The sequence below is a fragment of the Hyla sarda genome, chromosome 6 (assembly GCF_029499605.1).
Source record: "Hyla sarda isolate aHylSar1 chromosome 6, aHylSar1.hap1, whole genome shotgun sequence".
Classification (NCBI taxonomy): domain Eukaryota; kingdom Metazoa; phylum Chordata; class Amphibia; order Anura; family Hylidae; genus Hyla; species Hyla sarda.
Window position 1 is genome coordinate 130,743,446 of NC_079194.1, and position 72,089 is coordinate 130,815,534.

At 43.5% G+C, this 72,089-nt stretch overlaps 2 protein-coding genes and 1 long non-coding RNA gene across 4 annotated transcripts in view; 1 reads left to right on the forward strand and 2 right to left on the reverse strand.

Moving 5' to 3' along the window:
* Positions 1-385: 385 nt before the first annotated feature.
* On the reverse strand, positions 386-28,190 carry EDEM1 (ER degradation enhancing alpha-mannosidase like protein 1). Its single transcript, XM_056525015.1, has 12 exons — positions 27,787-28,190; positions 18,621-18,693; positions 17,188-17,291; positions 16,064-16,235; positions 13,155-13,338; positions 12,893-13,067; positions 12,441-12,561; positions 12,192-12,362; positions 10,906-10,979; positions 9,764-9,860; positions 7,740-7,934; positions 386-3,019 (listed from the first exon to the last, which is right to left on the reverse strand). Exons 1-12 carry the CDS (start codon positions 28,107-28,109, stop codon positions 2,930-2,932), a joined length of 1,779 nt encoding a protein of 592 aa, XP_056380990.1. The 5' UTR covers positions 28,110-28,190; the 3' UTR covers positions 386-2,929.
* A 7,691-nt stretch (positions 28,191-35,881) lies between these two features.
* Positions 35,882-59,633, reverse strand: ARL8B (ADP ribosylation factor like GTPase 8B). Its single transcript, XM_056525017.1, has 7 exons — positions 59,378-59,633; positions 57,439-57,519; positions 54,012-54,085; positions 41,716-41,809; positions 40,811-40,878; positions 39,802-39,872; positions 35,882-39,715 (listed from the first exon to the last, which is right to left on the reverse strand). The coding sequence occupies exons 1-7, from the start codon at positions 59,498-59,500 to the stop codon at positions 39,666-39,668; spliced, it is 561 nt and encodes a 186-aa protein (XP_056380992.1). The 5' UTR covers positions 59,501-59,633; the 3' UTR covers positions 35,882-39,665.
* Positions 59,634-59,664: 31 nt separating this feature from the next.
* Positions 59,665-72,089, forward strand: part of LOC130276112 (uncharacterized) — a 39,184-nt gene continuing 26,759 nt past the window's right edge. For both annotated transcript variants that reach the window (XR_008845026.1, XR_008845027.1), the window contains exon 1: positions 59,665-59,802. This is a non-coding gene — a long non-coding RNA (uncharacterized LOC130276112). The remainder of the gene's footprint in view (positions 59,803-72,089) is intronic.

Genomic DNA, 72,089 nt, shown 5'->3' on the forward strand with positions numbered 1-72,089 from the left:
AAAAGCAAACATTTAAAAAAATAGACTGGATTATCCCTGTATACTCTTGAATTGAAGATCTTTTTAGAGCTAGATTCAAAATTCTGTTCTGATTTTCTATTATAACTTTATAGCAGTGGGAAGTCTGATTTTAAGACAAAGATTCAAATCACCTGCATAGAGATTAAAGGGGTTGCCAGGACTTTTATATTGATGTTCTACTTTAAAACTAACAGCAGAGACAGACACTCATCAATGGTTGAAGAAGTAGAAGGTTTATTTACATCACAAGGTAATGAACAGGACGCCATAAAAAAAAAAAAAAATATATATATATATATATATATATATATATATATATATATATATATATAAAAAATAAAATAAAATAAAAAGGCTTTTGCTGAAACACATCCTGTTCATTATTTTGTGATGTAAATAAACCTACTTCATGCATTATTGGTAAGTGGCGGTCTCAACTTTACTGTTATTCTGGACTTATGCGCCACGTGCAGGAGGCTGTTTTACATAAAAAGAGAACAGGCTCAGCTTTGTATACATAGTAAGGGCTGTATACGGGACTGCATCTGGTAGGGGTCGAAGATGCCATTGAGATGTATTGAGGGGGCGTGTCGGCTGCCGCTTTGTGCGGGGGTCGACACCCGCTATCTGGGCCAAGAGCCGGGGCCCCGTACAGAGAGATCGCAGGGGGCCCCAGCGGTCGGACCCCCCGCGATCTCAAACTTATCCCCTATCCTTAGGATAGGGGATAAGTTTTTCACCACTGGACTACCCCTTTAATATAAAAGTCCAAGAAATCCCCTTTCAAACATAATGTGCTGGCACCCTGCAGCTTTCAAATGGGGGGGGGCCATTAAGAGCCTAACTGCACCTAACTACAGTCTTATTGCTAAGACCAATACAGTAACCCCCCGACATGCGATGGCCGACATATGATAAAATCGACATACGATGGCCTCTCAGAGGCCATCGCATGTCTATGTCAGCATCAACATGCAATGCTTTTATATGTCGGGGCCATTGCATTAACTGCTATCCAACAGCGCAAAATGCTTAAGCTTCTGTCGGATAGCAGTTTAAGCATCCCGGACAGGTTTGCTTACCTATCCCCGCGATCCTCCGGCGTCTTCCGCATCTTCTCCATGGTCCGGGCCTCGCTTTCCGGCGTCGTTATTACGTCACTACGCACGCCGCGCCGGCACCGCAACGTAATAATGTCACCAGAAAGCGAGGCCCGGACCCTGCAGAAGATGCGGAAGAAGCCAGCGGATCCCGAAGACGACGTCGGAGCAGCGGGACAGTATCGGGAGCGGTGAGGACGCGGTCCGGAGCGGTGAGGACAACTTCCTATACTTTACATTGCACGGATCCCTCAACATACGATGGATTCAACAAACGATGGGTCGTTTGGAACGAATTACCATCGTATGTTGAGGGACCACTGTATATAACCAGTCTGCAGTGATCTCCCCCTAGTGGTGACTGTAGGCAGCCATCATATTATCCTGTAATTATTTCTATAACGATTTGGAGTTTAGTATCAGAAAACCACTATAAAGTAATACAAAAATAATCAGTACAAGAATTTGGTCCTAAATAAGACATGATAAAAGGTGAACACTGGCATTAACAACTGAAATAAGGCAGTGAGCAAAGGACACTGCTCAGGCACTCAAGTGACTGTATACATTTATCCAAACCAAAGGCTAGGGTCTCTGACCAGCAGATAACTACACATTCAAGGCTTCCTTTAAATAAAAAAAATGAAATTTCAGATTTTCTTTAGATTAAAATCTTTCGTAATTTGACATAAATAAATAAAGAAAAACGGAGGTAAACTGGAAATCCTTGTGTGTTTTGCAAAGACAGCTGAAGAGCCCAAAGGCCAAGTGACAGGAAGATCTCTAATGATGGAAGGAGGCTGAAATATCCCACAATACACAGATCGACTGCGGAGTCATTTTGGCACCTAGTGTAAAAATAAAAAACCTTAAAAAGAGAAATGTCAGCGACAGAACAAAGCTCAATGTCCAATCTTCTGTACAGAAATATAAGGACTGTATAATGAAGGTTTGTAACTTTCTAATAGACATTAAGTTTCAGTCCTCGCTCTGAACAAAATCTTGTGTCAGTGGATAGGAACAGTTTTGTGCACGTTCACAAGCTAAAAAGGGCCTTCTGGCATAACACTTCACAGCTGATTGCTTGTTACAATTGCATCCAGTCTATACATCCCTGTGTAATCTAAACAGCCGGACTGATAACATTTTACCTCTGCTATCACACTAAAGCAAATCTGAAACTGTAACAAAGACTTGGCTGTGAGAAATATTCGGCTTCTACAGGCCTTCATTGCTTATGTGTAGTCAGCAATGTTCATATTCCTGACAACAAACAGATCTAATAAATATTGAGAAATTCACACATGAAGTATATGAGAAAGGGACAGAACTACTCCTACAATGATCAAGCTAAATAAAGCCAGAGTTTAAGAGTGGTGTTAAAAGTTGAAGGGGAATTCCACCTAAAATGTGTCTTCTGATTTCTCAGATCTGGATGCTTCTCCTAAACCCCTTTGGTGCTGCACAGAAATTTGACAACTGAACTGTCAGGCAAGATTGAGAGTCCACGGGAGACACATGGGTGCAGTTTGTCTTTGAAATGGCATAAGATTGGCATTAATACATGAAAATTTTTGTGAACATGGAAAACATTTCAGAGATTTAAGCAGCTTTGGAAGACACATTGTTAAATTCTCACAATCCCTGAGGTTTACGTAGTCCCAAACACGTTGCAGTGCTGGCACAGATGAGCTCCCGGCTGATGGGATTTGTTGCATGCCCAGTTACTGTAGGAGGTCACCCCCTATAGTTGTTGGAAGCCCGAAACGAGTCTCAAGTAAGAGGATTCTCAGGTGGATGAGTTCACACTAAAGGAGCCCAACCATCTGATCTATCTGGCGCATGTAGACGCTCTTCAGTGGTAAGGAGTATCTGCGCTCTTCAGGAACTCTGTAGCACTGGATACCAGGGAGAAAATGTGAAAACAAAAAGACAATGCCGTTAGTGCTGAGACTTTACAGTAGGATTACAATTATGGTCCTAAGAAAATATTTAAGTCCCCCTCCCCCATGGATGATGCTCCAGCTTAGTGGCACAGTCTACTGGAGTATGAGGTGGCCTGAAACCTGCCTCCTTTCTCCCACAGGCTCGATTGTAGCCGTGTCCCTCCTCTCTGCTCCATTAGGACATATCTACTCCCGATTATCTGCAGCGTAAATGGGAGTCTGAGGTTGTGGAAACTCAGTATCCTGTCTGATCACAGGCTAGAGGAGCCGCCATAAGTTTCCATACACGTACATTAAAAGTTTTTCCAAAAAGGACATATAATCTTAGTACACATTTCCTCTGGAAGGTCAGTTAGGATCACGACCATATTACAAAAATGTGAAATGTCAGAATGGTAGAGATGAATTATTTAAAGTTTAATTTTTCTATCACATTTCTAGTGGCTCAGATGTTTACATACATGTGGTTAGACAATTTAAAAAGGAAAACTACTAAAGATACTACTTTTTCCACAACTAAGGCTATGTTCACACGGTGGAATGTCAGCATGAAAAATCCCTGTGCGGACATTCCGCTAGCTGCAGATCGCCAGCAGAACATGCCGGTGCTAGGACCAGTTGGAAACGTGCCGTCTCAGATGACAATGCATTTCCATGCAGAGTCCGCAGAAAGAATAGACATGTCTATTTCTGCAGAGACCGGAATTTGAATTCCCGCGCCAGATGTTTCCAGCACAGAAATTCTGCTATGTGAACAGTGCAGCAGAATGCCTTTGAAATCAATGAGACTCTGCTGTAGAAGCTCCGTGTGGATTTCCATCCTGTGAACATAGCCTTAGAAAATACTGCTGTCATTATCCATATGGACGATCCATTTTGCTTCAAAACTTTAAAGAGGTAATCTGGCAAGCGGCTTTTTTATTTATTTATTAATATATATTTTTTTTTTTTATATATTTGTGCTCAGGCAGGCAGAAAATAAAATTTAAAAACACAAAACAAACAAGACACTCTTACTTTTCCCACTCCCTCTCCTCCAACCTATGTGTATGGAAACTTAAAAGTACTATGTTGCTTCAGAGGATCAGGGTATTTATTCTGCCCCATTAGTGCTTTACATTGCAGGGCTGCACCATTAGGGTACAACAATTACCAGGAAATCCCCTTTGGCTGTATGGTCTCATTTCTTATTTAAGGCTCTCACTCCTGCACTGTCCCTCACCCATACTTTTCAATGCAACTTTGCTTGTTCATATTGGCTGCTGTGTTTAAAGGGGTACAGATGTCTGATCATTGGGGGTCCAATCCAATCAGGTCGGCCGTGGTCATAATGTCACACCATGCCCCCTCTTCATGTTTATGGGAGGGGCGTGACGGAGGGGGAGTCGCGTCACTACAACCAAGACAGAGCATCCTGAACATAAATGTTCATAAAGCCGGGTGCTGCATGGAGATCGCAGGAGGCCCAGAGGCCTTTGGATAGGGGATAAGATGTCTGGGGGGGGTGTACCCCTTTAAATACAACCTTTACGTGATGAAGGAATGATTTCTAATATAGTGTGTAGTAACTAAATCACCAGTATGAAAAGATTATCAGGGAACTGCTCTATATAGATTGAAGGAGGAACCTGGAAAAAGTAAAACATAAATTTCTATTAACCCCTTCCCGCTATTGGACGTATGCATACGTCCAGGCGAACTACACGTTCGTGCAAATGGACGTATGCATACGTCCAAGCGATCTCCTGCTCTGCCGCGGGCAGCGCAGGAGATCGTGGGTGGGACTCAGCTGTCAATCACAGCCGGAGTCCCACCGCAGCTGCCGGGGCCGCGATCGCGCCGGTCCCGGCAGCATTAACCCCATAGATGCCGTGATCAGTTCTGAGTTCACATATGAGGTATCGCCGTACTCGGGAGAAATTGCCTAACAAATTTTGGGGGGCTTTTTCTCCTTTTACCCCTTATGAAAAGGTGAAGTTGGGGTCTACACCAGCATGTTAGTGTAAAAAAAAAAAACATTTTTGTACACTAACATACTGGTGTTGCCCCATACTTTAAAATTTCACAAGCGGTAAAAGAAAAAAAGCCTCCAAAATTTGTAACGCAATTTCTCCTGAGTACGGAGATACCCCATATGTGGGCACAAAGTGCTCTGGGGGCGCACAACAAGGCTCAGAAGGGAGAGTGCACCATGTAAATTTGAGGTCTAAATTGGTGATTTGCACAGGGGTGGCTGATTTTACAGCGGTTCTGACATAAGTGCAAAACAATAAATACCCACATGTGACCCCATTTTGGAAACTACACCCCTCACGGAATGTAATAAGGGGTACAGTGAGCATTTACGCCCCACAGGTGTTTGACAGATTTTTGAAACAGGGGTCTGTGAAAATGAAAAATAAAATTTTTAATTTGCACAGCCCACTGTTCCAAAGATCCGTCAAATGCCAGTGGGGTGTAAATTCTCCCTGCACCTCTTATTACCTTCCGTGAGGGGTGTAGTTTAAAAAAATGGGGTCACATGTGGGGGGGTCCACTGTTCTGGCACCACGGGGGGCTTTGGAAATGCACATGGCCAAATTCTCTCTCCAAAAGCTCAATGATGCTCCTTCTCTTCTGAGCATTGTAGTTCGCCCCCAGTTCACTTCACGTCCACTTATTGGGTATTTCCATACTCAGAAGAGATGGGGTTACAAATTTTGGGGGGTATTTTCTGCTATTATCCCTTGTAAAAATGTAAAATTTGGGGGAAAACAAGCATTTTAGTGTAAAAAAAATTTTTTTTTTTTTTACATATGCAAAAGTCATGAAACACCTGTGGGGTATTAAGGTTCACTTTACCCCTTGTTACGTTCCCCAAGGGGTCTAGTTTCCAAAATGGTATGCCATGTGGTTTTTTTTTTCTGTCCTGGCACCATAGGGGCTTCCTAAATGCGGCATGCCCCCAGAGCAAAATTTGCTTCCAAAAAGCCAAATGTGACTCCTTCTCTTCTGAGACCTGTAGTGCGCCAGCAGAGCACTTTCATCCCCATATTGGGTGTTTTCTGAATCGGGAGAAATTGGGCTTCAAATTTTGGGGGGTATTTTCTGCTATTACCTTTTTTAAAAATGTAAAATTTTTGCTAAACCAAGCATTTTTGGTAAAAAAAAAATAATTTTTTTTTACATATGAAAAAGTCGTGAAACACCTGTGGGGTATTACGGTTCACTTTTTCCCTTGTTACGTTTCTTAAGGGGTCTAGTTTCCAAAATGGTATGCCATGTGTTTTTTTTTTGCTGTCCTGGCACCATAAGGGGCTTCCTAAATGCAACATGCCCCCCGAGCAAAATTTGCTCTCAAAAAGCCAAATATGACTCCTTCTCTTCTGAACATTGTAGTTCGCCCATAGTGCACTTCAGGTAAACTTATGGGGTACCTCCATACTCAGAAGAGATGGGGTTACAAGTTTTGGGGGTATTTTCTGCTACTAACCCTTGCAAAAAATGTGAAATTAGGGGGGAAACACACATTTTAGTGAAAATTTTTTTTTTTTACATATGCAAAAGTCATGAAACACCTGTGGGGTATTAAGGCTCACTTTATTCCTTGCTACGTTCCTCAAGGGGTCTAGTTTCCAAAATGGTATGCCATGTGTTTTTTTTTTTTTGCTGTTTTGGCACCATAAGGGCTTCCTAAATGCAACATGCCCCCCAAAAACCATTTCAGAAAAATGTACTCTCCAAAATCCCCTTGTCGCTCCTTCGCTTCTGAGCCCTCTACTGCGCCCGCCGAACAATTTACATAGACATATGAGGTATGTGCTTACTCGAGAGAAATTGGGCTACAAATTTAAGTATAAATTTTATCCTTTTACCCCTTGTAAAAATTCAAAAATTGGGTCTACAAGAACATGCGAGTGTAAAAAATAAAGATCTTGAATTTTCTCCTTCACTTTGCTGCTTTTCCTGTGAAACACCTAAAGGGTTAAAACACTTACTGAATGTCATTTTGAATACTTTGGGGGGTGTAGTTTTTATAATGGGGTCATTTATGGGGTATTTCTAATATGGAGACCCTTCAAATCCACTTCAAACCTGAACTGGCCCATGAAAAATAGCGAGTTTGAAAATTTTGTGAAAAATTTTAAAATTGCTGCTGAACTTTGAAGCCCTCTGGTGTCTTCCAAAAGTAAAAACACGTCAATTTTATGATGCAAACATAAAGTAGAAATATTGTATATGTGAATTTAAAAAAAATGTATTTTGAATATCCATTTTCCTTACAAGCAGAGAGCTTCAAAGTTAGAAAAATGCAAAATTTTCTATTTTTTCATCAAATTTGGGGATTTTTCACCAAGAAAGGATGCAAGTTACCACAAAAATTGACCACTATGTTAAAGTAGAATATGTCACAGAAAAATAATCTCGGAATCAGATTGATAAGTAAAAGCATTCCAGAGTTATTAATGTTTAAAGTGACAGTGGTCAGATGTGCAAAAAAGGGCTGCGTCCTAGAGGTGAAAATGGGCTGTGTCCTTAAGGGGTTAAACCTACTTTGGGAAATATCTGGAAGTATCTACATATATACCAGGCCACTAAACACTTAGCATCCCCCCTTGTAGTGACGAGAGGGTGGAGGAGGCTGAGGCAATACTATGCTTCTATATCTCTAATCCCGCCCTGTAAAACTTACATTGGTGCTTGAATTGGCTGCTCGCAGCTTTGTCTGGGATAGTTTCACAGGGCTGGCTTGTGCTTTTCGCTCAGGGTGAAAGATATCTTTCCAGGCTTTGTTCCTAAAACGAGGGTCAAGTGGAATCAAATGACCCTCTGTTGTAAAGATATATTTGTTGCCCGTCGTATGCACTGGGTTTTCTTCATCAAACAGCTGTGAAGAGAGTAAATACATTTGATTTGGAGTATGATTTAGAAAAATGCTATTTAACTCCTCAAGGACAAAGACATTTTTCATTTTCGTGTTTTTGGTTTTTCCTCGTCGCCTTTTATGAGCCATGATATTTTTTTTATCCACAGACCCATATGAGGGTTTGTTTTTGCGCAACCAATTTTACTTTGTAAGGACACCTTTCATTTAACCATAAAATGTATTTGTAGCGGGAAATTGAAAAGAAAACCATGATTTTGCAACTTTGGAGGGCAGTTTGCTTTTCTGACACAATTCTCTTTATTCTGTGGGTCAATACAATTAAATACCTATATTAACACACTTAATTTTTGCTTTTAAATAAAGTCAAACTTTACAAACTTTGAATTTCTTTTTTGTGTTGTCCACAGTGCTCTCTGCTGACACCTCTGTCCGTGTCAGGAACTGTCCAGAGCAGCATAGGTTTGCTATAAGGATTTTCTCCTGCTCTGGACAGTTCATGATATGTGCATCAGGTGTCAGCAGAGAGCACTGTGGACAAGACAAAAAAGAAATTCAAAAAGCGAAGAATTTCCTCTGTAGCATACAGCTGCTATAAAGTACTGGAAGGATAAAGATTTTTTAATAGAAGTAATTTACAAATCTGTTTAACTTTCTGGCACCAGTGGATTTAAAATAAATAAATAAATAAATAAATAAAAATAAAAAATAGATAAAAGTTTTCCACCGGAGTACCCCTTTAAAACAGATTTGTAAATTACTTTGATAAAAAAAAAATATTTACCCTTCCATTACTTATTAGCAGCTGTATGCTACAGAGAAAATTCTTTGCTTTTTGAATTTCTTTTTTTTTTTGTCTTGTCCATAGTGCTCTCTGCTGACACCTGATGCCCATATCAGGAACTGATACAGAGCAGGAGAAAACCCCCATAGCAAACCTATGCTGCTCTGGACAGTTCCTGACAGGGACAGAGGTGCCAGCAGAGAGCACTGTGGACAAGACAAAAAAGAAATTCAAGAAGGACCGAATTTCCTCTGTAGCATACAGCTGCTAATAAGTACTGAAAGGATTAAAATTTTTAAATAGAAGTAATTTACAAATCTGTTTAACTTTGTGTCACCAGTTCATAAAAAAAAAAAAAAAAAAAAAAAAAAAGAAGTTTTCCCACCCAAGTACCCCCCTTAAAATTTCCCTATTCCAATCCCCTAGAACTTTTTTTTCCCATGATATACACAGCAGTACAAGGCTCAGTTTTTATTGGTACAGGATCAATAACATTATATTAATGCACTTGGCAATACCAAATATGTTTATTTACTTTTTATTGGGGGAGGGGCTTATTGACATTTATAAAAAAAAAAAAATACATTTTTTAAGTTCCCACAGGGGACTATTTATAGCAATCTATTGATTGCTATTACTGTTCAGTGCTATGCACTGACCTAGCACTGATCAGGGATATTGGTGATCTACTTGTATAGTCTGCCAGAAAGCAGCCCGAGGACTGCCAGAGCTGCCCTGGAGCAGGTGGGCAGAGCACCAGCCACCATCTTGACCTATGGGATCACCTGTGCTTCGTGTGATCCAATAAGTCTCACACTGACCCGCTAATGGTTCAGATGCTGTGATCAGTAGTTATGGCATCTGAAGGGTTAATGGCAGGCATCAGCATGATTGCTGATGTCCGCCATTAGGGGCAGTCCCTGGCTGCTGATATCAGCTAGGACCTGTGGTCTATGAAACAAGTGCATGTACATTTACATCCTTTGTCCTCCAGGTGTTAAGCAATTGAAATTGAAAGACAACCTAGGTGACCATGCCCAGTGCTTACCAAGAATAAATATTTGCATGTTTCACTCAAGAAGAAACTTTCCATGCGATCCTCCTGAGACTTGTCCACCACATGATGCAGCGTTGCATAACCGCACCTGCAAAAAGTCAACATCAGATCACTATCACAATTCTGGGGAAAAGGACACTGGCTTAAAGGACAACTGTAGTGGAACACTTTTATATATGCCCGGGCCTCAAAAACAAAATAAACTCATACATACCTTCCTACGAGCCCCCGTTGGTCCGGCACAGGCCTCACGGTCTGGCAGTGCTGACCTCATTCCACTTCCTGGGGACGGGGATGCCATAGAGACGTCGGCATATCACCGGCCGCGGCAACGTACTGCCCCGGCCTGTGATAGGCTGAACCCACTGTCATGTATGGAGCTCTGGCCAGCTTCTTATATGACAGTGGGCTCAGCCTAACACCAGCTTGGGCGGGACATCGCCACGGCCGGTGATATGCCGACGGCTCTGCGGCGTCCCCGTCCCCAGGAAGTGGAATGAGGTCAGCACTGCCAGACCGTGAGGCCTGTGCCGGACCAACGGGGGCTCGTAGGAAGGTATGTATGAGTTTATTTTGTTTTTGAGGCCCGGGCATATATAAAAGTGTTCCACTACAGTTGTCCTTTAAAGGGAATGTACCATTAACAAAGGACCTATTGTTTTAACCAAGTTTCTATGTTAAATACTTTTTGAAGAATTTTTGGTGATGATTTTTCATTTTACTATCTATAGAATAAAATAATCCCGATATCTTACAGTTTCCATTCTGGTCACTAAGTGTAATAATAAGCTGATTCGGCTGGTTTTGTAGAGAAACTGTTTCAGCATTTTGTTCCCCTTCATCACAGTGACAGATGACACCAGTATACAAGTAAGATGGAATAGGCAATTGTCTCTGTACAGAGCACAAATCATCCCTGGATAACTTTTCCATACAAGTCAGTTCTAAAGTGATTTTTTCTATGGTTCCCAGAGTTGTTGTAAAGTATCTCTCCAAATGCTGTTAGCGAGCAGAGCAGAAGCTTAGGCAATATTGCCACCCCCACAATAAGGTACAAAAAAATCTAGGTGACACATTCCCTTTAAGAGAGGTAGAAAGATGGGGAGGTGGGTTGTCATCATGTGAACACTTACTCAGCCTTGGCATGCTTCTCGAGACTCAGAAGTATATCCATTCCTACATGCAGGTAAAAAGGATTTTTGGTGGCCTATTAAAACAGTAAGTTATTACAGGTCAGGAACAATATCTAGTGCAAAGTCAGACTAAGTATCTCAACAAGGAAATAACAAGTGGAAGAGACAAACGGCCAAATTAGTGTAGGAAGTCCAAAAGGACATCAGTAGAAATCTGTAGACAATGAGCTCCCTCTAGTGCTGGCTTGCAGGCAGCCACAATAAGATCATTTAATTGTGTTATCCAAAGATTACAACTTACCATCGGTGTACAGGACAGGAGAAAGTTTAATTTATTAAGTGAGGAGCTGACCACTGGGACCCAATCATAAAGCACACATGCTTCTGCTCTATATGGTCTTTATGGAACTGATAGAGATACTTATATATTCACAGGAAACAGCAGCACACAAAAAATTGGTGAAAAAATAGTAAAAATTAATTCCATCAATCCAGTGCTAGAAAAGGAACAAAGTTTCTGCGACCTCCCGCCGCAAATGGCGGCAGGAGGTCGCAGAAACTTTGTTCCTTTTCTAGCACTGGATTGATGGAATGAATTTTTACTATCTTTTTACCAATTTTTTTGTGTGCTGCTGTTTCCTGTGAATATATCTAAGAGTGGAGCCTCTAACCAAGGCTCCCATACAGCGGGCACCACCTAATCGGCTTTCTTTTTGTGGATGTTCTGCTCTCCTGGGATATTTTTTTTTTATATATTTTTTTTCAGATACTTATCAGCTATCTGAAAAAGGGAAAGGGGAAGATTTGAAACTCCAACACTATTTTACTTTCTGAAAGTAATGAACACCATTTTCTGTTTGCAGTGACAATAATAAAATATATATTTTTTTTAAATTGCACTTTGGGAGAAAAGAGACAGGCCTATGTAAGGCTGGGTTCCCACTAAGTTCTCCCCCGTATGCCTCCCTATGCGCTCCCGTATGTAATTCATTTCAATGAGCCGACCGCAGTGAAACGTTCGGTCAGCTAATTTTTGCCCCGTATGCGCTTTTTCCCCGCACCTAAAACCGTGGTCGACCACGGTTTTAGGTTCAAATATAAAAGCGCATACAGGGCAAAAATGAGCCCTGAAATTGAAATGAATTACATACGGGAACGCCAGTTTTCAGCTCTCCCCTGTCGTATGCGCTCCCATATGGGAGAAAACGTAGTGGGAACCCAGCCTTAGTATGTAGGAGGTTGCAGGAAAATGTCATGTTGGCATTACCACCAGTCAAAAGTTTTACCTGGTACAAAATGTAAGTGGACTCCACCAGTTCTGGTCTGAGCGGGTAGAAGGAAACATCAGGTGCCTGCAGCTGCCAGTTGTATCTTTCAGGTAGAGCTCCATATCGCTTCCAGATTGCATAGTAAAACGCGTGAAGGCAAATTGCATCCTCTATGTCCCCTTTTAGGACCTGCATGAAAAGCAAAGCACAACTGCAGAGCTGTTCTGAGGAGTTTGCACACACACAAACCATGAAACGTAACGCTACCTGCAGGCCTGGGAAGAAAGCCTGGAGAGAGTCTATCCAGGTGTTCATTATCTGTCCATTAAACATGTTCACATTTACATACAGAGGAGGGTCCCCCTCACCTTCATTGCATGATTCTCGTCTGTGGAGAACAAACAATGCATGTCATCTACCAAATAACCTGAAGTGGCATCTAAATATATAATTTATTAGATAGATAGATAGATATCTATCTATCTCAAGCGTTGCAGAGAATCTGAGGCTAAAACACCTCACAGTTCTCTTCTGTCCCCTACTGGATAAGTGTATTGTAAACAGAAAGTAGGACCATGAGATAGATATAGAGATAGATATATATATATATCACAGTATAATAGTCTGACACTATTGTGTTGACTCGCTTTGATGGACAAACAGGAAACAACAGATTACTTATTCCAGTTGCCCCATTTTTAACATCCCGTTACACACACCCTCGCCGTAGATGGTTCTGGATGCTTTTATAAGCTTCATTAAACATGTGCAGGTCTTCCTCCTCCCCAAAGAGGATATAGGACTTCAGCAGATATTCAAAGAAAGAATCCAGTCCCGCTCCCAGTCCACTCTGCTTTCCAAGCCACTGTCCAGTCTGTATATCAACCACATTGCCTGCAAGCAAAGAACACAGTGAGGACGAGGTGAAAAATAAGTGGAGCAAAACAAAAAAAAGGGGTGCACCCCAAAAATCACACTTACCCAAAAGACCAGTGTTATTATTCCGGAGGCTCCACAGAGCTTGTACAGCACGACGGGCCACCCACTCGAAGGTGGAATCTCCAAGGAGTCGGCTGAGGATCCCAAACTCAACCAGAAGAGATCCAGCCCCTGCAGTACAGGTCTCATTCAGGCTATCAGGAGGGACCCCCTTCTGCAGGTTTACCTGATTACAGAAAAAAAAGCACACAACAGTCTACACCATGGATGATAGCTACAGGCTATGAAACTGCAGAATACCTTAAAACAAGAAACATCCACACAGTGAGACCCCGACCTACGATGGCCCCGACATACGATCATTTCAACATACGATGGCCTCTCAGAGGCCATCACATGTAGAAGGCAGCATCAACGTACGATGCTTTTGTATGTCGGGGCCATCGCAAAAACGGCTATTCGGCAGCGCAGACTGCTTCAGCTGCCACCGGATAGCCATTTACGCTGCCCCGTGTGCTCCGCTGACGATCACTTACCTGTCCTCGGGGCTCTGGCGCGTCCTCTTCGGGATCCCCTCCATCGTAATCATCCCGTCGCTGCGCACACCGTACCAGCATCCAATGGGAGCGGCGTACATAGCGACGTGATGGCGGCGACGGAGAGCGAGGATGCCAGGGAAGCAGAGGGCTTGCCGGAGCGTCGTGGACACCACAGGGACGCGGCGACAGCGATGGAAGGTGACATCCAGGGCAGCGGTGATGGTCCGGAGCGGCGGGGACAAGAGAGTATAACCTCCAATACGAGGGGTCTTCAACCTGCGGACCTCCAGATGCTGTAAAACTACAACTCCCAGCATGCCCGGACAGCCAACGGCTGTCCGGGCATGCTGGGTGTTGTAGTTTTGCAACATCTGGAGGTCCGCAGGTTGAAGACCACTGTCCTATACTTTACATTGCACGGATCCCTCAACATACGATGGTTTCAACAAACAATGGTCCATATGGAACGGATTACCATCGTATGTTGAGGGACCACTGTAGTATAATTAAATCAACTATCTTCAAAACTCTTGCTCAGTTATCATATCCCATTTTTGTGGCTAAATTGCTGTCTGCATAGGGCACAGTCAGAGAGCTGTTCCACAAGTTAAGTGTAAGGCCTTGTGCACACAGGAATCCGACAGGGAAACTTTCCTCGCTGAATTCTGCTTTGAAATCCTCTTTCTACTCCATTCTGAAATGAAGCTGAACAGGTATTTAACTGGTGCAGAGTTTGGGGCAAAACGTGGCCAATTTGGGGCAGGAATACAAAGTCCCATTGATATCAATAGGATTTTACTTACAGATTCTACTTTAAGAATTGACATGTCAATTACTATGGGACAACATGGTTGTGGAAATCCTACAGAAATCAATCGCAGTCTGATACCAGACAGAACCATGTTGAGTCTGGAGCAGAATACACTTCAAATTCGGCATAGATTCTGCCTGAACTCACTCTGTGTGCACATACCCTTAAGCAAGTGGCCCCATCTCTAGCCATGCACCTCTCCCTGTTCACAGAAGGTTTTATAAATTGATACAATGGATACTGCCTGACACCCAGTCAGAGGCTATATACCCAGCAGAGGTGAAAGGAATGAGCGTGTTAGGGTCCCATCCGAAGTGAGGCCACCTACGCGTGGTGGATGGGGGACATGTTTTGATCAAAAAGTGCGCCAAGAGGCCTTCTTTTTTGTATACTTTGTATTTGCAACAGCAGCATGCACCCGTGTATTAGGTAGTTGTGCTTGCTATTTTTCTTTTTTTTTTACCCTTAAAGGGGTACTCCGTTCCCTTGCTTTCGGAGCTCCGCTCCGCAGCGTCCGGAAGTTATTGTTCCGAACGATGTGTGTGCGGGCTTCCGTGTTCAGATAGTGCTGGGCGGTATACAGATATGAACCGGATAAGTTTTTTTTTCTCCCACGGTATGGATTTTTGCCCATACCGCTATACCGGTCGGGCCCCTCCCCCGGATGAATTGTAGAGCCCAGCACGGCGCCCTCACTTGTCCCGGTGTGCTTCTCTGGCCCGATTCCGAGAGCGGAAATCGGGCCACAGAAGCTAATCCATTTACTGTGTCCCCCCCGCTGCGCCTGTCAGCCAGTGTCCCCACCGCTAGCGGGATCCATGTGCCCACTAGCGGTGTCACAAGAATGCCTCCCGCGAGCGCTACCACCACCGCTAGCGGGGTCCCTGTGCCCACTAGCGGTGTCACAAGAATGCCGAGCGCGGCTCTGTTTCCCGTCCCTGTCAGCTCTCAGGGTACGGGAACAGATTTAAAAGCCTCGCGCGCAGCTAATGTAGTACTGCGCATATAGCGTAGGGCTAACGCTAGGCTCCTAGCGCTGCCTACGTTAGCCCTACGCTATTTGCGTAGTGCTGCGCCTGCGCAGTACTAAGTTAGCCGCGCGCGAGGCTTTTAAATTCGTTCCCGTACCCTGAGAGCTGACAGGGACGGGGAACAGAGCCGCGCTCGGCATTCTTGTGACTCCGCTAGTGGGCACAGGGACCCCGCTAGCGGGGTGGGGGGGTGGCGGGGACTCAAGCGGTAATACTGTGATACTGCGATAATAAAAAAAAAATACTCTGATATTCATTTTAGGCCATACCGCCCAGCACTATGTTCAGGGCCGCCGCTCGTGACGTAGCGCCCGCCCCCTCGTGACGTCACGCCCGCCCCCTCAACGAAAATCTATGGGAAGGGGGCGTGACTCCCTCTTCCCATAGCCTTTCGTTGAGGGGGCGGGCGTGACGTCACGAGGGGGCGGCCCTGAACGGAAGACCGCACACACATCATTCGGAACAATAACTTCTGGACGCTGGGAAGCGGAGCTCCGAAAACAAGGGAATGGAGTACCCCTTTAAGGACTCATCTCCCCTTTCATATAAGTGTCAGCTCTATACACATACTCTTGGATAAGGCATTCCTGTCCTAGTGTTTTCAAATGCTGGAAGGAGTCGGACGGCAAGATCATGCGCCATGTGCAAAAGTTCATTTTCATAGCCAGTTATCGTCATATTGCCGAAGGGCTGCTTATTGTCGGTAAGGATGATATGTGCGGACAGAAGGCTCCCTAGTATCCTGCAGAGATGATAGGAGACAGTTTGCATTAGAAATAAAGATACAAAAGAAAAGCACAGCTCTCCTGTGCAACACTGACTTACATTTATTTATTTTAAAGGTTACTGATATCTGAAACCCAGTCATATCAGGAGATGCATTTAGATGTCTACTGGTTGCTTGTGTTATCTCCAGGGTTAAAAAAAATGCCCCACTGATGGGTCAATTGATGTAAATGCTGTGCTTGTATTTGTCTGTTTACAGCAGACAAATAGTTACTTAGCTTAAAAAAAAAAAAAAAAGACCTAAGTAGAGGGTAAAGAATAATGACCACTAAACAGAAAAATTATTTTAGCTTTAGAGTTGTGAATGTGCCTCAAGGCCAGTACAAGATAATAAAGCAAAGAATTTGCAGCTAACAATTCTAACTGCAGCTCCGGCAGTGACTAGAGGGGATGACAAGATGCAACTTAAAAGAAATACAAGACTAAGGGTGGGTTCACACTACGTTTTCCCCCATACGGGAGCGCATACGGCAGGGGGGAGCTAAAACCTTGCGCTCCCGTATGTCATTCATTTCAATGAGCCGGCCGGAGTGAAACGTTCGGTCCGGTCGGCTCATTTTTGCGCCGTATGCGCTTTTACGACCGGACCTCAAACCGTGGTTGACCACAGTTTTAGGTCCGGTTGTAAAAGCGCATACGGCGCAAAAATGAGCCGACCGAACGTTTCACTCCGGCCGGCTCATTGAAATGAATGACATACGGGAGCGCATACGAAGGCATACGGGAGCGCGAGGTTTTAGCTCCCCCCTGCCGTATGCGCTCCCGTATGGGAGAAAACGTAGTGTGAACCCAGCCTAATACAGCAAGTATATTTACATGGTATAACTTTCATCTATAACAGTACAGCATATCTTCCCCTCGAAAGAAAAGAGGGCGTATACATCAGACAACCCTTTTAGGTCACTTACCTTATGTTTGCCTCAAACACCTGCACAGTGGAATCCTTGTCAAAAGTCACAGTGTCAATCACCAGGCGTACGGCTCTCTGAAACTCTGAGACATTGCCCATGACCTGAAGAAAGAAAAGTCTTCATATATGAGGGGGTCACACAGGTTACAATGGACTGGAGGCTCCAAGTAAGCAATTCTGGCCAAATCCCAGGCAAAGATGGCTACTAGCTCATGTGTCGTCTAGGCTATCAGCAGAGGGGCAGGCATGAATTATGTAATGGTGGTCTCCAGATAGAAGAAGCATTACAGCTGATTCTGCTGCCCCGGGTGACATCCATATTCATGAACACCCACCATGCCTGCCACCCCAGTTATGGCTTGTCTACAGTTTCCAACATATGAATCCATAAAAGACCCCTCACCGAGAATTACCTTCAGCTCCATCACACATGGCTTATAATGCAGCTCCACTTCTCAGCATCCCTATTGTATCTCATTTTGAGAATCTAAATACTTTGTCTTATGTCTCCAGACATATGAGATTAATTCCTGCTAACAATATGGTTGCAGTATCTTATCTATCGATGTAGTCCCTGCTTGTTCATGGTCTTAGCCTTGCCATACAACTGAGACTCTGATTGGCACAACATGGCCATTCCAAAAAGTGTTGTGTGTGACAAAAACACACAAAAAACCTAATAGTGAGCTTGCGCACAATTTAGAATGACAGGTTAAGTACGGTTGGGATTGTAGTATTTCCATCGTTTGATTGTTACATATTCTAATCTACAGAAATAAGCTGTTTAGCCCAGAGGATTCCTAGTGGCAATTTTGGATGTGACTGGAGTAGAAGTAAAGATCAGTAAATATACATCAAAGGAGAACTGTAGTGAAAACGTTCTCACTGTGCCCGGGCTGCAAAAGAAAAGACAAACGTTAACTCGCCTTCCGACGTTCCCCCGGTATCGGCATCCCAGTCCTCCGGTGCTGGTCTTCTTCCTGTTTCCTGGGGACGGTGACTCATACTGCACTCAGCGTATTGCCGGCCACAGCGATGTCCCACCTCGGCCGGTGATAGGCTGAGCACACTCATGTAATGAGCCCGGGCCCAGGCCCCTTACATGACAGTGCAATCAGCCTATCACTTATCACAGTGACCAGGAAGAGGACCAGCACCAGAGGATCAGGACTCCCAATACCGACATAAGGGGGGAACGTCGGAAGCAGAGTTTAAGTTTTTTTTTTTAGTTTTTGCAGCCCGAGCACAGAGGTAGTGAAAACATTTCTCTAAAGTTCTTTTTTAAGCTATAAATTGCTCATTACATGTGGCAGCTTACAGCAGCTCTGGATGTGACACAGGATTAGTAGAGCAGTGTTATATGTAGATTGTAATAAGGAGCTGGAGAGACCTGGATTTATGGGAAGGGAGACAGATCAGTCAGTAACTCACCACAAGGGTGTCCAGGGCATCAACCAGGGTAAGAGAATAGTTCCCAAGGACATCATTGATGTTAAGATTTGAACTGAAACAACATAGTCAAAGGGATTACTGGTGCCCAGAGAGACCCCACCAAGGACAGGGACACAATCACAAAAAGGATGAATACAGTTTGTTACCATTACTTTAAAGGTGTTCTATAATACAACAATTTAAAACCATTATAAAGGCATCTTAATGACTTGTAGTGTAATCAAATAGGAGCCATTAAAACTGCTGACAGCAATATACAGAGGTTGTGGAGGGGAGGGGAGCAATGCCTTCTGTTTTAAAACTTGCAGGACAGAAACAATGTTTAATCTCCTAGCAGTAGTTTACTTTACAGTACGTTCTCTTTATGCTGTGAGTCAATACAATTAAAATGATCCCTGTGCCCTTATCTCCCTCGTGTGACAGTTATAACCGTCCCCTCATCTCCCCCCTGTGTGTCGCTGATTAGCCCGTTCTGCCTCTGGTGTACAGCAGCGGATGTCTTTGGTTGGTCACGTGACTGCTGCAGCCAATAAGCTGCCTCGCTGGACATTCCATAATCCTGAATAAGGAAAGTCACCACAGAGGCCCCTAATTGGCTGCAGCAGTCACCTGACATCTACTGCTCGTGTAACACTATAGCGATGACACTATAGCGATGACCGCAGATGGGGGATCAGCGTAGGAACAGAGGCAGAGGTAAGTAACAGGTTTTGTTTTTAAAACGATGGTTGAATAACCTGGGCGCCACCGAAAAAATTCTTGGTGCTGCAGCAACCTGGTACCCGGTATTTGTCAAGCCCTGCTTTAGAGGATGAGGACAGTATGAGGATTTATTCAGGGGGTATATAAAGCAGTATGGGTCTCTATACAGGTAATGTATACATGAGGTAATATATAAAACATGAGGTATATATGGGGGTGTATACAGGCGATATATAAGGGGGTGTATACAGATAATATACATTGGAGGTATACAAAGCCAATATGGGGTGTATATAGGCAATGTATACATAAGGTATATGAGGACAGTATAGGTGTATACAGGTGATGTATAGAAGGAAAGTATGGGGTATACATGGGTAATGTAGGCATAAAGTATGTATCGTCGGTACTGGGTGTATATAAGAGATGTTTCAAAGAGGCATGTAAAGACATTATGGGGTGTGCATAGGTAATGTACACAGGTAATGTATGCATAAGGTATATAAGCACAGTATAGGTGTATACAGGTGATGTATAGAAGGAAAGTATGGGGTATACATGGGTAATGTAGGCATAAAGTATGTATCGTCGGTACTGGGTGTATATAAGAGATGTTTCAAAGAGGCATGTAAAGACATTATGGGGTGTGCATAGGTAATGTACACAGGTAATGTATGCATAAGGTATATAAGCACAGTATAGGTGTATACAGGTGATGTATATAAGGAAAGTATGGGGTATACATGGGTAATGTAGGCATAAAGTATATATCGTCAGTACTGGGTGTATATAGGAGATTTTTCAAAGAGGCATGTAAAGACATTATGGGGTGTGCATAGGTAATGTATGCATAAGGTATATAAGGACAAAGCAGGGTGTATATAGATTGTATACAGGTGAAGTTATAAAAGGACAGTACTGGGTGTATATAGGTGAAGATATATAAGGAAAGTATAGACTGCATACAAGTGATGTATACAAGAACAGTACTGGGTGTATACAAGCGAAGATATATAAAGACAGTGTAGACTGTATATATAGGAGGTATATAAGGACAGTATAGACTGTATATAAGTGATGTATATAGAAGGTATATAAGGACAGTATAGACTATATATAAGTGATGTATAAAGGAGGTATATAAGGCAGTATAGACTGTATATAAGTGATGTACATATAAAAGGTATATAAGGACAGTATAGACTATATATATATATATATAAGTGATGTATATATAGGAGGTATATAAGGACAGTATAGACTGTATATAAGTGATGTATATATAGGAGGTATATAAGGACAGTATAGACTGTATATAAGTGATGTATATAGGAGGTATATAAGGACAGTAGACTATATATAAGTGATGTATACAGGTGAAGATATATAAGGACAGTATAGACTATATACAAGTGATGTACATATAAAAGGTATATAAGGACAGTATAGACTATATATAAATGATGTATATAGGAGATATATAAGGACGGTATAGTGTATATAAGTGATGTATATATAGGAGGTATATAAGGACAGTATAGACTGTATATAAGTTATGTATATATAGGAGGTATATACGGACAATATAGACTGTATATAAGTGATGTATACAGGTGAAGGTATATAAGGACAGTATAGACTGTATATAAGTGATTTATATATAGGAGGTATATAAGGACAGTATAGACTGTCTATAAGTGATGTATATATAGGAGGTATATAAGGACAATATAGACTGTATATAAGTGATGTATACAGGTGAAGATAGATAAGGACAGTATAGACTGTATATAAGTGATGTATATATAGGAGGTATATAAGGACAGTATAGACTGTATATAAGTGATGTATACAGGTGAAGATATATAAGGACAGTATAGACTATATATAAGTGATGTATATATAAGAGGTATATAAGGACAGTATAGACTGTATATAAGTGATGTATATATAGGAGGTATATAAGGACAGTATAGACTATATAAGTGATGTATATATAGGAGGTATATAAGGACAGTATAGACTGTATAAAAGTGATGTATATATAGGAGGTATATAAGGACAGTATAGACTGTATATAAGTGATGTATACAGGTGAAGTTATATAAGGACAGTATAGACTGTATATAAGTGATGTATATAGGAGGTATAAGGACAGTATAGACTGTATATAAGTGATGTATACAGGTGAAGATATATAAGGACAGTATAGACTATATATAAGTGATGTATATATAAGAGGTATATAAGGACAGTATAGACTGAATATAAGTGATGTATATATAGGAGGTATATAAGGACAGTATAGACTGTATATAAGTGATGTATATATAGGAGGTATATAAGGACAGTATAGACTGTATATAAGTGATGTATATATAGGAGGTATATAAGGACAGTATAGACTATATAAGTGATGTATATATAAGAGGTATATAAGGACAGTATAGACTGTATATAAGTGATGTATATATAAGAGGTATATAAGGACAGTATAGACTGTATATAAGTGATGTATATATAAGAGGTATATAAGGACAGTATAGACTGTACATAAGTGATGTATATATAGGAGGTATATAAGGACAGTATAGACTATATATAAGTGATGTATATATAGGAGGTATATAAGGACAGTATAGACTATATATAAGTGATGTATATATAAGAGGTATATAAGGACAGTATAGACTGTATATAAGTGATGTATATATAGGAGGTATATAAGGACAGTATAGACTATATAAGTGATGTATATATAGGAGGTATATAAGGACAGTATAGACTGTATATAAGTGATGTATATATAAGAGGTATATAAGGACAGTATAGACTGTATATAAGTGATGTATATATAAGAGGTATATAAGGACAGTAGACTGTATATAAGTGATGTATATATAGGAGGTATATAAGGACAGTATAGACTGTACATAAGTGATGTATATATAGGAGGTATATAAGGACAGTATAGACTGTATATAAGTGATGTATACATAGGAGGTATATAAGGACAGTATAGACTGTATAAAAGTGATGTATATATAGGAGGTATATAAGGACAGTATAGACTGTATATAAGTGATGTATACAGGTGAAGTTATATAAGGACAGTATAGACTGTATATAAGTGATGTATATAGGAGGTATAAGGACAGTATAGACTGTATATAAGTGATGTATACAGGTGAAGATATATAAGGACAGTATAGACTATATATAAGTGATGTATATATAAGAGGTATATAAGGACAGTATAGACTGAATATAAGTGATGTATATATAGGAGGTATATAAGGACAGTATAGACTGTATATAAGTGATGTATATATAGGCAGTATATAAGGACAGTATAGACTGTATATAAGTGATGTATATATAGGAGGTATATAAGGACAGTATAGACTATATAAGTGATGTATATATAGGAGGTATATAAGGACAGTATAGACTGTATATAAGTGATGTATATATAGGAGGTATATAAGGACAGTATAGACTATATATAAGTGATGTATATATAGGAGGTATAGGACAGTATAGACTGTATATAAGTTATGTATATATAAGAGGTATATAAGGACAGTATAGACTGTATAAAAGTGATGTATATATAGGAGGTATATAAGGACAGTATAGACTGTATATAAGTGATGTATATATAAGAGGTATATAAGGACAGTATAGACTGTAAATAAGTGATGTATATATAGGAGGTATATAAGGACAGTATAGACTGTATATAAGTGATGTATATATAGGAGGTATATAAGGACAGTATAGACTGTATATAAGTGATGTATATATAGGAGGTATATAAGGACAGTATAGACTATATAAGCGATATATACAGTCTATACTGTCCTTATATACCTCCTATATATACATCACTTATATACAGTCTATACTGTCCTTATATACCTCTTATATATACATCACTTTTATACAGTCTATACTGTCCTTATATACCTCCTATATATACATCACTTATATACAGTCTATACTGTCCTTATATACCTCCTATATATACATCACTTATATACAGTCTATACTGTCCTTATATAACTCTTATATATACATCACTTATATACAGTCTATACTGTCCTTATATACCTCTTATATATACATCACTTATATACAGTCTATACTGTCCTTATATACCTCCTATATATACATCACTTATATAGTCTATACTGTCCTTATATACCTCCTATGTATACATCACTTATATACAGTCTATACTGTCCTTATATACCTCTTATATATACATCACTTATATATAGTCTATACTGTCCTTATATACCTCCTATATATACATCACTTATATATAGTCTATACTGTCCTTATATACCTCTTATATATACATCACATATACAGTCTATACTGTCCTTATATACCTCTTATATATACATCACTTATATAGTCTATACTGTCCTTATATACCTCCTATATATACACATCACTTATATACAGTCTATACTGTCCTTATATACCTCCTATATATACATCACTTATATACAGTCTATACTGTCCTTATATACCTCTTATATATACATCACTTATATAGTCTATACTGTCCTTATATACCTCCTATATATACATCACTTATATACAGTCTATACTGTCCTTATATACCTCCTATATATACATCACTTATATACAGTCTATACTGTCCTTATATACCTCTTATATATACATCACTTATATATAGTCTATACTGTCCTTATATATCTTCACCTGTATACATCACTTATATACAGTCTATACTGTCCTTATATACCTCCTATATATACAAGTGATGTATACAGGTGAAGATATATAAGGACAGTATAGACTGTATATAAGCGATGTATATATATAGGAGGTATATAAGGACAGTATAGACTGTATATAAGTGATGTATACAGGTGAAGATATATAAGGACAGTATAGACTATATATAAGTGATGTATATATAAGAGGTATATAAGGACAGTATAGACTGTATATAAGTGATGTATATATAGGAGGTATATAAGGACAGTATAGACTATATAAGTGATGTATATATAGGAGGTATATAAGGACAGTATAGACTGTATAAAAGTGATGTATATATAGGAGGTATATAAGGACAGTATAGACTGTATATAAGTGATGTATACAGGTGAAGTTATATAAGGACAGTATAGACTGTATATAAGTGATGTATATAGGAGGTATAAGGACAGTATAGACTGTATATAAGTGATGTATACAGGTGAAGATATATAAGGACAGTATAGACTATATATAAGTGATGTATATATAAGAGGTATATAAGGACAGTACAGACTGAATATAAGTGATGTATATATAGGAGGTATATAAGGACAGTATAGACTGTATATAAGTGATGTATATATAGGAGGTATATAAGGACAGTATAGGCTGTATATAAGTGATGTATATATAGGAGGTATATAAGGACAGTATAGACTATATAAGTGATGTATATATAAGAGGTATATAAGGACAGTATAGACTGTATATAAGTGATGTATATATAAGAGGTATATAAGGACAGTATAGACTGTATATAAGTGATGTATATATAAGAGGTATATAAGGACAGTATAGACTGTACATAAGTGATGTATATATAGGAGGTATATAAGGACAGTATAGACTATATATAAGTGATGTATATATAGGAGGTATATAAGGACAGTATAGACTATATATAAGTGATGTATATATAAGAGGTATATAAGGACAGTATAGACTATATAAGTGATGTATATATAGGAGGTATATAAGGACAGTATAGACTGTATATAAGTGATGTATATATAAGAGGTATATAAGGACAGTATAGACTGTATATAAGTGATGTATATATAAGAGGTATATAAGGACAGTAGACTGTACATAAGTGATGTATATATAGGAGGTATATAAGGACAGTATAGACTATATATAAGTGATGTATATATAGGAGGTATATAAGGACAGTATAGACTGTATATAAGTGATGTATATATAGGAGGTATATAAGGACAGTATAGACTGTATAAAAGTGATGTATATATAGGAGGTATATAAGGACAGTATAGACTGTATATAAGTGATGTATACAGGTGAAGTTATATAAGGACAGTATAGACTGTATATAAGTGATGTATATAGGAGGTATAAGGACAGTATAGACTGTATATAAGTGATGTATACAGGTGAAGATATATAAGGACAGTATAGACTATATATAAGTGATGTATATATAAGAGGTATATAAGGACAGTATAGACTGAATATAAGTGATGTATATATAGGAGGTATATAAGGACAGTATAGACTGTATATAAGTGATGTATATATAGGCGGTATATAAGGACAGTATAGACTGTATATAAGTGATGTATATATAGGAGGTATATAAGGACAGTATAGACTATATAAGTGATGTATATATAGGAGGTATATAAGGACAGTATAGACTGTATATAAGTGATGTATATATAGGAGGTATATAAGGACAGTATAGACTATATATAAGTGATGTATATATAGGAGGTATAGGACAGTATAGACTGTATATAAGTTATGTATATATAAGAGGTATATAAGGACAGTATAGACTGTATAAAAGTGATGTATATATAGGAGGTATATAAGGACAGTATAGACTGTATATAAGTGATGTATATATAAGAGGTATATAAGGACAGTATAGACTGTAAATAAGTGATGTATATATAGGAGGTATATAAGGACAGTATAGACTGTATATAAGTGATGTATATATAGGAGGTATATAAGGAAAGTATAGACTGTATATAAGTGATGTATATATAGGAGGTATATAAGGACAGTATAGACTATATAAGCGATATATACAGTCTATACTGTCCTTATATACCTCCTATATATACATCACTTATATACAGTCTATACTGTCCTTATATACCTCTTATATATACATCACTTTTATACAGTCTATACTGTCCTTATATACCTCCTATATATACATCACTTATATACAGTCTATACTGTCCTTATATACCTCCTATATATACATCACTTATATACAGTCTATACTGTCCTTATATAACTCTTATATATACATCACTTATATACAGTCTATACTGTCCTTATATACCTCTTATATATACATCACTTATATACAGTCTATACTGTCCTTATATACCTCTTATATATACATCACTTATATACAGTCTATACTGTCCTTATATACCTCCTATATATACACATCACTTTTATACAGTCTATACTGTCCTTATATACCTCTTATATATACATCACTTATATACAGTCTATACTGTCCTTATATACCTCCTATATATACATCACTTATATAGTCTATACTGTCCTTATATACCTCCTATGTATACATCACTTATATACAGTCTATACTGTCCTTATATACCTCTTATATATACATCACTTATATATAGTCTATACTGTCCTTATATACCTCCTAAATATACATCACTTATATATAGTCTATACTGTCCTTATATACCTCTTATATATACATCACATATACAGTCTATACTGTCCTTATATACCTCTTATATATACATCACTTATATAGTCTATACTGTCCTTATATACCTCCTATATATACATCACTTATATACAGTCTATACTGTCCTTATATACCTCCTATATATACATCACTTATATACAGTCTATACTGTCCTTATATACCTCCTATATATACATCACTTATATTCAGTCTATACTGTCCTTATATACCTCTTATATATACATCACTTATATATAGTCTATACTGTCCTTATATATCTTCACCTGTATACATCACTTATATACAGTCTATACTGTCCTTATATACCTCCTATATATACAAGTGATGTATACAGGTGAAGATATATAAGGACAGTATAGACTGTATATAAGCGATGTATATATATAGGAGGTATATAAGGACAGTATAGACTGTATATAAGTGATGTATATATAGGAGGTATAAGGACAGTATAGACTGTATATAAGTGATGTATATATAAGAGGTATATAAGGACAGTATAGACTGTATATAAGTGATGTATATAGGAGGTATATAAGGACAGTATAGACTATATATAAGTGATGTGTATAGGAGGTATATAAGGACAGTATAGACTATATATAAGTGATGTATATATAGGAGGTATAAGGACAGTATAGACTGTATATAAGTGATGTATATATAAGAGGTATATAAGGACAGTATAGACTGTATATAAGTGATGTATATATAAGAGGTATATAAGGACAGTATAGACTATATATAAGTGATGTATATAGGAGGTATATAAGGACAGTATAGACTATATATAAGTTATGTATATATAGGAGGTATATAAGGACAGTATAGACTGTATATAAGTGATGTATACAGGTCATGCGTTCAGGTGGACGCCGCGTCATCACAGCTGTCAGGTCCGCAGAAGACACTTACGGGTTCCCGGTGTCTGGCCCTCGTCCCCGGCACAGAATGGGGTTCAGCTCGTCCTCCGGGAAGGCGTATCTCATGTAGTTGTCATAGCCGAAAGAGAACATGCCCCGGGCCATCTCCCGCATCTCCTGGCGTAGCCCGGCCGGGAAGGAGCTATACATGCGCCCATACTCATCCCCAAGGTGGAAGCGTCCATATGATGTGCGGCACACCGCCGCCCGGCCAGTCCGCGCTGCCAGCACCACTCCAGGAGAGATGAAGCCCCTCAGAGCGTGAAGCCCGAGCCGGAGCACGAGCAGCCCCAGCAACACCGACCACCAGCGCATCCCCGTCCCGACACTTCCGGGACACGCCCCGCAGCATGATAGGCCGCTTACCTACACAGGACACGCCCATCTCTACACCCGCGGCTGATTGAGCAAGCCTGGTCACGGGGCCTCACCTTGTAACCAATCATGAAACAGCACGTCAGACGGATGGGCTCAGCGGCGTCACGTGTCCATAGAGACGCGTCCGAGGGAATGAAGGATCTCCGTCCCTAAGTCTTGTTTACATCTGTACCAACCATATGATTGGCCCAGGTGTTACTTCCGGAATCCCAATCACATGACAGCAGCGATGCTTCTCAGTATACAGTCTATAAAAGTTACCCTATATCTCACAAATACTGCTGAATCACAGGGACACTGCAGTCACCATAGTATTCCGCACCAAAACAATGGCGATCGTGGTAAAAAGCGGCATGTACTAAAAGGAATGACAGAATGGAATGCCCATAGACTTTAACCCCTAAAACTGTAATTACAGGGTGACAAAGTTCTTTATCATTACTATTCAGACTTTCTAGCAGCCCTGATCAGCCAGAAATATGCTTTACATTACAGTCAGCCAGTCACATAGGCCGCCACATCTATCACTGTATGTCAGCACTCCATCAGTGCTGTGCGTTATTAGCCACGGGTCCCGGCCATTGTTAGAAGCCGAGCCCAACCCGCAACGCGGGGCCAGGGCGTACAGGTACACACTAATGGGGAGATTTATCAAAACCTATGCAGAGGAAGAGTGGTGCAGTTGCCCAAAGCAACCAATCAGATTGCTTCTTTCATTTTCCACAGGCCTCTAAAGAGGCCTGTGGAAAATGAAAGAAGCAATCTGATTGGTTGCTATGGGCAACTGCACCACTCTTCCTCTGCACAGGTTTTGATAAATCTCCCCCTAAGTCCTGAAGGAGTTAAAGAGGCATCTGTAGGGAAAAAAATGTTTTCACATCAACTGGGGCCAGAAAGTTATACAGTAAATTATTTCTATTAAAAAAATCTTAATCCTTCCAGTATTTCAGCTTCTGCATGTTCCCCAGACAGTTGTGTAGTTCATTCCAATCTGACCACAGTGCTCTCTGCTGACTCCTCTGTCTCAGTCAGGAACTGTCTAGAGTAGAAGAAATCCCCATAGCAAACCTCTCCTGCTCTGGACAGTTCCTGACTTGGAGAGAGGTGGCAGCAGAGAGCACTGTGGTTCAGACTGGAAAGAACTTCCTCTGTAGCATCAGCAGCGGATAAGGATCCTGGAAGGCTAATGATTTTTAAATATAAGAATTTTAAAAATCTGTTTAACTTTCTGGCACCAGTTAATTGAAAACTTTTTTTTCCACAGGAGTACCCCTTTAATAATTCTACCGTTATATGTTGTCATGTAGGGAAAAGAAGTCTACGCCCACTTTGCTCCAGGGCAAGGGCGAACTTGTCTCATTGTTTGTCTTGTTTGCACGCACGTGTTGCCAGAAATTTCGGGTGGACCTCTAGAGTGCAGCAGGTAGTGCCAACATGTTAAATCTTTCGGCAGAATCCAATACTGTCGCAGAATTTGTATTGTGTTCTAACTGCGCAGCGGAATCCCATTGACACCAATAGGAAGCTGGTGAAAGCACATTCCGCTCAGGAATTTCTCAGTGTGAACTGGCCCTTAGTAGTTAGTATAGGTTATTGACATAATTTCTGAGAATATCATCTTTTTTGTTTTATGACCCTGTGTCTTTAAAGGGGTAATCCGGCCCTAGACATTTTATCCCCTATCTGATAAGATGTCTGATTGCAGGGGTCCCGCCACCTCCCTGCTGTACCCAGCATTCGTTTAGTGTCGGGTGCAGTGTCAGTGGCTCTTGACATCACGGCCACGCACCCTCAATGTAAGTCTATGGGAGGGGGCGTGATGGCCATCACGCTCCCTCCCATAGACTTGCATTGAGGGAGCATGGTTGTGATGTCACGAGCCACTGCCCCGCATCGCCAGTCATCTGGCAGGGAGCAAAGTTCACTCCGTGCACCGGATGTCTGGGGTGCCGCAGCCAAGTTTACAGGGTCCCCAGCGGTGGATAGGGGATAAGATGTCTAGTAGAGATGAGCGAACTTACAGTAAATTCGATTCGTCACGAACTTCTCGGCTCGGCAGTTGACTTTTCCTGCATAAAATAGTTCAGCTTTTAGGTGCTCCGGTGGGCTGGAAAAGGTGGATACAGTCCTTAGGAGACTCTTTCCTAGGAATGTATCCACCTTTTCCAGCCCACCGGAGCACCTGAAGGCTGAACTAATTTACGCAGGATAAGTCATCAACTGCCGAGCCGAGAAGTTCGTGACGAATCAAATTTACTGTCAGTTCACTCATCTCTAATGTCTAGGGGCGGAGTGGCCCATTAACAGACAATTTTATTTTACATGGTTTAAAGTGTCCCTGTCATTTAAAAAAAAAAAAAAAACTTTTACTGTGTCACAGGGACATGTTAAGAGTTTTGACTGATCAAGGTCTCAGTGCTTAGACAAACTTGCTTTTTTATTTTAGATTACTGAGCCATAAACATTGAGTGACATTTATCACTGTTTGCTTTGGTAAGCGAGTTGTGTAGGTATTTTTTTTTTTTGTGCTTTGGTTTTGCTTATGTGTGACATGTTTATCATACTATTATAAATAGTTGATAAATTTTGCTCACATAAGCACAAAAAAAAAAATCACTTTAAAATGCAATTTTTTGGAGCACACATAAGCAAAAACCAATAAATAACTTCAGAACACCACTACGAAACACCACCTCAAGTCGCAGTTGTGAAAAAAATGTGCAATATATACAGGTTTGTTACATTTTTTATTTTATTTTTTTTACCACTTTTTCCTTCTAAAGGTACTAACTCATTCTTTTGTAAGAAAAAAATAAATAAAATTCTTCTCATTTCAGATTCATGTATGCAAAGGACTACTTTGGATTCGGTGGACTATGATGACCAGCGTTTTTTTTAATTTTATATGAATAAAATGGTTAATGAGAGCTTGTGGGGGAGTGTTTTTTGGAATAAAAGTTTTTTAGACATGTTTTTTTGAAAATGTATTTATTTACTTTACAGGCTTATTAGTGGAAGCTGTTTAATAGATGGAGTCCATTACTAAGGCAGAGCTTAGAGTTAGCCTCAAAAACAGCTAGTGTTAACTCCCCAATTATTACCCCCAGTACCCACCGCCACAGGGGTACTGGGAAGAGCCGGTACCAACAGGCCCGGAGCATCAAAAATGGCACTCCTGGGCCTAGACGGTAACAGGCTGGCATTATTTAGGTTGAGAATGAAAAAGGAGATTTTTTTTTTTTTTGATACTTAGAAAGAAAGAGACTTTACAACAAGTATAAAAAAAAATTCTACTCTTCTCATTCGTCTCCATTGGGGAACACAGGAACCGTGGGAAGTACCAAAACAGTCCCCGGGGTGGGAAAACTGAAACCAGCCAGAGAATCAGTCGGATGGCAACGCCACTGCAACACTTTATGCCCAAAACCGGCATCAGCAGATGCGGAAGTGTGAACGGACGACCAAGTGGCCGCCTTACACACCTGCAGGGCCAAACCCTGTTGAAGGTCACCCAAGAGGCCCCAAAAGAGTGGGTGGAGTGTGCAGTAACCCGGAAAGGGGAGCCTTCCTCTTAGACTGATAGGCCTGTGATATGCCAGACCGGATCCACTGGGATATGGTCACCTTAGAAGCCCCTTGTGCCGGCCTTTTGGAATGACGAACAGCAAATCAGAGCGCTGAAAAGAAGAGGTGGCTGAGAGATAAACCCGCAGTGCTCTGACCACATCCAAGTTGTTGGGAGAGCATTCCTTGGGGTGAGATGGAGCCGGGAAGGACGATATCTTCGTTCAGATGAAAAGATGGTACCAGTCAAAGCCTTGTTCTGGTGAAAGACAAGAAAGGGGGGGGGGGGGGTCGGCAAGAGAGAGCCGCCAATTCCAACACCTGCCAAATGGAGGTAACAGCAACGAGAAAAGACACCTTCCAAGAAAGGAAGCGGAGAGAGATCTCCCAAAGAGGTTCAAATGGGGCGCCTTGCAAAGCACTGAGAACCAAATTCAGGTCCCAGGGCGGAGTGGGAGACTTGTAAGGAGGAGCCTCGTGTGCCACACCCTGAAGGAAGGTGCTAAAATGAGGTTCAGAAGCCAGGGGGGGCTGAAAAAGAATGGAAAATGCAGACACCTGCCCCTTGAGGGAACTAAGTGCCAAGCGCATTTCCAGCCCTGACTGTAAAAAGGAAAGCAGGTTTGGTAAGGAAAAAACAATGGGAGACAGGGAGCGGGCCTCACACCACCGATAATAGGCACACCAGGTCTTGCAATAGATCCTGGCAGAGGATGGTTTACGCGCCCGAAGCATGGTGCGAATGACCCGGAGAGAGAAACTGCGAGCCTTCAGCACTGCGGTTTCAACAGCCACGCCGTCAAACTTATCGGCAGTGAATAAGTCAGTAAACATTGGGTGCCATGGCCAATCCGGCACGACCAGAATTGCTGTGTCCGCCATGAGCTTCCTCAGTACCTGTTGGAGGATATGCCGCCAATGCCTGTAATAATAAAGTACAAGAGGGGAGACTGAGCTCCAAATCAGGCTCCCTCTCCCGGAAGTAAAAAAATAAAAGTGAGAAAAAAATTATAAAGGAATAATAATAATAATGGAATCCCCAGCAGCCTAAGAGGGGGGGGCAGAGATACTTACCTAGGAAGATGTCCCATATACTCACCTCTGAAGTTTTCAATCAGTCTGGTGCCACCTGCATCGTACCAAGCTGTAAAAGCGGGGCGAGCAGGGGCAAGAGGTGACCTGGACCCAGGGTACATCGCTTAGCATTGGTCAGTGGCGAAAAGGGATTGACAGTGCATACCTTATGGACCATGCCCATTGCTCGCAAGCAGATGATCAGGCAGCGCCATGCTCCTATCGCCCCAACATAGAAAAAATATCAAAAGGGAGAAAACATTTAACTAATAAAACTATAAAATAATAAAACAAATACCAGGTCTGGAGAGCTCCAAACCTGTGTCTGCCTACTACTGACACTAAGCTAAAACTGATTAGCTCAGTCAGTGGGTGGGGTGTATCCTGCCAGGAGGGGCAGACTTCTTTTTTTGTTAATGCCTAGTGTCAGCCTCCTAGTGGCAGCAGAGATATACCCATGGTTCCTGTGTCCCCCAATGGAGCCGAACATGTTTGATGCTCTGGACCTGCTGGTACCGGCTCTCCCTTGCAACCCTGTGGCGGTGGGTACTAGGGTAACAATTGGGGGTTAGTGCTAGCTGTTTTTGTGGCTAACGCTAAGCCTCGGCCTGGTAATGGCTTATACTAGTAAGCCTATAAAGTAAATTTAAAAAAACACAACACGTTTAAAAGACTTTTATTCCAAAAAACACTTCCACACAAGCCCTTGTTAACCAATTTATTAAAATGAAAGAAAACAAAAACGCTGGTCATTAATGTACTCCACTGAATCCGAAGTAGTCCACAGGATACACGGATCTGAAATGAGAAGGAAAAAAACAAAACAAAAAAAACCACTGAAAAAGGTTAGTACATTTATTTGAAAGAAAAAAAAAACCCTCTAAATCTCCCTCATTGTCTATATAAAAGCACATTGGACTTTACACTTTTTGTAGTGATACTTTTATAGTGGTTTTCAGTTATATAGTTTGCAAGCACCCACCAATCGCCTTCTGGACAAATGAGGCGCACGCAAGGTGTTGTCTACCAGTTTATTGATATCTACGACTCACCAGTGTGCAGACTCCCAGCTGAAAAATGGATTGATCATCATCATAGCCATAAATAAAACACATAAAGCTTTTCCATTTAGAAACAAAAGTGCTGTACAGTTAAAATAGCCTAGAAAACCCTCAGTGTTAGCAATCATGGGAAGTGCAGAGGAGGGGCGGCTTTTATTAAAAAAATCAATTTTATTTTTATTTACAAGGTTGGCATAAGAAGATAGTACATGCAGCATCTGATGTCCACAGAACCAAGGAGGAGACACGACTGAAGATAGGGGGGGTACAGGACCCATTTTCAAGCTTACAAATTTCTGCAACTTTCTAATATACTTTTCAACTCCTTACCATCTGCAAGATCTATGCATGCTTTAAGTGAATGGAGAATATTCATGTGAAGTTTATACCCACAGGCTGAAAACCAATAGAGAACAAACACTTCTCACCTTGTTTGTTACAATCATAGTCAGACTAGGTACTCCCTCATGTCCTGCTACTTTATTACTATGCATCAGTGTAGGTAAAGTATGTCAGGCCGTAGTCCAAGCTATAAACTGACTGGCTACAACTGTAACAATCCCTCAACTGTGAAATGTATTAGGTCTGTACAGGTTTTTAGCCTCTGCATGTAAGCAAGAATGTTCCCATTCAGTGACAGCAAGCAGAAATCTTGAAAAATACTTATACTTTGTGTTTCAGTAAAAATATTAGAACGCTTTTATTTTCCAATATCAGCATCATATGACCGCTCTGCTGATAACTTTCCTTGTGGTCCAGATATTATATGTAAGAGACAACACCTCAAGGATAGTCAACCAGTCATAAATAACACTTAGATTTGTTGGGATTTGCTGTGTAAATTGTGTATTGCTAAAGAGCAAAATAAAAATTCTAACCTTAGTGAGACTGGATATACTTTTTAGATATTTTAGTTCAAATATCAGGTTTTATGTGTGTATATATATATATATATATATATATATATATATATATATATATATATTTTTTATTAAGAATAATCATCCTTGTTTTTTGTTTGATTGAAAAAAAGAATGTTTACATTCACTGACAGCAAAGAAAAACTGTTGCAATCATCGAATTAAAACAATAAGGTGTGACATGGGAAACTGCAGTTCTACAGTAAAAGAATCCTGCAAACAACTCCTATCTTAGCTTCCTAAGTGTGGGAAGGGATGCAATAGAGTGCTGATTATAGTTCAGTGGAACAGTGTTCATCCTATTGCAGCAACAGCAAATGTTAGTTTTCCGTTTTTGCACTTTTGTTTTTTCTTCCTCACATTTTAAAAACCATAATCCTTTCAATTTTGCACCTACAGACTGATGAGGGCTTTTTTTTGCGCCACAAATTCTACTTTGTAATGACATCAGTGATTTTACCCAAAGATCTAAGACGAAAAAAAAAATCATTGTGCGACAAAATAAAAAAAATAAAAAAACATTTTGTAAGTTTTGGGGGCGTCCGTTTCTACGCAGTGCATTTTTCAGACTTATCACTTTTTATTCATTTTTTTATGTATAAAAAGTGACCAAAAATAAGCTGCTTTGGACTTTGGAATTTTTTGACGTGTACGTCATTGACCGTGCGGTTTAATTAATGATATATAGTTCGGACATTTATGCACGCAGAAATACCACATATGTTTATATTTATTTTTATTTACATAGTTTTTAAAGGGGTATTCCAGGCCAAAACTTTTTTTTTTTATATATCAACTGGCTCCGGAAAGTTAAACAGATTTGTAAATTACTTCTATTAAAAAAATCCTAATCCTTCCAATAGTTATTAGCTTCTGAAGTTGAGTTGCTGTTTTCTGTCTAACTGCTCTCTGATGACTCATGTCCCGGGAGCTGTGCAGTTCCTATGGGGATATTCTCCCATCATGCACAGCTCCCGGGACGTGACATCATCATTGAGCAGTTAGACAGAAAACTTCAGAAGCTAATAACTATTGGAAGGATTAAGATTTTTTAATAGAAGTAATTTACAAATCTGTTTAACTTTCCAGAGCCAGTTGATATATATAAAAAAGGTTTTGCCTGGAATACCCCTTTAAAAAAAAAAAATAGGAATAGGGGGGTGATTCAAACTTATTAGGGAAGGGGTTAAATCACATTTATTAACTATATTTTTTACACTTTCTTTTTGCAATGTTATAGCCCCCATAGGGGACCATAACATGCAGTACATTGATTGCAGACACTGATCAATGCTATGCCATAGAATAGCATTGATCAGTGTTATCGGCACTCCACTGCTCCTGCCTGGATCTCAGGCACAGAGCAGTGAATCGACAATCTGACAACGAGGAGGCAGGTAGGGACCTTCCGCGTGTCCTAACGGCTGATTGGGACACCGATCAGCCCCGACTGAGCTGCAAGGAAGGTTTTACTTTCACTTTAGACGCAGCAGTCAACTTTATGCGTCTGAAGAGTTAATACTGGGCATCATCGTGATCGGCGATGTCCGGTATTAGCTGCCGGGACCGACCCTTTATATCACGGGAGCCGACGCAAGACGTAAATATACATCCTGCCTCGTTAAGGGGTTAATATAATGTTTCCTATGTAATAGAAAAATCAGCCACTAGGTGGCGCTGTTCTGTACAGAGCCTCACTGAAAGCTGCACAGAGCCTAAGGTCTTCTATTCATCACAGCACTGCAAAGATGTGAGGGCAGAAGTGGTCCCCCAGCAGGCTTCAGTGATGTCATGTCTGCTAGGAAACGGCCACTTTCTCCTGCTGGGAGATTGCACTATGTGAGCAAGAAGAATGGTAAGATATAGAGCTTTTTAAAGCTGTGATTTTTTTTTTTTTTTTTACGGCGGAAGGGGTGTTAGGAGTAGTTAGAGATAATAGCCTGAGTTAGTTTACAAAAGTTTATTTGGTGACAGGTACTCTTTAATGCTCTGGATTCAGTCATACAGCCTTGTGTTGTAATCCTAGTACAGATTTTTACTAGTTACTGGTGAGGCAAGAATGATGACCAAGAAAGCACAGAGGGAAGTCAATGTATTTAGCAATAGTTCTAGGAAAGAACATTTCAGTTAAAAGGAACCAGTCATAACCTTGCTGTCAGAATTCAGAGTCATCAGGATGGTCCCAAAAAGCTTCTCCCCACTCTACCAGTCTTGGTTGGCTGGAGGGGGGAGACAGGCACAAACCACAGGTACCATCTGGATGGCTTGTAATTCTGGCTGTGTGAAGGTGATAACTAGTCCCATTTACAAATGACAGTGACCCCTCAAATTACAATATTAACTGGTTCCAGGATGACATTGTAAGTTGAAACCATAGTATGTTAAGACTATAATACCTGGTAAATGAAAACCTGGTAAATGGTTCTGAAGCCACCAAAATGTTATGCAAAAAAAGGAAAAATTGATAAATAAAAATAAGCAGATAACTAATATAGATAAAGCAAGTCCTTACATATAAAAGTAAGAAAGATCTGCTGGGAGCTGTAAATCACTATATTTAGAAGACAGGAGCTTCTTCAGTGTTCTGTACAGAACACAGTGTCCTAAAAAAGTGCAATGGAGCTGCACTCACCTGGTGTCCAAAGGAGCAGCAAACTGTGGCACAGGTAAAGAGTACAGAACATGTAATACCTCCCTGTACTGTAGGAAGGTACTTCCAGACAGCCAGTGCATGCACTTCAGTAATACAGGAGTTTTATCAGTGAAATGCCCATTCTGATTTCTCAGATCTTCCAGCCATTGGTTTCAAGTTACAATGGTCCAGAAATGACCATTGTATGCTGAAAATATTGTAACCTGTGGCCATTGTAAAAGTTGAAGGACAACTGTACGGTGCTTTCTTATAATGTACTGATCCTCTGAATCATGTCTCCAACTCCAATCACACTGAGCTGTAATCACTACTCTGTTGACTATCCTTTAAAATGAATTGGGAATCAATATTCCCTGGCTGTGCTGCATTGCAAGACATGCAGGGGGTCTTTGCAATGGTTTTCATACCTATTCCCCACAGTGCTGTGCTTCACATCAGTGGACAGTGTATGGTGTAAACACTATAGAGGGAGGTTTATCAAAACCTGTTCAGAGGAAAAGTTTTGCCCATATTGCTTCTTTTATTTTTCAGAGGCCATTTCGATGATTGGTTGCTATGGGCAACTCAGCAACTTTTCCTCATGACAGGTTTTGATAAATCTTCCCCTGTATCCCTAAGATGCTAGAGTTGCTGGAGGCTGTGAGGTTAGGCAGCGTAAGAGTCAATGGGAAAACAGATGATTTCTAAATTCAGTTCTGGGTGTGACTTGAGCCAAAATTATGTAACTCAAGATCAGTACTGCAAACATTTGCAAACTTACTAAAAGTGACATTCAGATGTAAATGATTCAAAATGTACCTATACCTGTAAGTTAGAAGCCCTCTTTACTCAGCAACAGGCTCCAGTTGTGTGCAATTCCTCCATTTTAGCTTGCTTTTAGAACTCCTTAAAGCTGAAACATCCTGGTTCTGTGGAGATCTTCTATTACTCAGGCACAAGGAAAAGGCAAAAAGAAAACATGAATAGCAGCAGCAGTGTAAACTAAAGCAAAGTCTCTGTGTAGTCACAACTACAGTATTGCGGGAAGGGAAACATACCGTGGGCTTGCAAAGGTGGGAAGGGATTAGCTAACTCTTGGGCTTAGAATGAAAGATGGAGCTGATCAGAGCTGCTGTTGAGGAGATGCAGCCCCTCTCCAGTACCTAGTGGAAGGACATAAAGAATTTTCTGCAGTTCAAAGCCTCTATCTCCCCATCTTGAATGATCTGTGGACTAAGGGGTATGTAATCCTCTGAGCGGAATGCGCTGCTCTACAACCACAGTCTGAAGGTGGATGGCCGGAACAGGTGACTGACCATGTTGCTGTAGTGCTGACTCTTTACATTGGCTCCAGGCTGACTCTTTACATTGGCTCCAGGCACCTATTTCAGGTGTCCACCCTGCTCCCCAGTCTACTTTGGCATCTTTATATAAAATAGACGTCTTTAAACTTTGGATGAAACCATGAAGAGAAAACCAAAAGACTCCAGAAGAACGCAGTCAGTAAGATGTCTACAAATCCACACACGCATGGATGGTTCCTACAGCTTAGATGATTTTAGGAAGTTTTGAAGATTAATTATTGAGGTGAAAAGCAGCAAGAAATCTCTCAAGACCATGGTGCAAAGAGCAGACATGAAGGCACATCTGTGTGTGGAGGAGAGCAAGGCAACCCTTGGTGCTGACAGAAGGACCCGGCATGGGAAACATTAGATTAGAATAGGGCAATGGACAACCAGATGAATGCAGACAATCCTTGAAATCATAAAAAATTAGTCATTGGGAAGCCTGAAGACCCAAACAGGACCTCCTGGAGAAACCGTATTTGTGGAGACATCAGGGGACGTCTGCAGGTGGGATTACAATGCAAGAAGAGAGATATGTAGGTCTTGAAGACAGGTAAGATTTAGGGTGAGCCACAGGACATCACTGCAGGATGAATCAGTCATAGAAAGAGGAATATATTCAGCAGGATGGGTAGAATGTAAGGTTGCAGCTTGAGCATAGGCCAGTAACGTTTGTATGCCAAGGTAGAGCAGGAAACAAAGACATGACCCTGGATGGAGAACTGCAGTATATCTTCAAGAAGATGGGCACCATGGTGTGCCTTCTGCTACCACATAACAGTGTAAATAACATATGTCCCTAGAAACAGGGCAGGGAGATAGAGAGCCTGTCCTGGGGAAGGGCAGGGAGGGCATGTTCCATAATATAGAGCAGCAGTTAATATGACCAAGCTCTCTTAGCTACGGCGCGACTTGGAGTGCTGGATTAGCCACTGCAGGGTGATATCTGAGGAGAGAGAGTCAATAAGTGAGAGTCTACAGCACCAGCACACAGTACTGCAGACAGTATGGCACAGTCTTCCACAGTCTTACCTATGTTATCTTTTTCTTTGCAGGAAATGGAATAGCAGCAGATTTCCCTGTCCTGGATCATGGCAAGGTGCCTGCATGAAGAAAGCGCTAGTCAGTGCCATCCTTGTAAAACTCATAATAACTGAATACTTCTCCCTGCTCGTTCAAGTTATCGAAGCAGCTCTTAGCAATAAGACACGAACCAATCAAAACGTTTTACATGTTTCTGTGGCATGTCAAAGTTTTTCTTACAGGACACTTTAAAATCTGCAGTGTGTCAGCAAGGATGTGTTACAGATTTTCCCCATGACCTTAAATATAAAAATAAAACTCCACAACATGTTTCTTGTCTGAGGAGAAAAGACTTTCCAAGTCCCCCGACCAGTCTCTGGTTTCTGTCACCGTTTGCATCAGACACGTTAAAGTCAAAACGTCATTGCTGGAGACGGAAGAACAGAGACTAGTGGGCAAATGGGGAAGCCACAGCGCATAAGCATTGGGTTATAGGTTAGGCAAGTATGTGAAAGATGGAGCTGATCAGTCTTTAAACTTATGTGATAGTCTTAGGGGCTTAAGGAATGCCATCTAAGTACTCTCACTTTGCTATGCAAGTAAAAAGGGAATTACATCTATTATTAAATCTTCTGTTTCAGACTAGATAGAGGCTGAGAGTAGAACAGGTCCATACCAATATGTGTTCCCTGTTATCAGCTGTTTCAAGCTGGGGAGGATTTGACTGTGGGCCAAGTAAACAATCTTTTGCTGCCTGTTATTAGCAATTTCTAGCTGTGGAGGGAATGACTGTAGTGTCAGAATTCTCTTTGTACCCCACAATCACTTGTTTATGTCATCTCTGTCTCTGATTTGTCACCAGAATGCAGGTCCTATTACCATAGCCTGGCAGGTTATAATCAGATCCCAGAGATCCTGGTGAACGGAAGACATTAGGGAATCATTTATTACACAATTGTCTACCATGATCTTTATATTATCTCCCAATCCAGTCTACTCTATGAAGTTTAATGATTACATTTTCTCGATCAGCTGCCGCTCATCCAGTGCGCTCGGGAGGTCTCTCTTATTTCCCAGAACCAGAACCTGCCAACAGATATTACATCAGGTTAGCAGTCACAATACAGAATATCAGACATTGCACAAATCCCTGCATTACCTGGAACCTATTGCAAGACCATGTGGGGAGATGGAGAAGCATATTATGAGACATGGAGACTTTATAACAGAAGGGCTTCTTTTTGGTTATAGAAATGGACAGAACCACAATAACTATTATTGTTCGTAAGACATCAGCCCAAGAACGGCCACTTTTAAAGAGGCATTTAATGTATGATGAAAAATCTTTTTCCTTTCTGATATATTGTGTGCTTTTCTTTCCTTGCCATTCTCAAGAACACTGCATGCCATCAGTGAATGGTTTAAAAACAAAACAAAAAAAAAACTTTAAAGACTCAATTCTCTACAGACCATATATTTCTCACAGAGAGAATGTGTTACAATTGTTCTTAACCTACATAAACTCGTGTGAGCTAAACCACCCGGGCATCACTGTAATACATTTTTATCAGGGCAGGAGAAAGACTTAATATTTCATAGGACTGTATAGAATGGATACTTGGAACTATAACAGTAGTAGGTCTGTACAAAGTTTCAGCATACATCCATTCACTAACAGCAAACAGATTGTAACAACAGCAAGGGACTGAAACAAGTTTATGAAAAAATTGTGAAATTTTTTATTGTTCAGGAGGAGTCACTAGAGCAGTGTTTTCCAACCATTGAGCCTCGAGCTGTTGCAAAACTACAACTCCCAGCATGCCTGGACAGCCTTTGGCTACGAACACACTGGTTGGGAAACAATGCACTCGACAATGATGAGTACAAGGTAGACAGGTATGGATCTATCTACTGGACACGTACCGGTATACCCTGCAACTGAGGTTTATCCAGCAGGTTGTGCAGTTCATTACGAGACGCCTCTATCTTCTCATTGTCAGCTGCGTCCACCATGTAACTGTAGAGGAAGAAAGTCACAGAGATTAGTTTGTTAGGCTCTGTACACACTACATTCATTGGCTTCCTCAGATGTATATGCTCAAGTACAAATCTGATGGAAGACTGTTATTGACACCAGTGTACGGTATCAGTCACAGACAGACTCCCATTGTAAACAAACATTTTTGCAGCGTGTACAAAAAGGCTATGTTCACACAGCTGAATTTCCAAGTGGAATTCCGCAGAATGTTCAGCTGATTTTAATGGGATTCTGTACATGATGTGGAAATCCAGATTCCAGCGGATTTCTCTCAGAAATTCTGAGATGGTGGATTTCCGAACTGTTCTAACGACTACCGGTACTATTATATGTGCGGAATGTCCGCCCGGAAATAACCTTGTGAAAATGAACAAACAATTTTTACTGCAGGTTTACTAATTTAGATGCAATGACAGGAAGGGCTGCAGCTGGCTTCTCACTGACCAGACTAAATGCAACACAACAGCCTATGCCCTTTAGGATAGATTCACACTACGGTATTACCAAGTGTAATTCCGCTTAGAAAATACACTTGGAAATTCCAGTGCAGCAGAATCCTATTACTGTCAATGGGATTCCGCTGCATAGTGCACAATGCGGAAATTCCACCATTGAAAGAATGATCTAGGTCAATTTATGCGCAGTCCTAGGGCCAAGTGATTCTGTTGACTGCGGGTATAAGGGCTTGGTTTTGGAAGGATTACTTTTTTTTTAGGGTAGGATTACGCATTGTATTCTCCTATGAGCAGACACATAGGACTGTTTGAACAATGAGGTTTGGAGGCGGGTCCATGCCTCACAGTCTCGTCTGCATGCTGGCCACACCTTTTGCATTCACTTCCAGGCAGTGGAAGAGAGAGGGGGTGTCTGGTAACTATAAAAGAAAGTATACTAAGTGATTGTCTGAGCTATTGATTGTGTGTCTGTATACAAGATTGTGAAGTATACAAGTAAGTGTAAGTATAAAAGTGAGAGGGACTTAAAATTAAGGGACTTTAAATTCAGGGAGTTTAATTGAAATATTAGATTTTTAATTTTTTTACTAAATTTTTGCAATCCCCAAATCTAGTATGGCCTCCGTTTTGGAAAAGGCAGTCCAGTGTGCATCTTGCACGATGTATGCAATCCTTGAACAGCAGTTTGAGGGTGCATATTGTGCGAGATGTGTGCGAGTTGTTCATTTGTAAGCCCAGATCCTTGATCTAAAGGAGCAACTGCCAACACAGATGCATTTTCAACTTGGAGAGGAGTCTCCTGCTCACTGAGAAATCACTCTCTAAGGTAGAGGTGGGGGAAGGTGCAGGACAGTCAGGCAGTTAGCTGGGATACCGTTAGAAAACGGGAGTAGAGGGAAAGTGTTCGGGAGGCTAGTCGTGATCTGGCACACCTCAAGTTTGCCCGGTTGGCAGATAAGGGGGATGCCATTTCAGAGCTAGCAGTACTGCAGCAGGACTATGCCTCTGACCGCCAGGGGGGTGTCTTCTCCAGTAAGGAGGGAGGGAGGAGTGCAGAGCAGGCCAGACAAGTACTGGTAGTGGGGGACTCTATTAGGGGGACAGACAGGCCGATCTGTCACATAGACCGGGATTGCCAAACAGTGTGTTGCATTCCTGATGTTCGAGTTCGGCACATTGCGGATCGGGTTGACAGGTTGCTGGATGGGGCTGGAGAAGACCCAGCAGTCATGGTACATATTGGCACCAATGACAAAGTAAGAGGTAGGTGGAGTGTCCTTAAAAGTGATTTCAGGGACTTAGGCCACAAGCTTAAGACAAGGACCTCCAAGGTAATATTTTCTGAAATATTACCAGTACCACGAACCACACCAGAGAGGCAGCGGGAGATCAGGGAAGTAAACAAGTGGCTCAGAAGCTGGTGTAGGAAGGAGGGGTTTGGGTTCATGGAGAACTGGGCCAACTTCGCTGTCGGATACCAGCTCTACCGTAGGGACGTGCTGCACCTCAATGGGAAGGGTGCAGCTGTGCTTGGGGAGAAGATGGCTAGAAGGGTGGAGGAGTGTTTAAACTAGGGACTGGGGGGAAGGGAACCTACAGCAAAGAGGGGGAAGGTAGTATAGATAGAGAGGGTGGACTTATTAATGTACCTGGGGGTGGAGCGTAAGGAGGGGCTAGAATAGTTAATAGGGATAGGCTTCATAGGAAGAAAAAACATACATCTTTGAATTGCATGTTGACTAATGCCAAAAGCCTGTCCAATAAAAGAGGAACTGAAGTGGTTGAGGTCTGAGGAAAATTATGACATAGTGGGTATAACAGAGACTTGGTTGGACGATAGCTGTGACTGGGCGGTCAACATACAGGGTTATAGTATATTCAAGAAGGATCGGACAAAACGGAAAGGGGGAGGAGTTTGTCTATGTGAAATCGAGTCTGAAGGTCGCACTGTGGGAGGATATATGGAAGGGAAATGATAATGTGGAGTCATTATGGGTAGAAATATATGGAGATAAAAAAATAAATTCTGATAAAATAAAAGGGTCAGAAATAAAAGAAAACCAATATGGATGAATAAAAATGTTAAGGGGGCAATAAACGACAAAAATAAAGCATTTAAACTATTAAAACAGGACGGCAGTGAAGAAGCATTAAAAAGCTATAGAGGAAAATTTAAAATATGTAAAAAACAGATAAAAGCTGCAAAAATAAAGACAGAAAGACTCATTGCCAAAGAGAGTAAAACTAGCCCAAAAATTTCCTTTAAAAGGGATTATCTAGGAAAAAATTTTTTTAATATATCAACCGTCTCCAGAAAGTTAAACAGATTTGTAAATGACTTCTATTAAAAAATCTTAATCTTTTCAGTACTTATGAGCTGCTGACTTTGAGTTGTTCTTTTCTGTCTAAGTGCTCTCTGATGACACCTGTCTCGGGAACTGTCCAGATTAAAGCAAATCCCCATAGCAAACCTCTTCTACTCTGTGCAGTACCCGAGACAAGCAGAGATGTCAGCAGAGAGCACTGTTGCCAGACAGAAAAGAACAACTCAACTCAATTATTGGAAGGATTAAGATTTTTTAATAGAAGTAATTTACAAATCTGTTTAACTTTCTGGTGCCAGTTGATATATATAAAAAAAAAAGTTTTTTCCTGGAATACCTGGATCAACTCAGTAGGGACTCATTAGGGTTATAGGTTGAACTCTGGTCTTTTTTTCAACCTTATGAACTATGTTACAAACCTCACTGCACACAAAGGGCAGCTGCGGGTAGCCCTGTGAGTCTGTTGATAGAATAATACTCAAGAGTATTTCCGAGTGTGCAGCGGATTTTGCACAGCGTGAAATACAGTTTTGGTTAACATATAGGAGGTAACTTATGATTTCCTGTGCCAACGGAGAACAGCAAGTTAAAAATCAAAAATGTTAGCAAAAAAAAAAGCCGGTAATTACTCACTGGTAATTTTGTTTCCCCGAGCCATGACAGCACCACCTGAGTGAGGGACTCCGCCTCTAGGTACAAGAAACCTGAGGATAAAAAGAAGAACCCTCCTCCTCAGCCTCAGTGAGTTTCAGAGACCCGAAGAGCCTTCTTAATTAGTAAGCATAACATAATTGAAGAAAGACAAAAAGAAGTGGACCCCCACTGCGTGTGGAAATAACACCTGAGAACATAGGGTGGGAATGCCCTGGTGCTGTCATGGCTCGGGGAAACAGAATTACCGGTGAGCAATTACCGGCTTTCCCGGTCGCCATGACAGCACCACCTCAGAGAATATCAGAGAAGAACCAATTAGGGTGGGATAACTGACTGCAAGACCTTGCGACCAAAAGAAAGGGAAGAAGAACTCCCAACGTTCACCTGGTAGTGGCGAAAAAAAAGTATGAGGTGAAGACCAGGTAGCTGCCCTGCAGATCTGATCTATAGAAGCACCCCTTCTTTATGCCCAAGAGGCGGCTACAGCTCTGGTTGAGTGGGCTCTAAGACCAACTGGGGCAGGTAAAACTGACAGTGAATAAGCCAAACTAATAGCCTGTTTAATCCACCTAGACAGGGAATTACCACTAGCTCTCTTGCCCCTATTTTTTCCTGCAAATTGAATAAAAAGAGCATAACAATTTCTGAAATCCCTAGTCCTTTCTAGATATTCAAGGACTCTCTGTCATTGGAAGGATTGCAACAAAATGACGGAAGCCCAATTTCTTGTGATAGATGGAAAGTGGAAACAATTTTAGGAAGATAGGCAGGATCAGGGAGAAAAACCATACTATCTTCCAAAATCTTTGTATAAGGTTCCCCACTGGATAAGGTTGAAAGGTCTCCTACCCTCCTAGCAGTGGTAACTGCTACTAAAAGTACAGTTTTAAGAACTACATTTTTTGGAGGAATGACATCTAAAAGGTTCAAAAGGTTCTGATAGGAATACATTCAATACTAAAGAAAGATCCCACAAGGGAACTTTTGGGACCCTAGAAATAGAAAGCCTTTTGTGTGCCTTAAAAAATCTTATTACCCAGGGGTGATCTGCAATTTTGGTGTTATATAGAGCTCCTAAAGTAGACACCTGAACCTTTGAAATGGCAACTTTTAGACCCTTATCCAGACCTGATTGCAAAAATTTAAGATTTTTGGGATGTCCGGAACAGATTTTGCAGAAAAAGGTTGGTTGAGAAAAGTCAAAAAAAGTCTTCCAAACTCTGAAATAGATCTGGTTAGTTATTGCTTTCCTGGTGGCCTGTAAAGTAGTTATTACAGTATCTGAAATACCTTGGTCCCTGAGTACCATGCTCCCGAATGCTAAGCCGTCAGGTGGAGACTTTTCACATGCGGATGAGACACTGGACCCGGAGTTAGAAGGTCTGGCAGTTCCGGAAGGACCCAGGGATCCAACAGTGACAGCTCTCTCAGAGCTTAAAACCAGGCCCTGCGTGGTCAGAAGGGAGCTAACAAGATTACTCAGGTTCTCTCCATTCTTATTTTCTTGATTATTCTTGGAAGTAACTGAAGAGGAGGGAACATGTACACTTGTTCCCATTTACAGCGCTGTGTTAGATCGTCCACTGCACAAGGTCTGTCCTTTGGATTTAAAGAGCAAAATTTTTGCACCTGTCTTGTAGCGACTAGATCTATTTCTGGCAATCCCCAAAGACAGCATATTTGTGTGAAAACTTCTGGTTTTAATCTCCACTCGCCGTGATGTAATTGTTAGCGACTCAGGTAGTCCGCTTTTGTATTTAAAGTCCCTTTCAAGTGCACAGCAGACAAAGAATGGAGACATGGTTCTGCAAAGTAATAACTTCTCTCTCAAGTCTGCAAAAGCGACTTGCTTCTTGTACTGCCCTGGCGGTTTATGACCGACACTGTAGTAGAATTGTCGGAAAAGATCTTTTTATTTTCCCGGTACAGCTGGTGTTGCGCTTCTTTTAGAAAATAGACTGCCAGAAGTTCTTTTGCATTTGAAGAGAGAGAAGACTCTAAAAACTTAATTCTCCAGTATGCGCCCCTCATCCCTAGGGGATTGCATCTGTTGTGAGAATTTTTGGACTTTCTAGGACCCAGCCTAGGCCTTTTCTCAGATTGTTTTCTAATAACCACTAGAGAAGCGAGTTCTTGGTTTTGTGAGACAGGGGAAACATTTCGTCTAGACTTTCTACTTCACCGTTCCAACAGCTGAGTAGATTTTCTTGTAGAGCCCTTGAGTGGAATTGAGCCCAAGGCACTGCTTGGATGGCGAAGTAAATAGACCCAACAAAGACATCCCCTTTCATATGGAAATGGACTGGAAAGTCATTACTTCCCTCACTGTGTTTTGGATTTTTTGAATTTCTGGTCTGAAAAAAAAGACCTTTGTTGTTGAGAATCTAAGATTATACCTAGAAAGAGTTTTTTTTTTTTTTTTCTGGGACCAGGGATGACTTTCCCCAATTTATAATCCAATCTAACTTTTTTAGGATGGCAATAGTGTGATTTAAAATCTCTGTGACTTGTTTTTCTGACTGCCCATCCAAAAGGAAATCATCTAAGTACGGGATGAATAAGCCTAACCCTTCTTGGATGTGTGCTGCCATCTCAGATATTATTTTGCTGAAAACTCTGGGGGCTACAGCTATTCCAAATGGCAAGGCCCTGAATTGAAGGTGAGCAAGTCCTGTTTCTAATTTTATGGCTATGCGTAAATACTTCTGGTAGTCTGGATGTATTGGGGCATGTAGGTACACACCATTTAGGTCTATAGAGACCATAAAGCAGTCTTTTGTTCACAGGTTCACTGTTGATTTTAGTGTCTCCATTTTGAATTTTCTGTAGACTAGGTACTGGTTTAGAGGTTTTAGATTTATGATGGTACGGTATTTTCAGTTTTTCTTTTTTTACCAAAAAGAGGGTAGAATAAAAACGTAACCTTATTTCTTCTTCCTGCTTTTCTAGTAGGGACAGGACTTCTTTTTGAAGTGCTACTAAACCTGTTGGTCCTGAGTGACTTGATGTCACCCTTAGGTGAGTCGGTGGGAGACTGAGAAACTCCAGGCGGAGACCATCTTTTAACCTCTTAAGGACCCAGGACGTACGGGGACGTCCCCGCACCCTGGGCCTTAAGGACCCAGGACGTCCCCGTACGTCCTGGCGTTTTCCGGTCTCTGCCGCTCGCCGGGCAGAGATCGGAACTGGATGCCTGCTGAAATCCTTCAGCAGGCATCCAGGGCAAACGCCGAGGGGGGCCATGTAGGCCCCCCATGTCGGCGATCGCCTCAAAACGCAAGGGAAATCGCCCTTGCGATCTGCGGCGATACCGGGCTGATCGGGTCTCTGGGACCCGACCGCCCGGTAATTTCGCATGATCCCGGCTGTCACAGACAGCCAGGACCATGCTGAAGTATCGGAGCGAGGTGGCAAGCCGGCCACCTCCTCCGATCCCCTGCGATCTGTCGGTTAGTGAACCGACCAATCGCAGGAGGGGGGGCGGTTACTTCCTCCCGTCCTGCCCGGCCCCTGAAAGTCCGGAGAGGACGGGAGGAAGACCGGAGGACGCGGCGGGGGACGGGGGAGTGCTGGGGACCGGCCCCGGTACTTACCTCGTCCCTGAAGACCCGGATCCCGGCGAGGAAGATGGCGGCGGCGGCGACAGGTGAGTAGATCTTCAGCCGCGGTCGGGCCCTTTACAGCAATGCACGTCGCCGTAAAGCGACATGCATTGCTATAATAGGACCCTGTAAACTACAACTCCCAGCATGCCCAGACAGCCCTTGGCGTCTGGGCATGCTGGGAGTTGCAGTTTTGCAACATCTGGAGGTCCACAGTTTTTGGACCACTGTGCCCTTCCAGATGTTGCAAAACTACACATCCTCAGCATGCCCTTACTGTCCAGGCATGCTGGGAGTTGTAGTTCTGTAACATCTGGCCCTTCAGATGTTGCAGAACTACAACTCCCAGCATGCCTGGACAGTTTTGGCATACTGGGAGTTGTAGTTTTGCAACATCTGGAAGGGCACAGATTGGGAACCACTGTATTAGTGGTCTGCAAACTAGTCCTCCAGATGTTGCAAAACTACAACTCCAAGCATGCTGGGAGTTGTAGTTCGGCAACATCTGGCTCTAAAGATGTTGCCGAACTACTACTCCCAGCATGCCTGAGAATGTTTGGGAGTTGTGGTTTTGCAACAGCTGGAGGCACACTGGTTGGGAAACATTGTTTCCTAACTCAGTGTTTCCCAAACCGTGTGCCTCCAGCTGTTGCAAAACCACAACTCCCAAACATTCTCAGGCATGCTGGGAGTAGTAGTTTTGCAACAGCTGGAGGTCCCCCCCCTGTGAATGTACAGGGTACACTCACATGGGCAGGCGGCTTACAGTGAGTATCGGGCTGCAAGTTTGCAATGCAGCAAATTTTGCGCGGCAGCTCAAACTCGCTGTAACCCCCCCGCCCGTGCGACTGTACCCTAAAAACACTACACTACACTTACACAAAATAAAATAAAAAGTAAAAAACACTACATATACACATACCCCTACACAGCCCCCCTCCCCAATAAAAATGAAAAACACCTGGTACGCCACTCTTTCCAAAATGGAGCCTCCAGCTGTTGCAAAACAACAACTCCCAGTATTGCCGGACAGCCGTTGACTGTCCAGGCATGCTGGGAGTTTTGCAACAGCTGGAGGCACCCTGTTTGGGAATCACTGGCGTAGAATACCCCTATGTCCACCCCTATGCAAATCCCTAATTCAGGCCTCAAATGCGCATGGCGCTCTCACTTCGGAGCCCTGTCGTATTTCAAGGCAACAGTTTAGGGTCACATATGGGGTATCGCCGTACTCGGGAGAAATTGACTAACAAATCTTGGGGGGCTTTTTCTCCTTTCACCCCTTATGAAAAGGTGAAGTTGGGGTCTACACCAGCATGTTAGTGTAAAAAAAATAAACTTTTTACACTAACATGCTGGTGTTGCCCTATACTTTTCATTTTGACAAGAGGTAAAGGGGAAAAAAGCCCCCCAAAATTTGTAACGCAATTTCTCCCGAGTACGGAGATACCCCATATGTAGGCGCAAAGTGCTCTGGGGGCGCACAACAAGGCCCAGAAGGGAGAGTGCGCCATGTACATTTGAGGTGATTTGCACAGGGGTGGCTGATTGTTACAGCGGTTTTGACAAATGCAAAAAAAAAAAAACCCCACATGTGACCCCATTTCGGAAACTACACCCCTCACGTAATGTAATGAGGGGTGCAGTGAGAATTTACCCCCCACAGGTGTCTGACGGATCTTTGGAACAGTGGGCTGTGCAAATAAAAAATGTTGTACAGCCCACTGTTCCAAAGATATGACAGACACCAGTGGGGGGTAAATGCTCACTTTACGCCTTCTTACGTTCCTCAAGGGGTCTAGTTTCCAAAATGGTATGCCATGTGGGGGTTATTTTGCTGTCCTGGCACCATAGGGGCTTCCTAAATGCGACATGCCCCCCGAGCAAAATTTGCTCTCAAAAAGCCAAATATGACTCCTTCTCTTCTGAGCATTGTAGTTCGCCCGTAGTGCACTTCAGGTCAACTTTTGGGGTACCTCCATACTCAGAAGAGATGTGGTTACAAATTTTGGGGGGTATTTTCTGCTATTAACCCTTGCAAAATGTGAAATTTGGGGGGGAAACACACCTTTTAGTGATTTTTTTTTATTTTTTTTTTACGTATGCAAAAGTCGTGAAACCCCTGTGGGGTATTAAGGCTCACTTTATTTCTTGTTACGTTCCCCGGGGGGTCTAGTTTCCAAAATGGTATGCCATGTGTTTTTTTTTTGCTGTCCTGGCACCATAGGGGCTTCCTAAATGCGACATGCCCCCGAGCAAAATTTGCTCTCAAAAAGCCAAATATGACTCCTTCTCTTCTGAGCATTGTAGTTCACCCATAGTACACCTCAGGTCAACTTATGGGGTACCTCCATACTCAGAAGAGATGGGGTTACAATGTTTGGGGGGTATTTTCTGCTATTAACCCTTGCAAAAATGTGAAATTTGGGGGGAAACACACATTTTAGTGAAATTTTATTTTTATTTTTTTACATATGCAAAAGTCGTGAAACACCTGTGGGGTATTAAGGCTCACTTTATTCCTTGTTATGTACCTCAAGGGGTCTAGTTTCCAAAATGGTATGCCATGTGGGGGATTTTTGCTGTTCTGGCACCATAGGGGCTTCCTAAATGTGACATGCCCCCCAAAAACCATTTCAAAAAAACGTACTCTCCAAAATCCCCTTGTCGCTCCTTCGCTTCTGAGCCCTCTACTGCACCCGCCGAACACTTTACATAGACATATGAGGTATGTGCTTACTCGAGAGAAATTGGGCTACAAATATAAGTATACATTTTCTCCTTTTTCCCCTTGTAAAAATTCAAAAATTGGGTCTACAAGAACATGCGAGTGGAAAAAAATGGAGATTGTGAATTTTCTCCTTCACTTTGCTGTTATTCCTGTGAAACACCTAAAGGGTTAAAACGCGGACTGAATGTCATTTTCAATACTTTGGGGGGTGCAGTTTTTATAATGGGGTCATTTGTGGGGTATTTCTAAAATGAAGACCCTTCAAATCCACTTCAAACCTGAACTGGTCCATGAAAAATTGTGAGTTTGGAAATTTTGTGAAAAATTGGAAAATTGCTGCTGAACTTTGAAGCCCTCTGGTGTCTTCCAAAAGTAAAAACATGCCAATTTTATGATGCAAATATAAAGTAGACATATTGTATATGTGAATAAAAAAAAAAATTATTCGGAATATCCATTTTCCTTACAAGCAGAGAGCTTCAAAGTTAGAAAAATGCAAAATTTTCAAATTTTTCATAAAATTTGGGGATTTTTCACCAAGAAAGGATGCAAGTTACCACAAAATTTTACCACTATGTTAAAGTAGAATATGTCACGAAAAAACAATCTCGGAATCAGAATGATAACTAAAAGCATCCCAGAGTTATTAATGTTTAAAGTGACAGTGGTCAGATGTGCAAAAAAAGGCCGGGTCCTGAGGTGTAAAATGGCTGGGTCCTTAAGGGGTTAAAGAGGTATTCCAGGAATTTTTTTTATTTGACTATGCTACAGGGGCTATGAAGTTAGTGTAGTTCATAATATAGTGTCTGTACCTGTGTGTGATTGTTTTCTTTCACCCCACTATATTTTTACCAGCATACAAAATGACTGTTGTCTCGGATTTTTCCCAGCTTGCAATGCGGCCGAGACCTGACTCACTAGTCAGCTGATGACAGGGAGCCTGTCTGCTTCAATGGGTGGAGGAATCAATCTGCAACTAATGCAACAGCTGTAGGCACCCTGATTGAAAACCACAGGTCTTTTATTTCAATGGGTGGGGTGGCTGATGTGTGGGAGGGAGGCAAATGGCATTGTGGGATTTGCAGTCAACAAAACATAGGTCAAACAGGAAATACAAGTTCACAAAAAGCTAGCCACAGTGTTATGGTAATCTCATGACATAGCCATTTAGCCCCAAGACAAGCGCAGATCCTTCCTAAGCATGTCCATTACTGTCTGCCAGGTACGTGCTAAAATCACCTTATGGTGTATAACCCCTTTAAGGTGCTTAAGACCCAAGAATTGTTTGAATTTTTTTCCCACTCTGCCACAAAGTTTCTCAGTCTGCCTCCGACTCGCCCCAGACTGTCATTGCTGACTAGATTTTTTTTAGGACTTGTGGAGGCCTGGTTAAAGAGAAACCCTTTGGATTTTTTAGGAAAACCCCACCTTGGAACATCTTCAGATCTACGCCCCTGCCCTCTAGATTTTCTGTTGGGGGAAAAAATAATGCTTGGACTTACAAGCAGAAAAGGGAAACATTTTTCTTCCTGTCCCCTGCTTTTCTAAAATATTTGCTAATATTGGTCCAAACAGTAATTTTCACTCACAAGGAAGGGCACAAAGTTTGTTCTTAGAAGTGAAGTCACCAGGCCAGGTCTTTAGCTACAGAGCTCTGCGGGCAGAATTAGAAAGATCTGCAGCTCTGGCTGATAACCTAAGAGCATCTGATGATGCAAGATGCAGGCTGCTACTGCTGGCTGACTGCCACTGCGGAGGATGCTGTCCTGTGCGGCTGCCGTCTAAATACTATCAGACCGCACTTCCGCACTGAGAAACACTGGCTTCTGACGCCACATAAGGGTCTCCTGACCCTGTGACGCATATCTGGCTCCGGCTCTTCCTCCTGCATCAACCAACACCATGGAGACACGTGCAGAGGGAACAGGAGGGCTTCCTCTGTTACTCCGCCACCCACACCCGCGCAAGACCCCAGACATCAGCGCTGACCAGCAGGTAACAGGGCCGGCAAAGTGGAGCCAGACTCCAACTCCCAGACTAGGGAGACTGATCAGGACCGCCCATACCCAGAGACTACGGGGATTTAGAATAGCTCCAGCGTTCCCTCAGCATTTTATCCTACACCTGGGACAGGGACTCCTGCTCCAGACAGGCTTCCTTAGGGACAGGAAACACACAGAGGCCGAGGAGGAGGGTGGTTCTTTTTATCCTCAGGTTTCTTGTCCCAGTTGGTGCTGTCATGACGACCGTGAAAAAAGTCCAATATTTTGGTCATAAAAATATAACTGGTTAAAAAAAAGTCTGCATTATTAAATAATGTGGAGAATTGCCACATTCTTATGACCCATTCTGATTCTACCTCCTTTTACAGACAGTGGAGAAAAACAGTTGACGTGAATACAGATGATAACTTACACAATGGCATTGACACCGCGACAGTACCGCTCCCACATGCTACGAAACCGAGGCTGTCCCCCAATGTCCCAGATCTGAAAAGATAAGAAGAAAATTCAGTCCTCACATAAAGAGAGAATAAAAATACAGATTCACAAAAAGCAAGGTGGACATGTGCACAGTATAGTCATGTTGTGGCTCAGTACAACACAGTGGGGAATTTTTTAACCTGTTCATGTAATAGTGCATCCTGGGGGGAGCAAACACTGGGATCTCAAGATCAGGGACCAAAGTCACACCTCAGGATGGAGTGGCCATATGCTTGGCTGCTTCATTCCTCAGCGAGACTCAGGTTCCAATTCTTAGGATCACAGGGGGTCCCAGCAGTCTGACAGAATTTTACTTTGGAACCCCCTTTAGGGTAGGGTCACACGTGCTGTATTCTGCTGCTGTATATTTTCCTACCCATTGATTTGACTGGGTAGTAAAATATGCAGCAGCAAATATGCACCAAAATACAGTATGTGTGACCCCACCCTAAATCAATAAGTTACATGAACATTAAAGTTAAATGAACGTTAAAGAACTGCAGGGCACTCACCAATGGCGTATAAAACTTCTTCCTTTATTCCAACAAAAAGAACGGGTGCATACAGGAACGGACGGACGAAGGTGCGGTGATGACTCTACAGGCAACGGTGCCGTTTTGCGCAGCAAGCACCCTGGTGGGCCAGCCGAAGCGCTTGCTGCGCGAAACGGCACCGTTGCCTGTAGAGTCATCCCCGCACCTTTGTCCGTCCGTTCTTGTTTCTGTATGCACCCGTTCTTTTGTTGGAATTAAGAAGTTTTATACGCCAATGGTGAGTGCCCTGCAGTTCTTTTGTTCATTTATGATTACACTACTGTTAGGGCAGTGAGCACCACCTGGCAGGTGAGCTGTCGGGATTTGTCAAGCAACCACTCCTAGGGGCGGTAAGTCACCAGCAGTGCCGAGTTTATTCTTACATGCAGAAATAACAAAATTAAATTAATTATTTAAACTAAAAGAAGCCTTTTTATCACAATGTTGACAGTAAAATAAAATGTTATGGCACACTGAAGGGACAATAATGGGATCGCAAGCCAGCCCTGAAGGGGTCATTTTATTTCTTTTACAAGACCCCTGTTCGTCATGAAAGATCCCTGTTCGCTGGTGAAAGGGAACAGTTTTATCCTCACCTGATACTTCTCACTGCTACAGACAATTGTACCTAGTCTAAACAACACTTTGAGATAAATACAGCAGCTATCCATTATTGTCAGCAGCGCAAATCTCTCATGTCCTGATAGTTTGGTGCAATGTACCAGTGCAGGTAAAATCTGTCAGTCTAGCCCACTCACACTATGGAATCTTTGTATGGAGAAATTCCAGGCGGAGAGTCTATAGGCAGCAAGCCGGTACTACGTTGCTAGGATTGCTAGGATGTGCTCCATTAACTGCAACGGTGGGATTCCGTCAAAAGAATGAACATGTTAATTTTTTCAGTGGCGTGGGGAATCCAGAATTCCACTGTGCAAACGGTGCAGCAAAATTCAATTAAAAACAGGAGGAGGCTACTGCATGGAATTTCCATACAGGATTCCACTCAAAAAATTCTGAAGTGTGATTGTACCCCATGTGCACATTACCACTGAATTTTTCCATCTGTCCGGGATTTAGTGGGAGAGTCCCGATTTTTGGGTGCTGCCCCCCATATATCCTGCTTGTTACTGAGGCAGCTCCGCACTGTGAAGTATCTTTTACTGGTTGTCAGCACTAGGCCGGTGTTAGGGGGCAGCGCTTCGGCCATTCATTCATGCCTTCCTGATCTCCCTGCCTCCAGGACTCGCGGTGCGGGATGCACCCGCATGTGTGTCCCGAGCGTAACCATGAGTAACGCTTCGGCTGGAGGCGCACCCTTTCTTGTCCTCCTGTTGGCTCCGGGAGACTCACTATGCGGGGCGCTCCCACATGTAAGCCACGGACATCCCCTTACCTTCCTCTGTCCCTGGCCTCTCTGCTCCTCTGCTTCACCGGTGCACATGTCCCGTCCTTAGAGCACTTGCGCCAGCGCTGCTAGATTTAAAGGGCCAGTATGCCCTTAATTGGTGCCCTGCTTGGCGGACTCTATATTAGTCCGGCACCTCCCTAGTGTGGTGCCGGATGTTCGTGCCTTGTGCCTAAGAGAAAGCGTTACCTTGTGTGTGCCATATAGTGTTCCTGACCCTTCGCTTGTGACCTGACCATTGCCGCCTGCCTCCTGACCTTGTGCCTGTGACCTGACTACGCTCCCTTGCCGCCTGCCTCCTGACCCGTGCTTCATCTGACTTCATGTGGGCAACCTGTGTGGACAGATCGTGCCAGGTGTAGCGACCTGGGTGCCGCCTGCCGCTGCAAGTCCATCCCGCTTTGCGGCAGGCTCTAGTGAAAACCAGCGGAACCTTAGACTCCACTCCCTGGTACGGTTCAGTCATAGTCCACACAGGACAGCGGATCCACCTCTCTTCTGCCGTTACAGTAAGATCTTTACAGCAGGGAGGGTTACTACGCATACAGTACTCACAGGCTGCACACAATCCTTGGCAGTCACACTCCATACTCCCGGCATTACCGCTGAGTGATGGGAGTCATGATGCCAGGAGTACAGAGCATGACCTCTGATTGGCTGTGGCCGTGATGTGACCTTCACTCCTAAATTAAGACTGGAATGCTAAACAGAGGCAGAACGGGAGACTAACATGAGAACAGACGGTGAGGTAAGTTTGCTAATTTAATTCATTTGAGGCCTTTGAAAACGATTTTTTAAGGTGAGTAACCCCTTGAAGGCTGTTTTTACACTGTATACTGCATGTTTTCCTATTTTAACTGTATACTGTGTTATGGAATGGTGCAACAGGCTGTAACACCCTTGACAAATATGTGAATGGAGGCCAAAAAACTAACTTTTTTTTTTTTAGACAGTATGGTAAATGAGGGTCTAGGGATATCTGTATACACCATAGATTTATGGTTTATCAAAACTTGTGTAGAGGAAGAGTGGAAGAGTGGTGCATAGCATGCTTCTTTCATTTTTCACAGGACTCTTAAAAAATTAAAGAAGTGATCCGATTGATTGCTATGGACAACTGCACCACTCTTCCTCTGCACAGGTTTTGATAAATCTCCCCCTTTTCTGATGCATGAAGTAAAAAGAGGCACTAAATTAGGTGCAACAGTAACAAACCCTAGGCCATGAGAAGTCTTGGGCTAAGTTGGGTTTTCTGCCTCTGAATACAAACAGAAATATTCACTGACAGCGAGCAGAGATCCTGGAAATGGTGAGGACCCCAAAAACAAAGTATATTAAAAAGTAGCCAAATGATTCATATTACACAGATCCCTTATTGATATAGAACAAATGGCCCCTCCGCTTCTCATACATGTTCTCACCTTAATGGTGACGTTTCCTTTCGTCACCTTCCTCATGTTGAATCCGACGGTCGGTATCATGTCCTCACTGAACTGACCTGACTGGAGACAGACACAATTACTGTGAATACACTGTGCACACCAGGCCACCCTACTGTTATCTGGGCTTGTTTCTTCATTTCAGTGGGTTTCTGACTTTAAACTTTTAGGATAGGATCAGTCTTGGAGCTATTGCAGACTGGGATCTGTAGTGTGCTGCTGGCTAGGACCTGCACTTCACTAAAGGATAGGGACTGTAGACTGAAATTTTTAATACTATGCAGCCTGGGACTTGTAGTGCACTGTGGGCTGGGACCTGTACTCCATTGCAGACTGGAATTTGTAGTGCACTATTGACTGGGAACTGTAGTCCTCTAAGGGCTGACACTTGCACTTCAACATGGGAGGACCTGTAATAAAGTGCAGGTCCCAGCATCCAGTGAACTACAGGTTCTATCCTGTAGTAAAGTGCAGGCTGCCGGATGAGACCTGCACGTCACTAGAGGAAAGGACCTGTAGTTCACTGCATGTTGGAATGAGATTAGTGGCACACTGCCGGCTGGGACCTTCATTTTACTATGAGATAGGACCTGTAGTTCACTCTGCATGCTTGTCGGAGATTAGTAGTGCACTGCTGGCTGGGACCTGTAGTTCACTGCATGCTGGTCTGGGATTAGTAGTGCACTGCTGGCTGGGACCTGTAGTTCACTGCATGCTGGTCTGGGATTAGTAGTGCACTGCTGGCTGGGACCTGTAGTCCACTGCATGCTGGTCTGGGATTAGTAGTGCACTGCCGGCTGGGACCTGTAGTTCACTGCATGCTGGTCTGGGATTAGTAGTGCACTGCCAGCTGGGACCTGTAGTTCACTGCATGCTGGTCTGGGATTAGTAGTGCACTGCCGGCTGGGACCTTCACTTTACTACGGGATAGAACCTGTAGTTCACTGCATGCTGGTCTGGGATTAGTAGTGCACTGCCAGCTGGACCAGTAGTTCACTGCATGCTGGTCTGGGATTAGTAGTGTACTGCCGGCTGGGACCTGTAGTTCACTGCATGCTGGTCTGGGATTAGTTGTGCACTGCCAGCTGGGACCTGTAGTTCACTGCCTGCTGGGTCTGGGATTAGTAGTGCACTGCCGGCTGGGACCTGTAGATCACTGCATGCTGGTCTGGGATTAGTAGTGCACTGCCAGCTGGGACCTGTAGTTCACTGCCTGCTGGGTCTGAAATTAGTAGTGCACTGCCGGCTGGGACCTTCACTTTACTACGGGATAGGACCTGTAGTTCACTGCATGCTGGTCTGGGATTAGTAGTGCACTGCCGGCTGGGACCTGTAGTTCACTGCATGCTGGTCTGGGATTAGTAGTGCACTGCCGGCTGGGACCTGTAGATCACTGCATGCTGGTCTGGGATTTGTAGTTCACTGCTGGCTGGGACCTGTAGTTCACTGCATGCTGGTCTGGGATTAGTAGTGCACTGCCGGCTGGGACCTGTAGTTCACTGCCTGCTGGGTCTGGGATTAGTAGTGCACTGCTGGCTGGGACCTTCACTTTACTACGGGATAGGACCTGTAGATCACTGCATGCTGGTCTGGGATTTGTAGTGCACTGCTGGCTGGGACCTGTAGTTCACTGCATGCTGGTCTGAGATTTGTGGCACACTGCTGGCTGGGACCTGTAGTTCACTGCATGCTGGTCTGAGATTTGTGGCACACTGCTGGCTAGGACCTTCACTTTATCACCGGACAGGACCTGTAGTTCACTGCATGCTGGGACCTGGACTTCACTACAGGATAGGACTTAGAGTGTGCTGCCTGCTGGGACCTGTAGTTCTCTGTAGACTGGAATCTTTAATACTATGCATGCAGGGACTTGTAGTTTCAGAGTAGGAAGACCCCGCTGCTCCCTCTTTCCCCCTCTCACCGCTATGACATTGACAAAGGTGGTCTTCCCTGAGTGCTGCAGCCCGACCAGCGTCAGCTCCATCTCCTCCTTCCAGAACAGAGAACGGAACCAGTCCAGCAACCGAGACAGGAGGGACATCATGGTCGGTCCAGCAGGGGAGACTCCGGGGACAGCAGACAGGAGGCGCTCTGGAGCAGTGTTGGGTGGTTACAGGGGCAGCAGACACTGAGACTCACAGCAGCCTCCTCACCGGAAGCGGAAGTGTCAACCGGTGTGTGAGCCCAGGCCGACGCTCCCTCCTGCGGTAGGAAGCGGTAGTGACTGTCTCGGCCAATAGCAACATCAAAGAAGCGTCACTACAACTCCCATGACCCCACTGCATAGCTTTTCATAGCTGGGAATTATGGGAAATGGAGTTCAAGTTTTTCTAGTCCTTGCTTCAGGTATTGGCTATAGTGGGAGAGACGGAAATGGGGTGAAGTTACCCATAGCAACCAGCCAGAGGCTTTAAGACATTGGTCTTCAAACTGTGGCCGTCCAGATGTTGCAAAACTACAATTCCCAGCATGCCCGGACAGCCTTTGGCTGTCCGGGCATGCTGGGAGTTGTAGTTTTGCAACATCTGGAGGGCCACAGTTTGAAGACCGCTGCTTTAAGACTATGTTCACACGGGGTAATTCCGCAGCAGCAGAGTCTCAATGATTTCAATGGGATTCTGCTGCACTGTTCACATGGTGGATTTTCAGCACCATATTTATCTGTCTTGGAAATTCAGATTCCGGCATCCACAGAAAGAATAGTCATGTTAATTATTTCTGTCCGCACGGAAATGCATTGCCATCTATGAGACAGCGCGTTTCCGAGGGGTCCTGTCGCCTCCATCATGTTCTGCCAGCACTCCGCTGAAGTGAAATCCACCATGTATACATAGTCTAACAGTGCTTCCCAAAAATGTGTCTCCAGCTGTTGCAAAACTACAAGTCCCGCACAGCCAAAGTGGTACCGATAAAAACTACATCTCACAGTGAATAAAATAACCCCTAACAAAGCTCCAATGATGGAAAACTAAAAACGTCTTAGGGATCAGAACGTGGCAATGAACAGATATTTTCTTTTTCTTTCAAATTTTCTATTTTTTTTAACCATAAAACAAAACATAAATTATCCAAGTTTAGTAACATTGGAATCGTACTGACCCATAAAATAAAGTTAGCATGTCCCAATTTTCCCTACGTATAATTTTTTGGGGCTTTGTAATACACTCTATTGTGGTGGCCCAGTACGGTAGGTGTTACCCCATGACCCTGCTGTCCTGTCAGGCAGCCTCCTTCAGTGTCCCCAAGGCCCCCTGCACTTGTTTCCCCATTGTAAATATGTTTTACCATGTAGAGTGTTATAAAATGTAATGTTGCTTTAAGAGTAATACCATGTGATATGTCATGTGATTGTTACCCAGGTGATACCAAGAGTGACCTATGGGCTCCCTGCTAGTCTCCCCCATATAAGTCCTGTGTGGAGCTAGCTTCTCACTCTCTGCTGAGGTCCAGTGGAGTCGTGCCTGGTGTATATGTCCAGAGTGTTGGAGGCCTCAAAGTCCAGTCCTGCAGCCACCATCAAGTCAAGTAAGATAAAGTCACAGCTTTATGAGTCAAGTCAAGTCAGTTCCTGTCATCTGTCAAGTCAGCGTGGTCTGCATTCAATTGTCCAGTCCTACTATCAGTCTCAGCAAGCCCTTAAAGGAGTAGTCCAGTGGTGACTCAATGGTTTACAACTTATCCCCTATCTTAAGGATAGGGGATAAGTTGCAGATCGCGGGGGTCCGACCCCTGGGGCCCCCCGCGATCTCCTGTACGGAGCCCCGACAGCCCGCGGGAAGGGGGCGTGTCGACCTCCGCACGAAGCGGCGGTCGACACGCCCCCTCCATACAACTCTATGGCAGAGCCGAAGCGCTGCCTTCGGCAATCTCCGGCTCTGCCATTGAGATGTATTGAGGGGGCGTGTCGGCCGCCGCCTCGTGCGGGGGTCGACACCCGCTATCTCGGCGGAGAGCCGGGGCCCCGTACAGAGAGATCGCGGGGGGCCCCAGCGGTCGGACCCCCCCCCCCCGCGATCTCAAACTTATCCCCTATCCTTAGGATAGGTGTTACGCCGAGCGCTCCGGGTCCCCGCTCCTCCCCGGAGCGCTCGCTACACTCTCCCCGCTGCAGCGCTCCGGTCAGATCCACTGACCCGGGGCGCTGCGATTCCGCTTCCAGCCGGGATGCGATTCGCGATGCGGGTAGCGCCCGCTCGCGATGCGCACCCCGGCTCCCGTACCTGACTCGCTCTCCCTCGGTCCTGTCCCGGCGCGCGCGGCCCCGCTCCCTAGGGCGCGCGCGCGCCGGGTCTTTGCGATTTAAAGGGCCACTGCGCCGCTGATTGGCGCAGTGATTCCAATTAGTGTCTTCACCTGTGCACTTCCCTATATCACCTCACTTCCCCTGCACTTCCTTGCCGGATCTTGTTGCCATCGTGCCAGTGAAAGCGTTTCCTTGTGTGTTCCTAGCCTGTGTTCCAGACCTCCTGCCGTTGCCCCTGACTACGATCCTTGCTGCCTGCCCCGACCTTCTGCTACGTCCGACCTTGCTTCTGTCTACTCCCTTGTACCGCGCCTATCTTCAGCAGCCAGAGAGGTGAGCCGTTGCTAGTGGATACGACCTGGTCACTACCGCCGCAGCAAGACCATCCCGCTTTGCGGCGGGCTCTGGTGAAAACCAGTAGTGACTTAGAACCGATCCACTAGCACGGTCCACGCCAATCCCTCTCTGGCACAGAGGATCCACTACCTGCCAGCCGGCATCGTGACAGTAGATCCGGCCATGGATCCCGCTGAAGTTCCTCTGCCAGTTGTCGCTGACCTTACCACGGTGGTCGCCCAGCAGTCACAACAGATAGCGCAACAAGGCCAACAGCTGTCTCAACTGACCGTTATGCTACAGCAGTTACTACCACAGCTTCAGCAGTCATCTCCTCCGCCAGCTCCTGCACCTCCTCCGCAGCGAGTGGCCGCTCCTGGTCTACGCCTATCCTTGCCGGATAAATTTGATGGGGACTCTAAGTTTTGCCGTGGCTTTCTTTCCCAATGTTCCCTGCATCTGGAGATGATGTCGGACCTGTTTCCCACTGAAAGGTCTAAGGTGGCTTTCGTAGTCAGCCTTCTGTCTGGAAAAGCCCTGTCTTGGGCCACACCGCTCTGGGACCGCAATGACCCCGTCACTGCCTCTGTACACTCCTTCTTCTCGGAAATCCGAAGTGTCTTTGAGGAACCTGCCCGAGCCTCTTCTGCTGAGACTGCCCTGTTGAACCTGGTCCAGGGTAATTCTTCCGTTGGCGAGTATGCCGTACAATTCCGTACTCTTGCTTCAGAATTATCCTGGAATAATGAGGCCCTCTGCGCGACCTTTAAAAAAGGCCTATCCAGCAACATTAAAGATGTTCTGGCCGCACGAGAAATTCCTGCTAATCTACATGAACTCATTCACCTAGCCACTCGCATTGACATGCGTTTTTCCGAAAGGCGTCAGGAGCTCTGCCAAGATATGGACTCTGTTCGCACGAGGCGTTTCTTCTCCTCGGCTCCTCTCTCCTCTGGTCCCCTGCAATCCGTTCCTGTGCCTCCCGCCGTGGAGGCTATGCAGGTCGACCGGTCTCGCCTGACACCTCAAGAGAGGACACGACGCCGCATGGAGAACCTCTGCCTGTACTGTGCTAGTACCGAACACTTCCTGAGGGATTGTCCTATCCGTCCTCCCCGCCTGGAAAGACGTACGCTGACTCCGCACAAAGGTGAGACAGTCCTTGATGTCTACTCTGCTTCTCCACGTCTTACTGTGCCTGTGCGGATGTCTGCCTCTGCCTTCTCCTTCTCTACTGTGGCCTTCTTGGACTCTGGATCTGCAGGAAATTTTATTTTGGCCTCTCTCGTCAACAGGTTCAACATCCCAGTGACCAGTCTCGCCAGACCCCTTTACATCAATTGTGTAAACAATGAAAGATTGGACTGTACCATACGTTTCCGCACGGAGCCCCTTCTAATGAGCATCGGATCTCATCACGAGAGGATTGAACTTTTGGTCCTCCCCAATTGCACCTCGGAAATTCTCCTTGGACTTCCCTGGCTTCAACTTCATTCCCCAACCCTGGATTGGTCCACTGGGGAGATCAAGAGTTGGGGGCCCTCTTGTTCCAAGGACTGTCTAAAACCGGTTCCCAGTAACCCTTGCCGTGACTCTGTGGTTCCTCCAGTAACCGGTCTCCCTAAGGCCTATATGGACTTCGCGGATGTTTTCTGCAAAAAACAAGCTGAGACTCTACCTCCTCACAGGCCTTATGATTGTCCTATCGACCTCCTCCCGGGCACTACTCCACCCCGGGGCAGAATTTATCCTCTCTCTGCCCCAGAGACTCTTGCCATGTCTGAATACGTCCAGGAAAATTTAAAAAAGGGCTTTATCCGTAAATCCTCCTCTCCTGCCGGAGCCGGATTTTTCTTTGTGTCCAAAAAAGATGGCTCCCTACGTCCTTGCATTGACTACCGCGGTCTTAATAAAATCACGGTTAAGAACCGCTACCCCCTACCCCTCATCTCTGAACTCTTTGATCGCCTCCAAGGTGCCCACATCTTTACTAAACTGGACTTAAGAGGTGCCTATAACCTCATCCGCATCAGAGAGGGGGATGAGTGGAAAACGGCATTTAACACCAGAGATGGACACTTTGAGTATCTGGTCATGCCCTTTGGCCTGTGCAACGCCCCTGCTGTCTTCCAAGACTTTGTTAATGAAATTTTTCGTGATCTGTTATACTCCTGTGTTGTTGTATATCTGGACGATATCCTAATTTTTTCTGCCAATCTAGAAGAACACCGCCAGCATGTCCGTATGGTTCTTCAGAGACTTCGTGACAATCAACTCTATGCCAAAATTGAGAAATGTCTGTTTGAATGCCAATCTCTTCCTTTTCTAGGATATTTGGTCTCTGGCCAGGGACTACAAATGGATCCAGACAAACTCTCTGCCGTCTTAGATTGGCCACGCCCCTCCGGACTCCGTGCTATCCAACGCTTTTTGGGGTTCGCCAATTATTACAGGCAATTTATTCCGCATTTTTCTACCGTTGTGGCTCCTATCGTGGCTTTAACCAAAAAAAATGCCGATCCCAAGTCTTGGCCTCCTCAAGCGGAAGACGCCTTTAAACGACTCAAGTCTGCCTTTTCTTCGGCTCCCGTGCTCTCCAGACCTGACCCTTCCAAACCCTTCCTATTGGAGGTTGATGCCTCCTCAGTGGGAGCTGGAGCTGTTCTTCTACAAAAAAATTCTTCCGGGCATGCTGTCACTTGTGGTTTTTTTTCTAGGACCTTCTCTCCGGCGGAGAGGAACTACTCCATCGGGGATCGAGAGCTTCTAGCCATTAAATTAGCACTTGAGGAATGGAGGCATCTGCTGGAGGGATCAAGATTTCCAGTTATTATTTACACCGACCACAAGAACCTCTCCTACCTCCAGTCTGCCCAACGGCTGAATCCTCGCCAGGCCCGGTGGTCTCTGTTCTTTGCCCGATTTAATTTTGAGATTCACTTTCGTCCTGCCGATAAGAACATTAGGGCCGATGCTCTCTCTCGTTCCTCGGATGCCTCAGAAGTTGAACTCTCTCCGCAACACATCATTCCACCTGACTGCCTGATCTCCACTTCTCCAGCCTCCATCAGGCAAACTCCTCCAGGAAAGACCTTTGTTTCTCCACGCCAACGCCTCGGAATCCTCAAATGGGGTCACTCCTCCCATCTCGCAGGTCATGTGGGCATCAAGAAATCTGTGCAACTCATCTCCCGCTTCTATTGGTGGCCGACTCTGGAGACGGATGTTGTGGACTTTGTGCGAGCCTGCACTATCTGTGCCCGGGATAAGACTCCTCGCCAGAAGCCCGCTGGTTTTCTTCATCCCCTGCCTGTCCCCGAACAGCCTTGGTCTCTGATTGGTATGGATTTTATTACTGATTTACCCCCTTCCCGTGGCAACACTGTTATTTGGGTGGTCGTTGATCGATTCTCCAAAATGGCACATTTCATCCCTCTTCCTGGTCTTCCTTCAGCGCCTCAGTTGGCTAAACAATTTTTTGTACACATTTTTCGTCTTCACGGGTTGCCTACGCAGATCGTCTCGGATAGAGGCGTCCAATTCGTGTCTAAATTCTGGAGGGCTCTCTGTAAACAACTCAAGATTAAATTAAATTTTTCTTCTGCATATCATCCCCAGTCCAATGGACAAGTAGAAAGAATTAACCAGGTCTTGGGTGATTATTTGCGACATTTTGTTCCTCCCGCCAGGATGACTGGGCAGATCTCCTTCCATGGGCCGAATTCTCGTATAACTTCAGAGTCTCTGAATCTTCCTCCAAATCCCCATTTTTCGTGGTGTACGGCCGTCACCCTCTTCCCCCCCTCCCTACCCCCTTGCCCTCTGGTCTGCCCGCTGTGGATGAAATTTCTCGTGACCTTTCCATCATATGGAGAGAGACCCAAAATTCTCTCTTACAGGCTTCATCACGCATGAAGAAGTTCGCGGATAAGAAAAGAAGAGCTCCTCCCGTTTTTTCCCCTGGAGACAAGGTATGGCTCTCCGCTAAATATGTCCGCTTCCGTGTCCCTAGCTACAAGTTGGGACCACGCTATCTTGGTCCTTTCAAAATTTTGTGTCAAATTAATCCTGTCTCTTACAAACTTCTTCTTCCTCCTTCTCTTCGTATCCCTAATGCCTTTCACGTTTCTCTTCTTAAACCACTCATCCTCAACCGTTTTTCTCCCAAATCTGTTCCTCCCACTCCTGTTTCCGGCTCCTCGGACATCTTCTCTGTCAAAGAGATCTTAGCTTCTAAAAAGGTCAGAGGGAAAACTTTTTTTTTAGTGGACTGGGAGGGTTGTGGTCCTGAAGAGAGATCCTGGGAACCTGAGGACAACATCCTAGACAAAAGTCTGCTCCTCAGGTTCTCAGGCTCTAAGAAGAGGGGGAGACCCAAGGGGGGGGTACTGTTACGCCGAGCGCTCCGGGTCCCCGCTCCTCCCCGGAGCGCTCGCTACACTCTCCCCGCTGCAGCGCTCCGGTCAGATCCACTGACCCGGGGCGCTGCGATTCCGCTTCCAGCCGGGATGCGATTCGCGATGCGGGTAGCGCCCGCTCGCGATGCGCACCCCGGCTCCCGTACCTGACTCGCTCTCCCTCGGTCCTGTCCCGGCGCGCGCGGCCCCGCTCCCTAGGGCGCGCGCGCGCCGGGTCTTTGCGATTTAAAGGGCCACTGCGCCGCTGATTGGCGCAGTGATTCCAATTAGTGTCTTCACCTGTGCACTTCCCTATATCACCTCACTTCCCCTGCACTTCCTTGCCGGATCTTGTTGCCATCGTGCCAGTGAAAGCGTTTCCTTGTGTGTTCCTAGCCTGTGTTCCAGACCTCCTGCCGTTGCCCCTGACTACGATCCTTGCTGCCTGCCCCGACCTTCTGCTACGTCCGACCTTGCTTCTGTCTACTCCCTTGTACCGCGCCTATCTTCAGCAGCCAGAGAGGTGAGCCGTTGCTAGTGGATACGACCTGGTCACTACCGCCGCAGCAAGACCATCCCGCTTTGCGGCGGGCTCTGGTGAAAACCAGTAGTGACTTAGAACCGATCCACTAGCACGGTCCACGCCAATCCCTCTCTGGCACAGAGGATCCACTACCTGCCAGCCGGCATCGTGACAATAGGGGATACATTTTTCACCACTGGACTACCCCTTTAAGGTCTCTGTGTCACTGGTCACCTCCTTATGCCCTGGCTGAACTGTATAGACTTTACCACCTTTCTACCCTCAGTAAAGCTACCGTTGTCCATAACTTGGCGTCGGAGTCTTTATTGCCTCCGTGCCTAGCCCAGGATCCCTTTGGGTGGTTTTAGGCTAAACCACGCCCTGACGTCAAGAATACAAGGGGTTAATGCCATCTGCCCATAGGGTAACAACATCTGCCCTGCACCACACACCCCGCCACCACACTATGATAAAATAAAGTGTGCAAATGAAAAGTACAATTTATCAAACATAAAAATAAGCACTAATACAACTTTGCCAGTGCAAAAATAAAAAAGAAATAGGTTTTAGAAGATGAGAAGGAAGAAAACGTAAGCCACAAATCAAATTCAAGGGGTTGTGAAGGGGTTATAGGATTACTCCAGGATAGGAAGGGTTGAGCAGAATTCTCATTGTGTCCAGTATAAAAAAATAAAAAAACCCTACCAATTTAGAAAGTTTTCAGACCCTTACACTTTTTCCTTATTTTGTTATGTTGTGGCTTTGTGCTAAATTTTATTTTAGAAATCACTTTTTTTACGAATCATTCTGTACTTAACACCCTATAATGAGAGTATTAAAACTACGCACATTCCTTAAAAATAAAAAAAAATAAGACTTTACATTGTCATCAGTATTCGGGCTCTTTTCTATTGCAATAGTTTGAAGGTCTCCCAGTTCTCTTGATCATGTCTGAGATGTTTCTACACTTTGATTGGAGTCACTTGTGGTAAATTCAGTTGATTGGACATTATTTAGGAAGACACATCCCTGTGTAATGAAGGTCTCACAGCTGACAATGTATATCATTGCCTTGAGGAGGAAAGAATGGCCTGTAGAGCTCAAAGACAGGATTGAGGTGGAGGCACAGATCTAAAACAGGGTACAGAAAAAAATCTGCTGCACTGAAAGGGCTTTATGGCAGAGTGGACAGAAAGAAGCCTCTTCAGTAAAATAAATATGAAAGCTCCCTAGAGTTTGGGGAGGGGGAACACCTAAAGGACTCTCAGACTGTGAGAAACAAGAATCTCTGGTCTGATGAAACCAAGTTTGAACTTTTTAATCTCAATTCTAAGCGTCATGTCTGGAGGAAACCAGGTACTGCTCATCACCTGCCCAATACCATCCCTACAGTGAAGCATGGTGGTGGCAGCATCTGTAAGAACCCGAAGAGTTAATCTGCACTAAGGTCTTTTGTTATTCTGGTTTCTGTGGAAATGCTCAGTTCTTTGGATGGTCAGCTGACCTCGTTGGCTTTTCAACTGCTTAGCTCCCTATTTAAACCCTCAGTATTTATCCCGGCGTCACAGTATTTATCCCAGAGCTCATACTCCTAGCTAGCGTTTGTATTGTATCTTGTATTTCTGGCATATTTGACCCATTGACTCTGCTCTCTGACTCTTCTCCTGTTTCTGCGATTTGGCATTTCTGTCATCTCTTGGTACTGACTCGGCTCGTGGACTGTGACATATTGGGGGAGATTTCTCAAAGGATTTAGACTGGTTTTTCTTGTCTAAATTTGTCGCACAGAAAGTCGCAGTCTAAATCTGTGCGACTTTTCTGCGACTTTTGCTCTAGAGGATTTTTAGAACATGATGCATGCAAGTCTATTTTAGACTGAAATGCATTGAAAAATGCATTGGTGCTGAATTTATCAAGTGCGACTTTTCAGCGACAAGTCGCATAGGCTGAAAGTACGCCGAAATGTCAGACCATGTTGGAGCAGGTTTAAATATAGACTAAAGCATAGATCATGCAGTCTGTGCACAGAATTTATCAAGAGCTGTGCGCCATTTGATAAATTAGGTGCACAATAGACCAGACTAACACTCTGTAGTTTGGTCTATATTGATGCGGGACATAGACAACTTTGATAAATCTCCCCCATTGTGTGTACAGTAACCCCCCGACCTACGATGGCCCCGACATATGATAAAATCGACATACGATGGCCTCTCAGAGGCCATCGCATGTCGATGTCAGCATCGACATACGATGCTTTTATATGTCGCGGCCATCGCATTAACTGCTATCCGACAGCGCAAAATGCTTAAGCTGCTGTCGGATAGCAGTGTAATGTGCCCCAGCAGGTTCACTTACCTATTCCCGATGCTCCGGGTCCACTTCGCGATCCTCCGGTGTCTTGCGCATCTTCTCCAGGGTCCGGGCCTTGCTTTCCGGCATCGTCATTACGTCACTACGCACGCCGCGCCGGCGCAGCAGCGTAATAACGTCACCAGAAACTGAGGCCCGGACCCTGCAGAAGATGCGCAAGACACCGGAGGATCGCGAAGAAGACACCGGAGCAGCGGGACAGCATCGGGAGCCCCTGGAACAGCAGCGGGAGCGGTGAGGACCTGGTGCGGAGCGGCGGGGACAGGTAAGTACAGCTTCCTATACTTTACATTGCACGGATCCCTCAACATACGATGGATTCGACAAACGATGGGTCGTTTGGAACAAATTACCATTGTATGTTGAGGGACCACTGTATATGTTTAGTTATTATTTCTGTTAGTGTGTGTTTTTCCATACAGTGTTCCGATCTCCGTCTGTATTGGATGTTTATTTTGTTGATGTTTGACTCCCTGAACTTATTCAGGCAGGGACTGTCACCGTGGTTGTGGACCTGTCGCATAGGGTGGGTACACAAGTAGGCAGGGCAAGTGGGAGCTGTGAGTTCAGGGCTTCACTCTTCCCTATACATATGTGACATTTTTGCAGGCCCACATACCTGCATTTGCCGTGCTCCTGCTATGGAAGCCATGTCTGCTTTGGTAGAACAAATGCAGGGCTTGACTCAGCTGATTCAGGATTTAGCTGAAAGACTTCAGCAGTGTGAGTCTTCTCTGTGTCAGTCAGCTTCAGTTCAGACCTTCACTCAGAGACTGCAAGATCAGGAGCAGTTAATCCAGAGTTTGCTGGCTAGAATCCAGGAGTTGGAGTCTGCCCGTACCCAGGTGTCATCTGGTTCTGTCCCAGCTCCCATGGAGCCACAAGTTAGTCTCCAGGATCGTTATTCGGGTAACTGACATTTTTTTAAGACCTTCTGTGAAAGTTGTAAGTTATACTATCGTCTGAGACCGAACTCTTCTGGCTCTGAGGCCCAGAGAGTGAGAATTAGTATGTCTCTTCTGCATGGGGGTCCCCAGGAATGGGTATTTTCCCTTGGTCCCGATACCCCTGCGTTGACCTCTGTGGATTCACTCTTTGCGGGATTGGGGCTCTTGTACGCAGAACCAGACCGTGCTGCATATGCTGAATCTCAGCTGCGTACATTAACCCCTTAAGGATGCAGGGTTTTTCAGTTTTTGCATTTTCGTTTTTTCCTCCTTACCTTTTAATTTTCCACCTAAAAAGCCATATTATGGCTTATTTTTTGCATCACCAATTCTACTTTCCAGTGACATTAGTCATTTTACCCAAAAATCCACGGCGAAACAGAATAAAAAAATAATTCTGCGACAAAATCGAAGAAAAAACGCCATTTTGTAAATTATGGGGGCTTCCGTTTCTATGCAATGCATATTTCGGCAAAAATGACACCTTATCATTATTCTGTAGGTCCATACGGTTAAAATGATACCCTACTTATATAGGTTTGATTTTGTCGTACTTCTGGAAAAAATCATAACTACATGCGGGAAAATGTATATGTTTAAAAATGTAATCTTCTGACCCCTATAACTTTTTTATTTTTCCACGTACAGGGCGTTATGAGGGCTCATTTTTTGCGCCGTGATCTGAAGTTTTTATCGGTACCATGTTTGTTTTGATTGGACTTTTTGATCACATTTTATTCATTTTTTAATTGTATAAAAAGTGACCAAAAATGCGCTATTTTGGATTTTTGAATTTTTTTATGTGTACGCCATTGACCTTGCGGTTTAATTAACAATATATTTTTATAGTTCGGACATTTACGCATGCGGCGATACCACATATGTTTATTTTTATTTACACTGTACACTGTTGGCCCACCAGATGTTGCAAAACTACAACTCCCAGCATGCCCGGACAGCCAACGGCTGTCCTGGCATGCTGGGAATTCTAGCTTTGTAACATCTGGAGGGGCACAGTTTGAAGACCACTGGGTTAATGTGTGTCTTTCAAACTTTTATTAAAACTTTTTTATTTTTTTTTACACTTTATTAGACTTATGAGGAATCATTAGATTCCTCAGACAGATGAATAGATTCTATTGAACTCTATTAATCTGTGTGCTCTGTGATCTATTGATAGAGCCTAGTCCAGCCAGGCTCTATCAATGACAGAGCCGGGACAGGAGGAAGTAGAGGTAAGTCCTCCGGCTACCTCCATAGTGGATCGCCCCCCTGCGATCACGCTGCGGGGGGGCGATCCAACCCACTAGCCCACCAGGGAGCATTCACATGTACCTTTAGACGCTGCTGTCAGCTTTGACAGCGGCGATCTAAAGGGTTAATAGCCAGCCGCGGCGATCGCCGCATGCTGGCTATTAGCGGCGGCCCCCGGCTACTGAAAACAGCCGGGGGCTGCAAAGTATGGAATCCCGAGGCAGGAATCCCGAGCCAGCTCCATACATACTGCTGAGCGCCGCATACATCTCCCCGTGCAGACGTGCGGGGAGTGAAGGCAGAGGACGCAGGTCTGCACGGGGAGAAATAAGCCACGCCCCCTCATCTCCCCCCGCACGTCTGCAGAGCAGGGGAGAGAAGACAAATACACAGCTTCTCATCTCCCCTGCTCTGCTTCGGAGGACACAGGCTGCAGAGTATGGAGCGGGCAGGAGTCGGGAGCCGCTCCATACAGACTGCAGATCCGCCGCACTTGTCAGGTCCGGCCCTGCTTGACCGGAGCCAGGCTAAGGGCCGGACAAATTCACCTGCCCGGCGCC

Bases quoted from the DNA above. Each gene is read 5' to 3' on its own strand.
- EDEM1 (XM_056525015.1), bottom strand. From the start codon at position 28,109: ATGCGCTGGTGGTCGGTGTTGCTGGGGCTGCTCGTGCTCCGGCTCGGG. The intron at 12,363-12,440 runs GTAGCGTTACGT...CTTTTCATGCAG, and splicing joins CTTTCTTCCCAGGCCTGCAG to GTCCTAAAAGGGGACATAGA. The intron at 7,935-9,763 runs GTAAGCACTGGG...CTCTCTTCACAG, and splicing joins CATGCAAATATTTATTCTTG to CTGTTTGATGAAGAAAACCC.
- ARL8B (XM_056525017.1), bottom strand. From the start codon at position 59,500: ATGATGTCCCTCCTGTCTCGGTTGCTGGACTGGTTCCGTTCTCTGTTC. The intron at 54,086-57,438 runs GTGAGAACATGT...TTATCTTTTCAG, and splicing joins AAGGAAACGTCACCATTAAG to ATCTGGGACATTGGGGGACA. The intron at 39,873-40,810 runs GTAATCATTAAA...TTCTTCATGCAG, and splicing joins CGGCAGCTGATCGAGAAAAT to GCACCTTGCCATGATCCAGG.